The following is a 72,089-nucleotide window of genomic DNA, read 5'->3' on the forward strand; positions in this document are numbered from 1 at the left end:
ACAGACACTGCAAAGTAACAAGCATTTTTCTTTGGAGGGGAAAATCAAAGCCATTCCACTTAGCACTGGTGAGAAATAAAATCTCTTGACAAATAATTCAGATGTTACATAAATGCCAAATATATTTGACAATGAATTTCCCCAAATAACTTATTATAGTTTTCACTTTGGAAATCACCCTAGGAATGATTTTGTGGGACTTCCCTCCTATGCCTTAATACTTAGGAAGAAAATAGTGAATGCAAATAGGGCCTAAGAAAGAAATGAGGCATTTAATCTAAGAATTTCCACTTAGTGATTAATATAAATATCTTAAACTTCACAATTCCATACCTTCTTTGTGAGTAAATTATGTGCTTTAGGGAGACATATTAATACTTTTAAGTGAATCAGTCCTCCACGTCATGGATTGCAGGCAGCTTTCATTCATCTATCCATCCCTAACAAGTTTGCAGGTTTATGGCAACCAGCTTGACTAAAGGACATGAAGATTAGCTAACTAAAGCCTATCCACTCCGTTTCACTAGACTTTATCATCTTAACCTGTTTGGGCTTCTCAGTGCAAAACTGGGTGGAAGATTAAAGTGTTAGCATGATTAAGGATTATAGGAAGCTCAAGTTTTGGAAGAATTATGTTTGAGGTATCTGTGTACATCCAGGGTGCCGCACAGAGGAGTGTGCCTCCCTGTGTGTCCCTGGAAGGGTTCCTGGCAGTTCACTGGGCAGGTCCTTGATTGGGCAAGATTGGCCCTAGACTGCAGCTGAGAAGGGTCATTGAGTCATGGGGCTGCTTCAGAATCCCCAGCCGATGGAGGTCAGCAGGGCTGCCTTCAGAGGCACAGACCTGTGGGTTTCTCACCAGGTTCCTTGACAGATTGGATTGCTCCTGGGTTTCCAGGCCACTTCAGGATCCACCGTGCTGGTGGGCTGCTTCAGGGGCTCTGATGAGCCTACCTCCCTGTGGATCCCTGTCTGGAAGGACTGCTTCTGGACCGTGGCTTTGTGGGGGCAGTCAGGTTATGGAGTTACTCCAAGATCCAAAGTCACAGCAGTCTGTGAACGTGCCTCAGGGGCACGGATGGGCGTGTCTCCCTCTGGGTTCCTGGACAGTTAGGATGGCAGCTAAGAGAGGCTGGAACCGGATCATAGACCACTTCAGGATCCACAGCTGGGACTGAGGTCAGTAGGCACAGGTGGGTGTGAGAACTCCGCCTGCCGTGGTGGATGGTCCAGGTGAATACGGCTGTTGCTGAGTTCAGAGGGTTTGTAGCCAGGACCTCAGTTGGTGAGCTTACCACCTGTGCACAGACCTACCTTCTCAAAATGGCCCTCCTTGGCCTTGGGCTCCACCAGATTTTCACAGCCTCCTACCTGGATTCCATAATTCCGCAAAAGGGCTTTTGTCTGTGGATAGCTGGCAAATTACTGTTGCTGAGTAGGAATGTGAGCCTGGGGCCTCCTCTTCCAACTTGTTTCTGGCATCACTCCTCTCACACATCTTTTTGTTAACAGTTCACATTTGGAGTTCTCCCTGTGGCACAATGGGGTAAGATTCCAACTTCAATAGCTCGGATTGTGCGGTGGTGGGTTCCATGCCCAGCTCAGTGGGTTAAAGGATCCAGCGTTGTGCAGCAGGTCAAAGCTATGGCTCGGATTCAATTTCTGGCCTAGGAACGTCCATCTGCCACAGGTGTGGCCATAAATAATAATAAATAATTCACAATTATTTCATTTATTACAGATCTCATAAAAGTAGGATTTTTTGATCATTTACTTTTTTTATGGATAGTTTACTGACTTGTGTATATTGACTTTTGTTAATTATGCTGTTTGATTACAGTTTCTCTTGCCATTTTATATTTGTCCCCTTCTAGGCTGTGTATCTTAAGTAGTAGACACAAGGATGTGACTGGGTTAGAGTTGCTTGTGACTTGATTTGAGGTTGTATTCAAATGCTGTTTGATGAGTAATTGGGGATAAAATATGCACATTTAAAAATCAGTCTGTAATTATTTTTCCCTGGATACCTCTGTTAGAGAAAAATCCAAATTATCGCAAATTTTCTTTCTGAGGCATGTATAGTATTCCTTTAACTCATAACATCTTTAACTAGCCATTATGAAATATTTGAAGCTCTGCTAGTTATATATTATTTCAGTGATTTGGTTTAGAAGTAGAAAGAAAACTATCATTATTTAATAGCAACTGAAGAAACATGGTGCTGAGTTAATATTTTAAGAGATTAACCGCTGATTAACAATGACAAAATTATTGTTCATTTTTGAAGTTAGACAGTAGGAAATTGAAGAAATTAGGAATTTTTCTCTCAGGGGATAATTTATAATCTTTTGCATATATACATGTATATTTGGTCCAGTAACCTAGGACACCTGTTATGGTGCCTAGAATACTTCTGTTGATTGGCACTGGCTGCAAGAATGCCCACAGCAACTTCAGTCCTAATCCCTCCCAGATACTCTGCTTCAGGCAACTCATGGAATAGCATGGGGACTTAAGGGGATACCAAATGTGAGAAGAAACCCATCATAGACATTGCTATTTTTAGCCTAGAAGCAAAAATGGTTACTAAAAGTAAGATTTTTGTGAAATCTCAACTGGGCATTTTTTTCCATCTGTATGATTTTGTAAAACTAAAAAAAAAAAAAATCCATTATGTCTACAATAGTTTTAGAGCTGTAGATAAGTTTATGTAATAAAATTCAATATACAGCCCAAAGATATTTCTTTATAATTGGCTTCCAATCCTATTTACATTTCAGAATCCTCTGTGAAGCCTTGTACACTTTAAATATGTACAATTTGCCAGTTACACCCTGATAAAGCTGAAAAACAGTATCATCTATGGAGATTGTTAAAGCTTAGATGCTTCAGTTCTTGCATCTCTGCCATTTATCTTGGGCAAGTCACCTAACCGCTCTGTGCCTCAGTCCATCTGTTAAATAGGGGTAATAATGGCATCTTCCTCAAAGGGATGCTATGATGATTAAATCAGTCAGTATATGTAAAGCCCTTAGGACAGTGCCTAGCACATTAAAAGCATGTCCTCCTGCAGTGCTTGCTACTGCTGTCCCATGTGCAAGTGACTTGCTTTCTACTGCTGTCCCATGTGCAAAGATGCCTCTAGGGATTCTGGTCTGATGCTCAAGATGGGTTTATTCCTAGAAGGAGCTCAGTTTACCTGATCTGGCACTGTGAATATATGGCAAAAAGCCATGCATGTTGCTGCAGCTGTTAGAGCAGTACTCCTCTTAGTTGTATGTATTGGGGGCGGGGAGTGGCTGTGGAAGAAGGAAAGGCAAGGCATGCAGGGGTCAGACTTCAGGACTGGAAGCACGTGATCCAGCACCCTAATGATTCCAGAATGAAATTTAGCCTTGCCTTTTCCCTGAGTCCAAAGTCTACTGAAACATGTGTTTATTTTTAAAAATGAAAATAGATATGTTTATGCAACAGAATCCCATTCTATAAACTATGTTTACATTTATTTAAAGCATAGACCCACAACTTCAAGTTTATAACAAAATGTGGAACCAATTCTGGCTTTAGTGGAAAAGGTTTGGCAAAGATAGTGTCAAGCAGGTACCCCTAGAACTGAATGTCTCAGCAGATAGATACTACCCTGGAAGTTTTCCCCGGAAACCTGTACAACAAACAACTGTAGGGTCAGATTATTTCTCCTTCCCCAATATTTTGGCCTCTGGATGCTTGATGCAAATTCAGAGAGACTGGATATATTCTTGAGGTTAGATAACAGTGAGGTTCAAGTGTTTTGCCAGCCCAGTAGGGGTGGGGGAGGAGGGAATTGACCAAAATCTGTTCAATTGTAGGAAGCCTACCTGAAATTATAGCCTAAGATGCATCCCTGTTCAATGGTAGGATTTTTCTGATACTATTAAAAATTCTTATGCACTGTGACAGTTACCAATTTATTATCTCAGCTCAGTCTACTCTTTCATTACCTGCTTTGCATCAAGCATGATGCTAAACTTGTCAGCAGAGGGCGCTGGAGGGACATTACAGGAGGAGGAAATTGGTCTTTCTGGTTCCCCTGTGCTGTCAGTGTTTTTCCTTCTTGCTTTTTTCTGCACTGCTGCTGTCCCATCTGTGCCCCCCACAAGTACAATCTCCCCACAAACTCATAACCTCAGCCTAGTGACCACCTCTCACTGACACAGACCCTGTGTGCTCCAGGCCTCCCACTGTCCCGCCATTAAGTGGGATCCGGGCCCCCCCACCCAGGAAGCTGCTTCTGCTTCCCCAGAAACTACAAATTGTCTCTGGCTAGAGCAAGGCAATAAACTTCACCATCTCATGGACCCCAAGTTTGCCTTCTGCAAGAAGTCTGAATTCCAGCCTTAAGAAACCAGGCCCCTTTCAGGGCTGTTTCTTTCTTGGGTTCTCTTCCCCAGCCCTAGGGTGGTTCTTTAGAACAGGGATCCACAACATCGACCTGCTGCTGGTTTTGTAAATAAAGATTTATCAAAACACAGTCACGCTCACTGTTTTCTGTTTTGTCTCTGGCTGCTTTGAGGCTGCAATGGCAGAACTGAATCCTGGTTGGAACAGAGATCGTAATGGTTTGCAAAGCCTAAACTATTTGCTCCCTGGCTGCTTAAAAGGAAAAGTTTGCCGACTCCTGCCGTAGAGTTCTCTGTTCTCTTTGATAGTTATTCCATTGTTACAGTTAATAATTCTTTATATTAAATGTCCTTGTTCAAATTACTATGCGGTTTCCATCTCCTAATTGAGCCTCTCCGATACACGCAGTGCATATCTGTACCCCTCCAGGGATTACAACCCGTGGAATTGGTCCTGCTTCAATTTGGGGAAGAAGCAGCTACTGCTTTACCCGCGACCAACAAAAACCCCAAGGCAAGGAAATACTATGGATCTGGCTACTCCCTACAAAGTGGGAAAGGAAAAAAGAATAGGGAGAACAATCGTAAGTTAATTATATCGATAAATTGCCTCACCACATCCATACCTTATTCATTTGTTACACTTAAAAGCAATCCAGATGCCTAGCACATAGGAAGAATTTGCCAAATGATTTTTGAATGAACGAAGGGAGTTGTATGTATGTTATAAGAAAACCCCAAAACACACCATAGGCAGCATTTGCCTTTCAATGCAAAGATATGACAAATAATAAAGTGTAGATAGGGGTAATTTTTTCACCCAAATATTTACTCTGCTTGTATGAAAATTATGGGGAATATATGAAGAAAGGAGATGTGTCTGTGAATACATTATCTTAAGCTATACGTGCAAATGAAGTGGAAAACACAAGAAAAATAATTCTTTCCTGAAACATTCTGATAATTGAGACAAGCATTGCATTTTTGGTTTGAATTAGCTGAGCTGAACCAGTGATTCGTTTGAATTTGCTTGTGAGGCTGTAGCCATAGAGAGGTTCATACTGGGTTCACTTCAATAAACAGCTGTGGACTGAGGTCAGTTCTTATTTTATTTAGCATTATTCATTCAGATTCCATATTCAGCTAATTACTTACAGGAACAGTACTCATTAAGAAGAATAACTCATTTACATGGAAGAAGGCTACAGTTTGCCCTTTTGCTTTTTATCTCCCTTCCTTCCTTCTGCCTCTATTCTTCTTTCATTTGAAGTAATGTGAAGCACAAAAATCAAATCAAGGCACTTTATATTCTGATTTCTTGTTTCCCAAACATTCAGCCCTTTTTGTTGGCAGAAATTAGCCTTTGCCAGGTAATTCAAAGAAAAATTTACATTTGATTTTACCCTCTTGAAGTGAGCATTTTGCCATGTTTATTGCATCTCCCTGGCTGTTCACAGACCACTTTGCAGGGGTTCACTCTGCCTCCTCTTTAGCTGATTGCTAGGCAGTCAGTGGAAAGCTTCAGGTGACGGTGATATTTTCTCTACTGTTTACAAAAGCAGAAAAGAATTTCACACTTTTTTGAGCACTGCAGCTGTTTTAGCGCCTTTAAATGCCACTTATAAGCCATTCTAAACAAACCAACCTGCCTACCAGGAAACCAAAATACCTGTTAGCACTTTTTTTTTTTTTCCATGAAGGATGAAGAGTTTTCCTTAATGTACCAAATGAATTCAAAGAATGCATTTTCTTTCGAGGCCTTGACACAAAGACAGAAATGTAGATAGCCCAGCATTAAAAAGATAAAAATAGTTTGTATTGTTATCATCAGCAGGAACTTAAGAGAAGGGGAGTGAGGTGATTATTCCCTAATAGCAATCTTATTATATATATATATATACACATACACACACGCAATGTTGATCATCTTATTGTTTTGTTTAAAAACAATATATATATATATGTTAATTATCCTATTGTTTTGTTTAAACTGACCCCAGTTCTCAAACTTGTTTGCGCATTGTAATCACCTGGAGAAGCTTCAAATAAAAATAAGGAGAAAAAAACCAGGAGGAGGAGAAGGAAGAGGATACTTGTATCCACCCCTAGAGACTGTGATTTAATTGGTCCGGGGTGGCCTGAGCTTTGGAAGTTTGACATTGGGAGTTTCCAAGTGTGGGAAAACACTGCCCTAAGTTGACTTTCAAATTCAAGGACTAAGGTAGTGCTGTCCAACAGAGCTTTCTGAGATGATGGAGATAATAACTTTAGGGAGTATTAACTACCCCCAGAGCAGGAGAAACAAACAGAAGAGGTAGGGTTTTCAGAATTAGGAAGGTTCCAGGAGGATCCTAAAGAACCAAGATCCAGACCTCTGAGAAGAAGACACTGCTGGGTTGATGCTGGTTACCACTGAGTGGAATGCATCATTCTGGGAGTGAATGCAAAGAAGATTGAATCAACTGCTGTGAATCCACTGCAGCTGCCAGGGAGAAGAGCTGATGCTGAGAAGACAGGAACAGACCACCAAGAATGAGAGTCTTTGTCATTGTCTCCTGCTTGGCAGTTTCATTCTAATGCCCCCCACCCCCATCACAGGACCTAACAAGGAAGGAGCTGGCCAAAGGGAAATCGTTTTTTTTTTCCGGAGTCCTAACCCCAATCAGCATCTCCAAGCCAGGTATCAAAGAGTGGATTTGGAGCTGAAAAACAGTATTTAATGCCCAGCATCACTGTAACCAAAGAAGTGTACATTTACACAAATGTTTTTACATATCCAGTTAACACAGATTTTTAGTTTAAAACAGTATGCAGGCTCTGCAAGCATTCATTCTTATACAATATAGGTGGCTATGTAAATTATCCAGGAAAGCAAGTTGCAAGACCTAAAGTGTTTATAACCTTTGACTCACTAGTTTTGCTTTCTGAAATTTATCCCAAGGACCCAATGAAAATTATGGTGTAAGATTTATGTACAAAATATTTACTAAAATGTTGTTCATACTAATAAAAATCTTAATGACCCAAGTAAGAAATGCTTAAGTACATTAAAGATATTATTTAATTTTATGAAATGGTTAAAAATGGGTTTACAATGCAATTTGTAGACAAAACATGCTTATGATACAATGATTGAGATATCGTCTTTTGTTTTTATTTAGTGCTATTCTACAAGCACCGTAGTTTTTTATTTTCTTCTCTCTATTGCTGTATGTTCTGCTTCTTACGATATGCTTATATTAATAAAAATAAAACAATAAAGATAATAATGTGATAAAGGAATAGATCTATTGTTTCAATAGCTTTAGAATAAACATGTTTTTGTTTAAACAAAATACATGAACAAAAACAATACTTTGGGAAAAAACCTGCATATAAATATAACTATAATTTTTATCTTTAATAAGTAATGAGTACATATAGATTCATAAGAAAAACATCAAAACTTCCAAATGACAAATGATCAAAATTATTTATGAAAGGGAAAATACATGTGATTAATGAACTCATAGGAAAATGTTGACTATTAAATTAGCAAGAATCACAGCATTTGACAGGAACTGTATACTGGGTATAGTATAAAATCATGAAACCATTTTGGCAGCAAAGCTAGACTGTTTTTGTAATAGTTAAAATACACGTATTTTGAATCCTGTAGCAGTTCTTAGAATCTGTTCTGACTGTCATTTGAAATACAGGAAAGACTTTATTCCCCCAAATATTCAAACTTTATTATTATTTATTATTAAAAAAATTTTTAAACTTTTTTTTAAACCCTGGAAACAAGCTAATGTCTAAACATGTAAAGATATTTTAAGAGCCTTAGTATTCAAACAATTTTATAAAATTCTTTATATTTATATTGAATTTAACATTGTATGAATTTAATATTTTAATGAATCTATTAAAGTTATGTTTATAAATGTTTGTGAAGAGAATTGGATACTGTTTAAGTTTTAACATTTAATGTGACATCCAAGTCACATAATTTAATATTATAATTATCTCAGTTAAGCAACATTATGCACAAAGCAAAATTTGAGCAGACACTAAGTAGTTAACTGTGGTTGCCTCTATTTACTAGAATTAAACATGATCTTTTATTTCTTTACACCTCTGTCAGTTTTCAAATTTTTATAAAATGAACTGGTATTTTCTCAGAATCTCAAAAAAAGCATCGGAGTTCCTGTCGTGGCGCAGTGGAAATGAATCTAACTAGGAACCATGAAGTTGCAGGTTCTATCCCTGGCCTCGCTCAGTGGGTTAAGGATCCGGCGTTGCCGTGGGCTGTGGTGTAGGTTGCAGATGCGACTTGGATCTGGTGTTGCTGTGGCAATGGCGTAGGCCGGCGGCTGCAGTTCCAATTAGACCCCTAGCCTGGGAACCTCCATATGCTGTTGACCAGTGCAGGCCTGTAACCATAAGGAATTGTTGTCCTAAGCCTCTGAGCTTTAAGCTGTTTGTTGTGCAGCACTTGTTTGTAATGGTAATTAACAGATACATTCTGTTATGCTGTGAGTGCGACCCTAAGAAGACAAAAGACAAAAAAAAAGCATTATTAAAATTTAAATATTATTATTATAAGAATAAAATGTTCCTTGATAAAGTTACTCTGACCTATCCCATTCCTAAATCCCCCAATAGGAAGATGAAAGACAAGTTTTTGTAGGGTCATGACCTATGAACTGTATGAACTTGATCACGGCCTGGAAGGCCTAGGGACTTAACAGGTAGCTTAGTTCCTATGAAGTTTGCTATATTCTGTTCTTTCAGAGATTTGTGTTCTATATCAGGGTTGACAAACTTTTTCTGTGAAGGTGTTTGTTTTGCAATCCCTTAAAATGTGAAGCCATTCTTAGCTTGTGGACCAGATGAGAACAGGTCATAGACTGGATTAGCTTCAAGGGCCATGGTTTGCTGCCCTCTGTTCTAGATCACCCCTGTAATGAACAGGTAGGGACTCTGTGTGATGTTTTTTTCTTAAATTCAAACACTGGGACAGCTAATGAGATTCTCTGTCCTCCATATCTGCATTGGCTCTATAATATCAGAAGGAGGGATGGAAATTGATGAGTGAATGCATCTGTTAATTATCATTACACACAAGTGCTGCACAACAAACAGCTTAAAGCTCAGAGGCTTAGGACAACAATCCCTTATGGTTACAGGCCTGCGTTGGTCAAGTGCTGATCTGGGCCATGATCAGCTGAGCAGCTCGGGGACTTATACATCTCAGGTTATCTAGAACCATCAGAACAAGGTTAGTCTCAGTTAGGGTTGTCTGGCTCTCCTCTGAGCATCCCTCACTCTCCTCCTGGGACCCGTCTGCTTGCGTCAGCTTGTATTTTTACCATGGCAATAGTGGGGATACAAGAGAACAAGCCCAAACATGCAAGCACTTTTCAAGCCTTTGGTCAAAACTTTTGTTCAACCACAGCATAAGCTGAAGTAGAACAAGTAGCTGAAGATCCAGGAAGCATAAGGTTGCAGGGAGATGTGATATAAGACATTTTCAATACAATTCACACCTTGATCCATTCAGATCTACTCCTTCCCTCCTCTTGTACCTGATACCCAGCCTACAAGGTGGGGCCCAAACTTTTTTTCATAACAAGATGTCCTCACTCCTTCCTCATTTCAAGAGGGCAGTCACAATCTCCTGGGAGGCGTAAGAAGATTAACCATGAAATAAACTAGAATCCATACTGCTGCAGCTGGTTCTATTGGGTTAAGTGTCCTTTGGACCCATTAATATGGCTAGAAGTCTGGATAAAATAATTATTAGGCCTTCCATTTGAAATAAGTTAGGAGAGTGTTGTTGCCAGAAGGGAGTGATGTTACATAGCAATAGGAAAATATGTTGAATAAAATAAAAATAGCTACATATATTGATTAGATATATATAGCAGAAGATGGGTTTAGTGATCTATATACAAATGATACATTCCATATCACAGTCATCCAATGAAGGAGGTGTTACTAATTTTTACTTAACATATGAAGAAACTGAAGTATAAGAGGTAATTTGGGAGTTCCCATTGTGGCTCAGTTGTTAAAGAACCTGACTAGTATCCATGAGGATGTGGGTTCCATCCCTGGCCTTGCTCAGTGGGTTAGGATCCAGCAGTGCCATGAGCTGTGGTGTAGGTCGCAGACATGGCTCGGATCCCTTGCTGCGGTTGTGGTGTAGGCCAGCAGCTACATCTTCATTCGATCCCATAGCATGAGAACTTCCATGTGCCTCAGGTGTGGCCCTAAAAAGACAAAAAAAAAAAAAAGGAACCCGACATAGTATCTGTGATCCCTTGTTTGATCCCTGGTCTCCTTCAGTGGATTATGGATCCAGCATTGCCATGAGCTATGGTGTAGCTCACAAATGTGACTTGTATCTGGTGTTGCTGTGGCATAGGCCGGTAGCTGCAGCTCCAGTTCAACCCCTAGCCCAGAAACTTCCATGTGATGCAGGTACAGCTGTAAAAAGAAAAAAAAAAAGAGTGATTTGCATGCCCAAGTGTGGTAGAATACATGGCAGAATCATGATTCAAATCTGGATCTTTCCATTTTAAGAAACTAAACTCTCAGCCACAGTGTCTCTACTGCCTACTGTTCTTGAAGTCAGATATGTTTTTCTCTAGTTTTTATCTCTCTCATTCTCTTGGAAATTATCTTTCTTCATTCCCTGTTACCTTGTAATTCTGCTTTTAATGAATAAGCACTGTAACTACCCACCCCCAGTGCCTAGGAATCCACTGACATTTTAGCTTTCTGTGATTGTTTGATTTACTGTTCAGAAAATATTTATTCCCCATTGATGCTGGGTTTGGCTGGCTGACATATTTTGGCTGTTAGAATATTAGAGGACATGATAGTGGACACAATCAGATGCCTTCAGTGTGTCTGCCAGATTTGTCTAGCCTCTGGGCTGAACCATAAGAACAAGTCATTTTAACCTAGACTCCAGAATGAAATTCATGAGCCACATCTTCAGTCTGGAACAGAGCAGCCCAGCCGAACAGCCTCAGTTGACCTGAAGACTTGTGAGGGTAAACGCTGTTGCATGTCACTGAGTTTTAAAGTGGTTTGTTACACAGCTCACACCTTTGGCTCCTTAGTTGGCTTAAAGACTTCTAACAAATTAGAGCCGTCTGATAAATAGCAAAGTATTATCGCAAGATAAAGAATGTGTGGAAGTTCTCCAATGGTAGCTAGGTTGGTGTTGTCTCAATAAGTGTTTTCTATTCCTTCTTTGGGCAGTAGCAATTTGTCTTGTAAAAAAAGGCAGAATGGTTGATAACCATTATTAGAGAGTGATTCATTGATAATACTGTCTTTTTAGCAATTCAGTCTCATAAAGAACTTAACTTCACAGTGAGTAATTCTTGTATTTTCAGGCACCTCATTAATTGAGTACCTCCTGTTACCAGATGTTATGTATCTAGCGTCTCATTCATTATTATTTTTGCTTTTTGGGGCCGATCTATGGCATGTGGAAGTTCCCAGCTGCCAGTCTACCTGCTGCCACGGCACAGCAACAGCAACACAGGATCTGAGCCACATCTGCAACCAACACAGCTCAGGGCAATGCTGGATCCTTAACCCACTGAGCAAGGCCAGGGATTGAACCTGCATCCTCATGGATTCTAGTCGGGTTTGTTAGCCACTGAGCCACTAAGGGAACTTCCTAGAGTCTCATTTAATAAAATCTAACATGACTGTAGCTTATCAATAAAGGAATTAAGTCTAGAGAAGGAGGTAATCATTGGAGGTCAGAGTGATCACTTACGGAGCCATAGAGGAGTTGAGACCAAAGCTGGATCTAAAGTTGTGGGAGGAATTTGGAAAGGAGCGGAACAGGGCATCCTTATTTGAGCAAAACTATTAGAATAAGGATTGTGGAACAGTGAGGATGGAAGTCAGCTGGGATTCTGGGATACCCGGAGTAGAGGATTTGTTTAGGAGTTGGTAATAAATATGTTATGAATTTCCAGTGGAGAAAAATTGTGAATTAAAAGAACGACAGAGAAGTTTATGTTTAATAGAATAGGCGTAGAGAGCTTGTACAAAATCACACCGAAAATATTGATTTATGAAGATTTGTCTTATGATGATAGTTAAAAAATCTTCAGAATTTGAAAAGCATGTTTTTTACTGCCTGCTATATGCCTGTTATGTGCCAAACACTGGGCTTGACAGTTATGTTTACTTAAATGGAGAATTAGACTTTGAGAAGGTTAAAAAACTGAATAAAATACTATCCTTTCTTTCAATAGAGAAGACATTTTTATGGCAGTAATACAAGTTATATTTTAAGTGCTATACCAGAGGTAAAATAATTAAGAGCATATAAATGAGAGAGAGTAATTACTATTAAGAGGATCAAGGCAATTTTATTTTTATTTATTTATTTATTTATTTATTTATTTATTTATTTATTTATTTTTGTCTTTTCTGGGGCTGCACTTGAGGCATATGGAAGTTTCCGGGCTAGGGGTCAAATCAGAGCTGTAGCTGCCAGCCTACACCAAGAGCCACAGCAATGCAGGATCCCAGCCACGTCTGTGACCTACACCACAGCTCAGGGCAACACCGGATCCTTAACCCACTGAGCGAGGCCAGGGATCGAACCCAAAACCTCATGGTTCCTAGTTAGATTCATTAACCATTGAGCCATGATGGGAACTCCTAGGCAATTTTATATAAGAGGTTGCAAATAGATTTGCTGGTAAATTACTTATCATGGGGAAAAACAGGGAAGAATAAAAGATGATGTCAAAGCTTTTAGTCCAAAAGACTGGAATAATGATATTGGCACTGACAGAAATAGAAACCTGGCAATTATGATAATACTAACATTGCATCAGTTTCATTAATTGACATGGGTTGTGATGAGTAAACTAAACTTTTTTTTGATTCAGTTCTAAATTATTTCTGACATGGTTATAAAATATTATAACACATTTGTTTTTAAAGTTAGCCTCATTGAACTCAAGCTATTTAACTCAAGGCTGGTATTTTTTTATTAATTCTTTTTTATAATGATTTTTATTTTAATGTGTAAAGAAATTTAAATGAGTAATGAACAAGGAAATGTATCCCCATTTGATTCTTTTTAGACATAAGTGTGTACTGGAAAATGTGAATAAATACAGCTTTGCTAAAACGTATGTTATCTTACAGGCTATCTGTGTAATCCTAACTTTGGAGAAGTTTTGGAGGTGGTGTAGAGATAAAAATTTAACTATAGCCCTGAAAGATTCGACTGTAATCCTGAAAAGTTTGATGATAATCAAGGCATACGTGGAAACGTAGACATATGAAAAGAGGAACTTCATATTGTACTGCAACAGAATTTCAGTGAACATGAGCTTTTAGTCTAGGGAAAGAAAAATCTAAGCCAACTCCATGAAGTCTTGGAAAATTTGTACAAAGACATTGCCAGTAACATTACATTCCAATCAGTAACACATGCTTTTCCCGAGGTTAAAATTACTATTTTAAATAAGTCAGCAAAGACAGTAAAATTTCTGCAGATGCTTTGATTTTTTGTTTCTTATTAATGCTCTAAGTCAGCCTCTCATCCCCTATCTAAGATGCTTTGGTATGGAAGCTCTGTCTTTCATTTATGTAGGGTGAATGGGGCACTTTTATCTCTCAGGACTTTAGTTTCCTCATCTGAGGAATGAGAGCCTAAGACTTGACTTTCTCTCTCCCTCCCTTCGTCCCAACCTCTCTTTCTCCTTCCCTCCCTTCTTCCTTCCATGAACTTTTTCTGAGGACCTTCTTTGTGTCCCTGTGTGAGCTCTGACATTTTACCCAGGATGCAGTAATCCCTAACAAGTCTCCCTACCTCCAGCATTGTCCCTTGAAAGTCGTTCTCAAAAGATGGCCTGAGTATTGAATTTAAAATTCCAGTGTCAGGAGTTCCTGTCATGGCTCAGGGGTAATGAACTCAGTATCCATGAGGATGCAGGTTTGATCCCTGGCCTCGCTCAGTGGGTTAAGGACTTGGCATTGCTGTGAGCTGTGGTGTAGGTCACAGATGTGGCTTGGATCTGTTGTTGCTTCAGCTGTGGTGTAGGCCAGCACCTACAGCTCTGATTTGACTCCTAGCTGGGAACTTCCATATACTTCATGTGCGGCCCTAGAAAGACAAAAAAAAAAAAAGAAAGAAAAAATCTGGTGTGACTATGTCCTTTCTTAGTCTGCCATAGATAATTCTATTTGATGGATGTGGCTTTGACCTTTCCACAGTGTCATCTCAGACTACTTTCCTGCATCTTCTCATCTCCTAGTTACTGCAATGTTCAGTGCATATAGGGGGAGCCCTCCCTTACCCCTTTGTATGAGCAAATTCCTACTCACTCTTCTGACCCTTCTCAAATGCCCCTTTCTCGGCAGTACATTCAGGAAGAGTTAATCCTATTATTCTCTTTATTAATCATAATCGATATTTGCCTCTATTTGTAGCACTTATTCCATTGTGTTAGACTTAATTTTTTTGTATGCCTGTCTCTTTCTGCCTCAGGCACAGTGCCTTGCTCATAATGGGTTGTCACTGAATACTATGTTGAGTTGCTAACCTTTCAGTGATTTTTATTTGGAGCTGAACTTCCTAAGTGTCCTCAGTCTTCAACTTCTTTTTGATAAATGGAGAAATCCCTGAAAATTGCAAGAGCAAGAAAATGTGATTTCAGTGTTTCTTAGTCTAAGAGATTATAACTGAGGTGGTATTCTTTATCAGTTTTAGTGTACTGATAACTAAAAAAGCAGGAAAATACATGATCACTTTAAGATATGGAGACACATCTGGCTGCTTCTAGGTATTGAGAGACAATGGACAATTGTTCATATTATAGATTCCTGCACTATTTCTTCAACAACTGCCCCCCAAAGCAACATATCTATTTCCTGAGAAATATCTGTCTCCTGAAAAAATTCCTTACTCACCTGTAGCTCGACTTCGTGTTATGTCCTCTGATAGGTACTTGAAAAGCCTATGTGACACATTTTCCTATAAATTTGGGTACAGCTTTCATTTGAGCCAGCTTGACCACTTTGCCTTATAAAACACTGTAAGTTCCAGGATCTAATTGGCACAAGGATTTCTTTTCCAGAAATGAAGCCAGATGGAGGGCAGTTCCTCAGTTATGTTCTCTTAGCTAGTACTTTTCTTGTTTTTCCTCTAATAGCATCTCTTTAAATAATATCAGAAAATTGAGCAGAAAAAACTATTTTTGAGGGGTAGTTGAGCTAAAATTTGGAGAAGTGCACAGAAAATGTTACCTTCACTCCTTTACAACCTCTGATTTTTTTTCAGCACTTATAAAAATTTTACAAAAATCTTTTAAAATGCAGATTAATGCCTATTGCTTACTTGACATAGTTTTAAGTACTAGTAGCTCAATACAAAACTTTAAATCTTATATAGTCAATAAAAGAACCATCTTTTAGAAAAAAATAAAATCACAAACATTTAGTTTTAGTAATAGTAAAAATAAAAGGTTTAAAATAAAGATTGAGATTAGGAATTTGAAGTTGACCCATGTAGTAAAAGACAAGCAAGGCCAACAATTTCACGTGTAACTTGGGATGGTACAGGCCTTTCAGCCTGGTGAGGAATTATTTGTTAGTGACTTTTATATGAACATTTTTAATAAAGTGGTGCAAATTTAAGCCATTCTCTAGTAGGTAAAGAATGTGATGGATGGCTAGAAAAGTAAGACCACTGTAGTTGAAACTTATTTTAATAAATTTGGAAGAGAAAAGAATAATGCTAACTAAAGGGGTAAAAGAGCATCATGATCCAATTAAATTGTTTTCTTTTATGCTTGTTTATTTATTACGAGGTACTAGAGAGCAGTAAAAAGCAGGCAGAATCTGGCGGGAACTCCCTTCAAATACAGGTGAGCCATGTTGAGATTTGCTTAAGGGTCAGTCTGTTATATGGCGTGGGTAGAACTCAAGCAGAAAACCACAGTCTTATTATCTTGTGGTATCAGAGGAGAGGGTTTGAGGCTTCTAGAGTGAATGAGGATTGAAGAGGAAATTCTGAAAAGGATGAATCAGCAGATGGGGAATCCCCAAATCTTCCTATAAACTGCTGCCCAACTGCAAAGGCACTATGGAGACTGCAAGGAGCTCATGGAAGCAATAGCTACATGACTAAAAATATTGAAGAGAGACTTTAGCTATTGCTAAATTAGTTTGGCTAAAATTTTTTAAAATAGTTGGCCATACCAAGTGTTTTGGGGGAATTGCAACCTGTATACCCTTCTCTTGAAAGTGCAAAATGATAAATCACTTTGGAAAAAATTGACACTTTTTAAAATAATGTTAAACATCCATCTGCCGTGCAACTCAGCCATTTCACTCTTAGGTATTTGCCAAAACAAAGTGAAACATATGTGAACAAGAAGACGTGGCACATGAATGTTCATGGTAGCTTTATTTTAATGGCCACAAACTGGAAACAAGCCAAATGTCTAACCTGGTGATGAATAAGCAAATTGCAGTGTATTCATACAATGCAACATTGTTCAGCCATAAAAATGAATAAATTATGAATATATTAATAACATGGGTGAATCTCAAAGTAAGTATTCTGAGAGAAAGATGCAGGAAATAAAGCAGAGTATACTCATTACATTTATATAAAGTTATATAAATTACAAATTAAGCTCTGGTTACAGAAAGTAAATTAGCAGTTTCCTGGTGAGGGGTAGCAGGTTTGGGCAGGAGGAAGGGTCTAAAAAGGGCAAAAGAAAACTTGAAGGTGGATGGAGAGATTTGTTATATCAATGTGGCAATAGTTTCATGGATGAATTCATGTGCCAAAGCTTATCCAATTAAACTCTGATTATGTGGAGTTCATTGTCCTTCAATTATAACCTCAGCCACTTTTTGTTTAAATATTTTTGTATTCTCTGTTAAAACACATACTACCTGCTTCAGTTAGTCTTTTCTCACAGTAAAATTTAATTTTCCTTGGGAACTGAAAAGTCAGTATTGGCGATTGGTAATTTTGAGCCATATCAGATCCTACCTTGAACTTCTGGGGCATAAGGAGGTTGGTCCCCATTTCCATCATTCTGAAGACAGATATATTAATCTGCATGAAAAAATTTTTATCCCAAGTATTACTGCCTAGAAGCTGAAAGTATGAAATGGTGGCATGTAAAATTAATCTAGAAGAGTTGATATTATTCATTATCTTAGCGTTAGCCTCATATATTCACTCCCAACATTAAGATGCATAGTCAGTGTTGAGCAAAGAGAAAATAGTCAGTCCAGCCTAACCCCCTGTTCCAGGTGATTAACTCTGGAACCTAGTTATGGACCTGGTGGAATTGAATTATCTAGGGTTATGAGACATTTAAAGGGGAAGAAGAGACTTCCAACACTATGAGTGACTTTTTATCCAAGCTCCTTTAATACATACTCTGCCTTGGGTTCCCTGAGGGAGATTCTGTGCCTTTTCTTTTTAATCAGGGGATTATTGACAACTTAAATTCTGGTTGCACTGACAACTTAAATTCTGGCTGCACTGTATCCTGAAGATGATTGTATCTTAAAGTTTTTAGACTATCCATGTGTGAAAACTGGTAAGGACTATCATTTGAAAATATAAAGCAGTAAAATAGATAGAGTATGTGAAAATAAAGAAAAATCTCACTCAGAATAATCAGGAATCCCTGAAGGGGAACTTCTCATGCACAGACCACTAATCACAGCTTACTTTACATACCCCAGCAGAAGGAAGGATTTCCTCCTTGCCCAGCAACAACTCAGCCAATGAGAAGCCATCAGAACCCCAAACACTCCATCTCCTCCAATGAAGTTTTGTTCAAAATAGCCCCTCCCAACTTCCTTCTTTCCTCTATAAAAGAACATTCCTCTCCTTTGTCCTGTGGACTTGCCTATGGTTCTCAATAGTTTGCATGTCCTGAATTGGGACTCTGCTATTCCTGAATAAACACAAGTTGGCTGGCTAAAACACTTACCTTTTTTGTTTTAACAATTAACAAGGAGCATTGACAAGTTAATTGAAAATTAATCATTTATTTAATAGTATTTATTTAAGAGGTATTTATTCCACATGAGTAGCTCTGATTTTGAGTGTCAATTCTTAGGGTCCAGACTCAAGGATGTAGTTATTCAAAGAAAAATTTGTCAGAGGAGTTTTCACAAACTCACCAAGAGGCATTCTTGCTCCAGCTTTACAGATAACTGCCAGGTCACCTAATCTGCACTCAACCAATTCCACAATACTCTCAGTCTTTATAAAACTCCCTCCTCACATTTGGCTGAATAGAAAGTTTAAATTACCTCATGCACTTAAGGATGGTTTTCTAGCACTAGAATATTTTAAAGATTTTTCTCTCAACAAAGAGCCCTTTCCCATTTCTTCTTGTCAACACTAAGGGTGTTAATATGCTTTTGTACTAGTATTCTAGCCAGCCTAAGTACTAATTTTTACAACACTAACTATAAGAGAGGTATGCATTTCACTCTTTATTTTCCTAGATGAAAACATTTTATGAAAGAATATATGTTTTCCTTAAAGAGGCACTATTATAGTCCATCTCAAAACTCAAGAATCTTTAAGTGATCAGATCATTAATAACACTCTGTCTTGATAAAATAGAGATAGTTTTATAGATGGAACCAGGGACTGATGCATGGATTTAATGGTGCAAAAATTTCACCGACTTTACAAAAATCATGCATAAGAGCTTGATCTGAATTTTCAGTTCAAATAGTTCTCATATTTTACATAATGGTATTTGCTTTGTTTGCTTAAAGTTTTTATATAACTTACATAACTTAATCCTAAGAAATTATCCATAAATGTAGGGTGAGAAATATTATAATTAATTTTTTTTGTCTTTTTTTTTAGGGCCGCACCTGTGGCATTTGGAGTTTCCCAGGCTAGGGGTCTAATCAGAGCTGTAGCTGCCAGACTACGCCAGAGCCACAACAATGCCAGATCCAAGCTACATCTGTGATGTACACCACAGCTCACGGCAACGCCAGATCCTCAACCCACTGAGCGAGGCTAGGGATCGAACTCGCAACCTCATGGTTCCTGGTCAGATTCGTTTCCACTGCACCACAATGGGAACTCCATAATTAACTTTTATAGTTAAAAAAATAAAGCTTAAAAATGCCTGGTAAAGCACATAATATATTTATTTAGTAGCAAAGTTTCAGGTCTACTAACTTCCAAACCATCAGATTTTAGTTTTCCAAGTGTTTCTTATTTTGTTTTGAGGAAAAACTTTGACATATATTGTTAATATGCAAGGAGCAAGCACCTGGAAGCAATTATTACTATAATCTCTACCCCTGTGCTGCTTATCTTTAAAGGCCTTAGAATTGACAAATTTACTTCTCACAATCTCCCTGCACAGTAGGTTAAATGAAGGAACAAGCCTCTTTTCAAACTACGGCAAGTCAAGTCTAAGGAGGTGATTTGAGACTAAGACTTGGCCTGGGATTAACCGTGAAGCTTGAAATTGTAGCTGCTACAGTAGTACCTGTGTGAATCTTGGATCCATGCTTATAGAGGTGGGGCTATTCAGTGGTAAACTCTGCTACTAAAAGCCTTCTGCTAACAACACAAGATGGTCCACACAATCCCTTTAAGAACAATCCCTTTAAGAATTAGTTTAACTTGGGTCTCTTGTGAAGTTCAAAGAAAAATTTCTGTGTCTAATTTTAATTATCACTTGCTCTTCTAGCTGGATTTCTGAGATATAGAAATTTAAGATTTCCTCTACTTTAATAAAACTAGGAATAGTTTTTACTAACATCTAGAGAAGAAAGGTTTTATGTATATGTTTTATGTCATGTAAAAATTATTTACATAATTTAAAAAATCCTACAATACAAAATGATATCAAAATGGACAGAGTATGATGTTAATCTGGGTAAGGGGCACATTAGACACAGTTAGACCTAAGAAGTTAAAATATGTTCAAAAACAAAATTCAACTGAGTATATTTAATTTATAAATTAAATAATTCAACCGAGTAATTTAATAATTCAGCTGAGCTATGCAAGTCAAGACATTTAATAAGCAGAAGGAAGCAGAAACAAGGAAGTTATTCCAGGCAAAAAACAAACCAGGTCGGCTATTGCAAGGTTATTGTTCTTTTGGCGGGATAGCTAGAGTCTGTCAGGGGGATTACTTAGCTAGTAACTGATCAGGAACTTCTTGACTATATGTCAAGAAGCTCCTGACTCCTTGTCTGAGAGAGCTGGGGCTGCAATTAAGTCCCAATTTGGTGACATGAGGCTCATCATAAGTGAGTCTATTTTGGGTCTTTGTCTTGTTTTTCACATATGCCATTATTTCAAATTATTTTCTTTGTTGTTTTTGCCCCCATTGGAGTATTTTCTACATTTCTAGGGTTTCAGCAATATGGAAGAGAAGTATATATATATATTTTTTCTATTAAATATTTATGTATTTTTTCTGTTATTTTTTTAAATGGCATCATTTATATGTCTTGCATTTAGTCAAGAAATGGGTAGGCACAGAGGGTAGCTGGCTTAGCTTAACATAATTTGATATGAAAGATATAACGTTGTGAATTTAGATTTACTGAAATTAAGAAAGTTTAAAAGAACAGGCACAGAAAAAGCAGTACACTTTTAATTTTGATTGTTAGCAATGATATTTTACCATAAACCAAAATGATATTTCATATTATTTTAGGAGAAAGTCCTGCCATGCCCGTGTTTTAAAGATCGATTTGTTATTAATTAGACGATCTAAATCATTTCTTAATAAAGAGTAGAAGATAGGAATAAGTTTGGGGAGAGAAAGAACAATTGATATTATATACAGAACAGTTGTCAATGATCAAAGGAATGTCTGTCTGTGGAGGCCACACTGAAAATACCAGTCTATGCAGAATACATATTAAAAAAGAATGTCTTTCTCTGGAACTATAATTTGTACTCATAAGGATAAAATTCCTAATTTAGCATTTAAATTTGAGTAGATTAAAATTTTGTCCCCCCCAAGTGTGTGTGTGTGTGTGTCCATTCTAAGACTGAGCTGCTTAGTAGGAATGGGATTTTTCTCCCTACTCTCACATTTTAAAACAGCTCACACAAGTCAGGTAGGGACTCTGGGCTCCTTGGCTTCTAATTCTCTCTTGGTGCTGGTGGTATTAGAGCAGCAGAAAAGAAATGGCCCTGGGAAAACACTAGGCTCCTTCTCATCTTCTTTATCATTCAACCTAGGAGGAAGACTGAGCAAGATGAAAGAGGAGCGTGAAAGAGAGAGACAGACAAAGAGACAGAGACAGTGACAGAGAGAAGAGACAGAGACAGAAACAGAGAGAAAGAGGAAATGAGAACTTTCTATTTAACTTGTAGCACCTGAGAAAACACCCACTGAAATGAATTTTTTTTTTTTTTTTCATCCCTCTGGCAAACCTGCACTTGGCCTTTGTTTGGATTGTCCTCAGACAGAGCTTTATTCATCTGTGCTAGCTGGCCACTTCCACTGAGACAATGTAAAATTAGGCCACCATTTATAATTCAAGATAAAGTGTAAAAAAAACCAACAGAGGAGATGGCTCTGAAGGAAGAGGTATTTAGTAAGGCAGACAAGACAGAGATGGCTTTCTTGAATAAAATGACATTTTTAGTTATTTTCCTCTGTCTTGAACTATTTCCCCAGAGGCACATTTAGGCTCACCGGTGAAGAGGAACTGAAGGAATCCTAAACATTCCCCCGGGTCGATATTGATTCTCCAGACGTGGCTTTTCAAGTGGTTTGTTACTCACAGAAAGGGGGAACACATTAATTATTCAATAGCCCCCCAAAGTTTTACCCAAACGATGTGTCAAGTAAGTAATTTCTTTCCCTTTCATTGTACGCAGCCTTCATTTGACTATAAATTCTACCAAAGATTGATTGCTCAACCTCAGGTTTAAGATTTAAATGGCTGGCTCCTTAACTAGCTCTACTGCATTCTTTGTCTCTTATTATTTACTCCATAGACTGACTGGTTAGAAAAACTATGCATTAGTTCCCTTTGTTTTCAGATGCCCTAATATTTATGCCTCTGGGGATCCATACTCTAATTATTTGGGCTACAAGCTTGTCATGAAATATAAACTCCAGGCATGTAAATATGGCAGTTTTGCCCTCAAAGTCAGATTTGTACCTTTAGTGTACTAAGGAATTTATAGTACAAATAGATTCCTTTTTCAGCTGTTCATTTTAAATAAGAAGTTGTGGTCTCTTGAGTTCTAGAGTTTCTGTAAGAACAACAGAAGGAACATTCAGCTAATGTTCAGTATCCATATGCTTCATTAAAGTGACCAGATGTCCTGCATTTGTCAAGGAGGATGGGGGATTGGGTTTTTTTTTTTCTCTTTCCTGATTACTTCCTTCAAAAAGTCTATCATGGCTACGTTTTGTGCTTTCGTTGGCCGTCCTTGAAATTCTTTCTCATGCTCTGCTCTAAGAATATCACAGTTGATAACTGACTTGTACTTGGGACTTCAGGGGGAAAAAATGTTGCTGTTCCTTCGTGGCTCTATAGATTAGTGTGTTAAAAAAAATTATGTCAAGATACTCTTCATGCTATGTAGTCCTATAAAATAAATTCATAATTTAAAGCAGATAGGATCCTGTTTTTTTTTTAAGGGGTGAGCTCTAACATATATTTTAAATCTTTCCCATAAATACTGAATTTTAATAATAAAATGTGATCTTTTATACGACAAAATATTGTCAGGAAAAATTGTCCAAGATTCGGAAATGGGAGGAGTTACTGGATGTCCTTCGCGTGGAATACTGAGTGTTGTCTACGTATCTTTAAGGATTGGATTCTTTGCTTCTCAGGGGATGTACACCTGAGTGATTTTCTATTGATTAGGCCAGATGTTTGAAGAAAAATTATAGTGTCAGAATCCCATTATAATCCTAAAAATTGACCACCAAATGTTTGTTTATATGAGTTTTATCTATTGATATTTACTGGATTGTAGGTTAAAACTAAGGAATTAAAATATATGTTTGTTTATTTTAAATAACAATAGCAAATCCATTGCCTATTATAGAACCAGTTTATTCTTAGAACAAATAATTGTATTTTCCAAAATAAAATGTTTAGGGGAAGAGCAGTGTTGTTTTACAATTTTTGCTGCAAATTTCTTTAATGTCTGGCTCGATGGAAGACAGCTGTATTCTCACACCTGCTTCCCCTTTCAGTTGGCTACAGTGTGGCATAACATATATTATATATAAATATATATAAAATATATAGTAGTTAGGAAAAGGAGGAGTCTTTTAATAGTCCATTCATGTAATTGTGGCTGTTCTCTGATATCACACCAACAGTTGACAAGTGGTAGTTTCTTTTTTTTTGGTTTGTTTTTGGCTTTTTAGGGCTGCACCCGAGCATATTGAAGTTCCCAAGCCAGGGGTCAAATCGGAGTTACAACTGCTGACCTACATCACAGCCACAGTGTGTGAGATCTGAGCCTTGTCTGAGACCTACACCACAGCTCACGGCAATGCTGGATTCTTAACCCACTGAACAAGCCCAGGGATCAAACCCGCATCCTCATGGATCCTTGTTAGTTAGGTTCGTTTTCCGTGGTGTCACGAAGAGAACTCCAAGTGGTAGTTACTTCAAGGTTAGTTTTGCAATGTGGAATCTGAAACCATACTAAGGAACTTTTCAAACTGTTCCTTTTAAATTAATGGTCCTATCTAGCATTTTAAATGGTTCATCTATTTTGATTATATAACATTGTGCATTGGTCATTTGGAGAACATTGGCATATGGATATATGCAGATTTTCTAAATGTTGACACATTTGATATCCAATATTTAAAAAAAAAAACCAAATTTGTTCCTATTACTCCCAATCTCCTTAGCCATTTTTGCAAACTGGAGGGTCTGAAGGAAGCACTCATTTGTTATGGTTTGGAGAATAACTTTAAAAAGCCATTAGACTCCAGGGAGCCCTCTAAAATGTATTTTCTTAAAGGGATCATTGCACAAGTATGTAAAAATATAAGCACAAAGGTATTCATCACAGCATTGTTTATAATGGAGAAAGATTGGTAATAACCTAACTTAGAGTTTCCTTAATAGAGACCCTGTTAATAAGTGTAAGGATACAAAAAATAGATTTTATCTCTCTCTATATGTAATATTTCTTTATTGTCATGGAAAGATATACATGCTTCATTATAGAGTGAACATTTTTGTTACAAAATAGCATTAAAGCATGATCACATTTATAGAATTTTTGTGTACATATATTGGCATAGATAGACAAGTAAAATTTTGAAGGAGAGTCTCCAAAATGTCAATAATAAATGTCTCTGGGTTGAGAGGGTTGGGGGCTTTTGACTCTCTTAATAATATTGTGATTATTTAATTTTTGTTACTAGAAGTATGTATCAATTTTTATAGTCAGAGCAAAGAGTAAGGCTATTTTAGTTTTGGAAAAGGAAAGTGTTGTTTCTTAAATTAGAAAGTATACTTGTGTTTTATTTTGAGAGTCTGTGCTGGCAAGAGTTCAAAGCAAGGTGTTGCTTATGTGCTACTACTAGTAGTATTAGCACAATTTTCCTGTTAAGCCATTTGGATTACTGTTCTTGAAAATTTTTTTATGGCTGCACTTGGCGCCATATGGAAGTTCCTGGGCCAGGGACTGGATCTAAGCCATAGCGATGACCTGAGGCACAGCTGCAGCAACAAAGGATCCTTAACCCACTGTGCCTGGCCGGGATCGAACCTGTGCCTCCACAGCAACCGGAGCCACTGCACCACAGCAGGAACTCCCATATTCTTGAAATTTTTGTATTCGCTAATTTAGCCAGTTTACCTCAATTAATCCCATAGAACTACTCAGAGACTTGTGGAAAACAAATGGCAAACAATAGGAAGGGGTGTGAGAATATTACAGTGTATGTATTGGATAGACTACCATGCAGAGGATGCTGTGAGTCACTCAGGTTTTTGCCTGTTAGAATGTCTATGCCACTGTGATGTGGGAAAGGAAGGACCAGGAAGGTGAGGGTTAAGAGATGGGCAATTGAGAAACCTACCCCTCTTTTGGGTGGGTCTGTGGGGTCTCTTGCCTTTTCATTCCTTCCTCTCCCTGCTCCTACTTTGACCTCTAGTCTCTACTTTTCTTTGTCTCTAGTTGCTACCACTCAGAGTTGTTGTTGGTCCATGATTCTAGGCATTACTTAGAATTACAGGTCTGCATAAACCTTTCTTATATATATATATATATTTTTTTTTCGGAGACTCAGAAGTGTGATTTCAAAAAATATGGAAAACAAGAAAGATTTGTTTTTTAACCAATTATTTTGTTATAAAGAGGTACAGAAGTGAGGATGGGTATACCAGAGATATTCACAGATACCAGGATATACATTGTCCATCCGGAGAACAGAAATAATTAAATATTTAATAGTTGTATGTCTTTTCCTTAGGATGATATACATACAAATTTTCTTTTATTATAAAACTGTTAAAAATTATTTTAAAAGTCATTTCCTAAGTACACCTGAGACATTTTTTGGACAGTCTTTATATTCAGTTTAAGTTTCTGTGCACTCAAGAGCAACCATAATAGAATCTAAAGAGTACTAAACTTATGATCCCGCAGTCATGGGTTCTCAGTGCTGATGACTAGAAAAATTCCTCATGAGTAAAATTAAATTGCTGATCTATAGGATCTCTGACTCTTTCTTCAGTTTCTCAGTGAAAGAGAAAGTCCCATCCTATCCAAAAGATTACCTTTATTTTTCTTTCCTGTTTTTCCAAAATAGTATTCTATAATCCTCGGTTGTTAAAGATAGAATAATATGTATATTTTTAATATATGTGTGTGAGGTTTTTTTTTTAATAAACAAGGCGCTTATATTGAATCTCTAATAAGAAATTGTCAATCTTTAATATTGGAATGTATTTTTAAGACCCAGCCCAGCTCTGAAGATACGTTTTATTAAAGCAGCCACACAAGTTATCAATTTGTGTGGCTATACCAATATAGGAAAAGAAAAACAAAAGATTTGTAATATTTAAAAAGCCAAGTAGAGGAGTTCCCTTTGTGGCTCAGCAGAAACAAACCCGACTGGTATCCATAAGGATGCAAGTTGGATCCCTGGCCTTGCTCAGTGGGTCAGGGATCCAGGGTTGCTGCGAGCTGTGGTGTAAGTCACAGACACTGCTCAGAACTGGCGTTGCTGAGGCTGTCGTGTAGGCTGGGAGCTGCAGCTTCAATTCAACCCCTAACTTGAGAACTTCCATATGCCACAGGTACAGCCCTAAAAAGCAAAAAAAAAAAAAAAAAAAAATCCAAGTAGAAAATAATGTTTCATAACTTTTTCATCTGAGTCTAAAATAATTTTTCATCTTAATTATGAAATGACTTTTATTGTCCAAAAATATTCCCATATCTCAGTTATAAAAAGAAAATTTCACTATCTCTAGATAAGGTCAGGTTTATTTTTCATGGATTCCCATTTTGTTACTACGTTTAGTGGTTAAATCTAAAGAAAATTTAAATAGATCTCTCACTAAAAACAAACACAAAAAGCAGCAGCAGCAATTAGAATAACAATAAAATAGCTGTCTTTCCCTAAAGGAACTAGAGAAAAATTTTGCTGTAGTTTCTTGGCATCTCTGATAATGTTTTTGTTGTTTAGTCACATGCATGTGGGAAGGATTCAAAGTAATGTAAATTTTGGGGAAAAATTCACAATTTGGAGGTTTGGTTCATGTGGATTCACCCACTCTATTTAGGTTAGGTTTCAGATGAATCCAAATTTCTAAGCAAGACCTGATGTTACTGCCAATATTTGCATGGCTTAGAGTGAAAACTAGTATTATCCCTAATGATAACAAAAGTGAGCATTATGCATTTCTAAGTACTCATTGCAAACAATGACATTTTCAACTTTTGAAAGAGCTGCTTTTAAATATACTGAGCTGAAAGGATGGTTTTATAAGATTTTAGCATTTAGTAAAATGGAAACAAACTTAATTTTAGTTCCATTGAAAATATAAGGCCGCTTATTATAGATCAATGGGAAATTGTATGTTATTATAAAATGTTAAATCATACATGTGTCATACACTTAAAGAGAATGTGAATACTACCGAAGAAGTGATTTTTCTACAAAGCACTATGGGAGTATCTGCTGTGGCACAGGGGGTTAAGAATCCGACTGCAGTAGCTTGGGTGGCTGCAGAGGTGCAGGTTTGGCCCCTGGTGTTGCTGCAGCTGCAGTATAGGTCACAGCTGTGGCTGCAATTCAGTCCCTGGCTCGGGAACTTCCATATGCTGCAGGTGCAGCCATAAAATAAAATAGAATAGAATAGAGCACTTTGTTATGTATTAGCCCATGTACGTTGGAGCATTTTTTTTTTCTGCAATACATTTGCTTTTATATTTTAAAATCAAACTACTTTGCTTTTCATCATATTTCTTATAATATCTTACTAAAGAAAAGTCCATTCAATCTATACAAAGCATGATGGGATGACAAGGGAAGAAGTTTTCACAATGAATTCATTATATTTACAAAGTGCTTTATACTTACAGAGTTATTTACATATAGTATGTCATTGCTCATTGAGATAACTTGATTGTGCAAATGTTATCTATAGTGATCCAATGATAACACTATGGCCAAGAGAGGTTAACAGTTGCCGGTTCAATGATGAATTTGAAAAAAGCATCCAGCTCTTCTGACCTCTTATGAATGTTCTTTTCACGACCACAGTGAGAAAGGGGATCATTAACTCAGATGCTGGAGGCTATCACGCTGACATGAATCCTTGATCATAATTGACCTAAATTATTCTGATCTACAACTGTTTAAATTAAAATTCAACAAATAATTGCTCAACTTCATTTTATGCTGACTGCAGAGACCCGGCCTTGGAGGGCCTGAAAAGAGAATCTATTACTCAGAAAATAAAGAAAAGCTTTTATTGGATTGAATTAAAGTGATTCATTTCTTTTTTCTTCTTTAAAGATCTTTTCATTGATTGCTATTTTTTTTTTAAATCCCTTAGGAAATTCTTTATAAATGAATAAGGTTGACTTTGTGATAAAACTAAGTTCTGCTTCTTGTTTTTTTCCTCCCTTGCAGTGCTTGAAACTCTTTCCCTGTTCTGTTCTACTTTCACTTCATCTACTCACCTTCACCCCAAGTAGCTTTTGCTCATTTTTTCTATCCTTTAATCTCTTTTGTGTTCACTTAAGATAGGCTTACTGCAAATATGCATTTCTACCTTGTGTATGGGGGAGATTAATAGTCAAAATTAAAAAAATAGAGTAATCAACTTAACAATCCAGTATTGATTTTACCTTTATAATAAACAAATATTGAGCTGTGAGATTTTTTATTTTAGTAAAATTTTTAATCAGTTTCTTCATGCTCTTGACCAAAATCTTTTGAGGTTTTACCGAGTGTATATGTACAAGTTCTGGGAATTAAAAGATGCTTAGGACTCAGTCCTGATCTTGCAAAGCCTTGAGGTGAGTAAAATTTTCCAGTTGAGTATATTGGCATGTTTATTTTTGGCCTATTTCCAGATTTTTTACAGAATTTTCATAGGTCTTTGATTTAACCATCACTCTGTGACTCTGACAATCCATACAATGGAATTACATTGGTTACATTAAATTTGGAATGGAAGGGATGAGTGAGATAGATCACTAAGTATTCTTGGGTAATAAAAGCAATCTTGAAGAATCAATTACTTTCATCGATGCAGTATTGTCAAATTTGGAGAGCCATAGTTTAACCATGTATTAAAGAAAAAACAACGCATTTTCTGACATTCAGTCTGACTGGTTTAAGTTCTTATGTTGTAAAAATTGGCTTGGATTTCCTAGCCACTTTCTCTACAAAACCTGTCTCTTCTTAGTTCACAGGGATAGTATTTTGAAGAGATTTATATAAATGCATTTTGTACACATATCGATACGTAGTTTTTTCCTCATAAGCCTTTTGCGGGGGTGTGTGTGTGAGCTGATTAAATATTGAATTTTGCCTAGCTGTGAAGTAGGAATCTTTCCCAAGATTTCCAAAGCCTGGTTGCTGAAAACAGTGAAACCCTATATTTCTTTGGCCAAGAGCTCTAAGGATTTAAACCTTTAATCAAGAATTGCTAAATGCTTCAGTTTATAAATTGAGTTAACCAGGACTCTCTACCCAGATCTGTTCTGCTTGAGTGTGGGGACTGATTCTCTGCTTACAGTCTCCTAGACAGTACGGGATTCTATGGTTCACACGTGAATCAAGCCAAGATGAGATGAGAGTGGTCTGATTGTGTATAGAAATGCTGAAACATTATTGGCATGGGTCCACTCAAAGTTTCTGGGTTTTCACTTGAGATGGAGTCTGGAAATGTGTTTTAAATGACATTCTATCTTCTTTTCTGCTTGTCTCTTAAAACTCTTGCCTGTCTCCTGTAGCCAATGAAACACATAAACTCTTCCAGGAGGACAGGCAGACAAGCACAGGGTTTGATTCACAGCCAGCTTTGTTCCAACACGGTTGTATGAGCGTTGCATTCATTAAGCTAGCGCCCCTTCTCTGGCCCTAGTGCAGAATTCCAAGTACTCTTTCCAGATGGCTGTGCAGCTTCAGCCCCACCGACAGGCTGGAGTCTTTATCGGCCCAACAAAAAGAGTCTTTATCAGCCCAACAAAAAATGCCGACCATGGCATTTCTAATTATGACAATGACGAGGTTCATGCAACTGGAAATATATATGTGGATGACGATATTATTAGGTAAATAGTGATATGGATATTTTTTTCTTGGCCACCCATGCTAAGAAATGATATACAGCTATATCCTATCTTTAACATCAGGAGAATACATTCTTTCACTTAAGCATTCAAGCAGTTATTAAAAACTTATTTGCTGAGCCCCATTCACTGTGTTCATCTCTGTGGTAGGTGCTGGGCATATGGAAACAAATGGCATGTTTCATTGCTCTAGGTCATCGATCCATAAACAATTAATTGTGAGACAGATGAGGATGAGGAAGGTATGTCTAAAGATAACAAAAGAGGCAAGGGGGAGAAAACTGTAGAAGCAGGGAAGTCAACACAGAAGAAGGGGGTTCCAGCAGAGCATGTAGTGTTTTGGGTTTTTTTGTTCCTGTTTCTTACTGTGTCCTAAAGAAAATTTTCCTCACTCAACATTCAGAGCTTCAATTTTACAAATGATCTCTTTTTAATTCCCATGACAAGTGCCACAGTGTGTGTGTGTTATTCCTTTCTACTTAGGAGAAAGTTGAGCCTCAGATTAAGTGACTTACTCAAGGTCACATAACTGGTAATTGGAGAAACTAGAGCTAAAAATACTCCCTTGGCACCAATTCTTCTGCTTTTTTTCCACCAATACGCTACCTCTATTTGATGATGTTTTGGCTCCATAGCCATAACATTTTATGACTTAAAGTCGGCTCACACCTGATTATCCAATTTGATTTTGGTTGACTAAGATGCTAAGGGATTTGCTTTTGCTTTTGATTGCAAGGATTAGAGGAACAAAAAGTGATACAAGGCATGACATTTGTATTTGAGTGGTTTAGTTCATAAAAATCTTATGTTGCAGCTACTTAGTTTCTATTTTACAGATAAGCAAAGCGCATCTTGGAGTAAAGAAGTAACTTGCCCAAAGTTGCATAGTTAGCACATTAGAAGAGCTCAGATTTAGTCTTGGTAGTCTGATTCCAGGGCTCACCACTATGTTCTAATATCCAAGAAATCATAAGTTTAGTCTACTCAGTAATAGTTTAAGAATTAATGAGATAGGAGTTCCCGTCGTGGCGCAGTGGTTAACGAATCCGACTAGGAACCATGGGGTTGTGGGTTCGATCCCTGGCCTTGCTTAGTGAGTTAAGGATCCGGCATTCCCGTGAGCTGTGGTGTAGGTTGCAGACATGGATCGGATCCTGTGTTGCTGTGGCTCTGGCCTAGGATGGTGGCTACAGCTCCGATTAGACCCCTAGCCTGGGAACCTCCATATGCCGCGGGAGCGGCCCAGAAATGGCAAAAAGACAAAAAAAAAAAAAAAGAATTAATGAGGTAGATGATTCTAACAATCTGGAGACCCTTTCCAATCTTTGAAAAATATAAGGTTATTCTACTATATAAACCCGAAGAGGAAATAGAAAAGATATGGTATTGGGATACCTACACTGTGCTTTTATTCAATTCACCACTTTATATCTGCTTTTAAAAAAATAAGATGAGGTAACAGTTTTGTATGTATGCATGACACACTGGCAAGTTAATGATGATTTTCCAGACATCAAAGCAAGTGTACACAGGTGTGTTAGATGCCCTTCCATCCCTTCTGTCTACACTGTCAGAGAAGTGCATTCCCCCAAATCTAGTAATGCCTTGTTCTTATCTCTTTGGTTCACCTCCTGGATTTTGCTAAGAACTAGGAAAGTCTATCCAACAGATTCAAAATTGTTTGTATTTCTCTAACCTAGAAGGGCTTCTGGATTTTTCCTGTCAAAAGCATTTCACAAAGAGAACAGAAAAGGTGGAAGAAAGAAGTAAGAGAGAATATAAATTCCAGGAGCCTGAGAGTAAGCGTGTCTTTTTTTTTTTTTTTTTTGGATTCATGGCTCAGAATTGGATTCCATGAAGTGCTAACCCAAAGTGTGGCCATCTGGCTGAGTCACAATATTGACTGAATCCCCAGACGAACATTATGGATGGTGTGGTATATCCCACAATCCTAAAAATTAATGATGAAAAGAGTTTCTATGGAAAATCAGCAATTTTGTGCAGCAGATGCTTCTGGTTCTTATTCATTAAATCAAACAAGAAAACCCAAAATATAAATGTCTGCTATGACACTGAGAATGGACTTTCAGAGTATCTGTTTTAAGATTTTATTTTATTTTATTTTATTTATTTTATTTTATTTTATTATTTTATTTTATTTTTTTGGCTTTTTGCCTTTTAGGGCCGCACCCACAGCATATGGAGGTTCCCAGGCTACGGGTCAGTTGGAGCTAACAGCTGCCTGCCTACACCACAGCCATGGCAACTCAGGATCCGAGCTGTGTCTGCGACCTACACCATAGCTCACAGCAACACCAGATCCTTAACCCAATGAGTGGGGCCAAGGATCGAACCTGCGTCCTCATGGATGCTAGTCAGGTTTGCTAACCACTGAGCCATGACAGGAACTCCAAGATTATCTTTAGAATGTATATTGTCTAAAATTTTAATATTTGATTAGTTTCCTTTTCTTAGTGTCATACTCACATAAAATATTCAGGGCCAGTTAGAGAAGCTGGTAGGAGGGTGAGGAATCCAGATGTGTGATGGAGATTCTTGAAGCAGTTAAGTTGTTTTGCTTTATTCATGTGATGAAGATTAGGGATATAACTCTATCTGAAAAACTAAAGAGGCAGCAGTTTGTCCCACTTGGAAAGCCAGATTCCATAGCAATTATATTCCTGGATTAAACAGAAATTGAAGAGCAGAGGAGACATCAAGAAATCCATACATCAGAGTTCCCGTTGTGAACCTGACTAGTATCCATGAGGATGCATGTTCGATCCCTGGCCCTGCTCAGTGGGTTAAGGATCTGGTGGGGCCATGAGGTGTGGTGTAGGTCGCAGATGCAGCTTGGATACCGAATTGCTGTGGCTGTGGTGTAGGACAGCAGCTGCAGCTCTGATTTGACCCCTAGCCTAGGAACTTCCATGTGCCAGAGGTGTGGCCCTAAAAAGGCAAAATGCAAAAAAGAAGGGAAAGAAAGAAAGAAAGAAAGAAAAATGGAAAGAAAGAAAGAAAGAAAGAAGAAGGAAAGAAAAAGAAATCCATATACACCTGTTACAGATGAGTGTGGCAGCCTAAGGGTCTCTGTCAGTTCCATCAGTCAGGAACAGATTATAAGCCTGAAATCAAAGAAGACAGAATACTGTCATTGGCTCAGGGTGGTGCTGGATTTAATCAGATGCCTTATATTGAGGATATATATTGTTGAAAAGAAATTATGTGAGCAGTTCTGATATGCAGTATATGTTTCAGACAATGACATGATCTTCTGAACACTGATGTTCTTTTTTAGAGGCTTGATTTTCCTAATGGCAAAATTAATATGACTCGGAGTTCCCATTATGGATCAGCAGTTATGAACCTGATTAGTGTCCATGGGGATACAGGTTCTATCCCTGGCCTCGCTCAGTGGGTTAAGGTTCTGGCATTGCTGTGGTGTAGGTTAAAGACACGGCTTGGATCCTGTGTTGCTGTGGCTATGGCATAGGCAGAAGCTATAGCTCCGATTCGGGATCACTAGCCTGGGAACCTCTTTTGCAGGGGGAGTGGCCCTAAAAGCAAAAACCAAAATAAATAATTAAATAAATAAAAAATTGCTGGTGACTAGTTTACTAACTAGATAATGCAAGGGAGTCAAGTTAGTGTAAAATGAGCATGGCTTACAAGTTTACTTGATTGTGGCAAGATGTCCACGTTCTTAAACTCTCATTATAAAATTAATTCTAAAAAAATTAGTTGTATTTCCAGCTATGGTAGAATATGGCATAAATCAAATGTTATGTGGGAGTGCTACTCATGTCCCCCCCCCCTTTTTTTTTTGCTTATCTTCTGGACTGATTGAGTGCTTAATTTTGTAGGGTTGGTTGGCTTTTTTTTTTTTTTGCTATTTCTTTGGGCCGCTCCCATGGCACATGGAGGTTCCCAGGCTAGGGGTCGAATTGGAGCTGCAGCCACCGGCCTACACCAGAGCCACAGCAACTCGGGATCCGAGCCGCATCTGCAACCTACACCACAGCTCACGGCAACGCCGGATCGTCAACCCACTGAGCAAGGGCAGGGACCGAACCCGCAACCTCATGGTTCCTAGTCGGATTCGCCAACCACTGCGCCACGACGGGAACTCCTAAATTTTTTTTTTTTTTTGGTTGGCTTTTTAAGAATGCTTTCAGGAGAGTGGATGGAGTGAAACATTGTAGCCTGCTCCTCTAAAAAATGTGCATATATTTAAAATAAACCTGAACACCTGGCTAAAGATCTGCTTAGAGGTTTTCCTATAAAATGACTACTTTTGGAGGTCTCTTGTTGCCACAGTGGGTTAAGGAACCGACGTTGTCACTGCAGTGGCGTGGTTTCAGTCCCTGGCCAGGAAACTTCCACACGTCATGGACATGGCCAAAAATAAACAAATAAAATAAAATGACTCTTTTCATCATTTTAAAATAAAAGATGAGAATAACTGAATCGCAATTGGTTTCAGTTTTGCTCTTTTGGAATTGCAGAATTATGTGTTTGCTGACATTATATGAAAATCACTTTTGAAGTGTTATCTTGATACAGCTGTTATGTATTTTAAGTGCTAGTCCAAAATAAAAAGAAAAGCATTTTTCGGAGTTCCCGTCGTGGCGCAGTGGTTAACGAATCCGACTAGGAACCATGAGGTTGCGGGTTCGGTCCCTGCCCTTGCTCAGTGGGTTAACGATCCGGCGTTGCCGTGAGCTGTGGTGTAGGTTGCAGATGTGGCTCGGATCCCGCGTTGCTGTGGCTCTGGCGTAGGCCGGTGGCTATTGCTCCGGTTCAACCCCTAGCCTGGGAACCTCCATATGCCGCGGGAGCGGCCCAAGAAATAGCAACAACAACAACAACAACAAAAGACAAAAGACAAAAAAAAAAAGAAAAGCATTTTTGAACACTATCAGAAAGAGAGAGAGGGATAGAGACTGACCATTAGATAAATGTGATGAGCAAGGGAAACCATTTATATAGCACCTGCTTTCTGAATTACTCTGCTGTGTTCTTCCATAGAAACAGGAAGTGCTTTGCCACATGATATCACTAAAATAATATATCCTCATATATCCTTGAGGGAAAATTGTGTTGAATCTGATTAAAGAATAATGTGGTGGAGTTTCCTTCATGGTGCAGCAGAAACGAATCTGACTAGGAACCATGAGGTTGCAGGTTTGAACCCTGGCCTCGCTCAGTGGGTTAAGATGTGGCATTGCTATGAGCTGTGGTGTAAGTCGCAGACACGGCTCAGATCTGATGTTGCTGTGGCTGGGGCATAGGCCAGCAGCTGTAGCTCCGATTCAGCCCCTAGGCTGGGAACTTCCATATGCCATGGGTGTGGCCCTAAAAAGAAAAAAAAAAAAAAGAATAATGTGGTGAGTTAGCAGAGAATACCATTGCCTTTGTCCTTCATTATCACCTCTGATTCTGTGGTTATTAGTCACTCATTTGTAGTAAGGCATCTCATCTCCTGTGTCAATTACTTTGTTACAATCTCACAAGAATCTATACTGCTTCCCAGAGCACTAACATAACACAAAGATTGACATGACCTTGTAATCAAGTTGTGTACCAGAAAAACAATATATTTACCAAACGGGAAGTCATTTTTATATCTTCTGTCACTAGACTTAATTAGGTAGTTAGGTGACTTACAAGGTCGTTTTTTCTGGTGTATCTCGGGTAAAGTTAAACTTGTGAATCCTCCTACCTGAAATGAGATTGTAAAAGATAAGTTTTATGCACATAGTCACTTGTCAATCATTTCTAGAATCAGTTTCTCTTTTTTCCCATATTGCTCTTGGTTCAGTCTGGTTCCTCTGGCCTTATCCTAAAGTAGAATTTCACTTGTGCTGATGACATCATAAAAGACAGAAATTCCTCCTCATTCCCCAGATCAGAACATATACACTTAGGACATTCTGGTGGCAATTAGGCTTTACGGATTCAAGATGTAACAATAACAACAACAAAGTCAACATCAGTATGTACATAATCAAGTGCAGCCACGTATACCGAGAGTTAAGGACAAATATTCAGTGAAAAAGTGAAAGTTCTGAGGAAAATTGAAAAAATACCAAGGTATTGGTGGGACTTTTGCAAACTTTGTCTCCAAATTAATTTTTCTGAGTTCAATTTTTTTCAATGTGATGGAGTTTCTATTGTTCTTTTTTTGAGTGTTGGGCCAGAAAAGTATAAAAATACCAACTTAGTGATCTACCAAAAGGCATTAAGTCATAGAATTTTTTTTTGTCTTTTCTAGGGCTGCACCTGCAGCATATGGAGGTTCCCAGGCTAGAGGTTTAATCAGAGCTGTAGCTACTGGCCTACGCCAGAGCCGCAGCAACACCCTATCCTTAACCCACTGAGCGATCCTAGGGATCAAATCTGCAACCTCTTGGTTCGTAGTTAGGTTCGTTAACCACTGAGCCACGACAGGAATTCCAAGTCGTAGAATTTTAAAGTGAAAAGGGAAACTTAGCTATCACTTAGCCCAGTGTTTACAACGATGACAGATAATCAGACTTACCTAGAATTGCACACACATTGCATACGTTTATGTGTGTGTGCATATATATAAAATGTATATTATATTATGTGTATATAATATATGTGTATATACACAAATATGTACATGTATATATAATATGTATGTATATATGCACATATATGTACATGTATGTATGTTGTTGAGCTTCATTTCTGGACATTTGGTTCCTAGTTTAGTAGGTCTATAGACTGGAAAAGCAAAGGTTCTGATGACCAGCCAGATTTGGAAATCATTTATATTACAACCTCATTACTTTGCATATGAGGCAGCTGAAGTCTGTGTAGATTGGCTAACCTACTAGTTGTCATACAGCCGATGGATAGGAGTCAGGGATAAAACCCAGGCTTCCTGGTTCTTGACTTTTCCCACTAATCCAGATGTCCTCTTCAAGATATTTTATGAGAAAGGGCTAATTCTGTCACTTCACTTACAGCCTTTCTCTGATTTTTGTTTAATGAAGAATTATTTATGCTGCCGATTCACTTTAAAGATAAGCCTTTAAAGATAACTCGATCCCGGGGTGGTACCTAAAAATAACGCTGTTAACACTTGGTGCCTTTGATTGAAAATGGTTTTCACATGTTTTCTCCTTGCCCTTTGTTAAAATTTATCTCCTAACTGGTGTTTTTTTTTGCTTCAAAGTTAAACTATTTAAATCCAGAAAAAAAGCAAATTGTTTGTTAAACTCACTTGTGTAACAATTTCAGAGAGGTTAGCCAAGGAATTGTTTTATGGAGAGGACTGTGTTCTTTCTTACTTCCCTTCTTTCTCTCTTCTCCTTCCTCTTGTCAGCCTCAAAGGAAATGGCTGATGATAATAGCGAAAACATAATGTAATATACGGATTTCTTTGGCTGGTATCTGTATGACTGCCCTCTGTTGGATAGAATTAGATCTGCTCTAATATGTTAGACTTCCTTGCCCTCTAGTGGTTTGTGCAGAAGATAGTAATGAGGACACTGGAAAACATTGCTAAGAAGGATCAGATAATTATTTCACTTTTAAGAAACAAAAGTCAATCAAAAATCTGATTTAATAATAACTATAATTGAAGATGTAAGAGGCTCACCCTGATTGTGCCTCAGATTTCCTTTATGGATGAATCAATAGGATCGAGTTAAATTAAATGAATGTGTTTTGTAAGGAGTGTGAAATTTATGATTACTTTTGCTGTATAACTCAACTTATCACTTCTTTAATTGGAAACTTCTACTAGGTCATTTTTTGAAAGTGAAATTTCCTGAGCTAGAATGAATTTTGTTCACTATGGCTGAGATTCTGCCAACTGAAGCAGAGATAATCAGCAGAGGTTTTTAATTAAAAAAAAAAACCCCTCATTTTTGAAGACAAAAAATTTGTGACTTAAAATATGAAAACTAAGATGCCTATTATGAATTTACTACATTTTCAATTTAGTTAAGCATAAAACTCATAATTGCTTATTTAATTAATTCATTTGAAGTTAATTGAGCATAACCCATTTTTTTCTAGCTCTCAAGTGAATAAGAAACAAATAAGATTCTTTTTCTTTTGTGGCCTACAGTAATCAGATTTGAAGATTCTGGCAGGATTGAGTCATTTTTAAGAATAGATTAATTTTTTTTTAATTTGTTCTATCACCCTCAATTTACCACTCTCATGGATCTTATGAGGTGATTTTTTCCCCCCTTGTTTATCAGCCCAGTAATTCACCTCTGAATCTCCAGGGTAGAGTACAGCACCTGAACCATGGTGGACCTTTAATAAATCTGTGTTTCTAGCACCTCTTCTAACCCTTACCTCTTCTCTTGCTCCCTCTAGTGTTCAAGAAACACTGAGACCCTGCCGTCAAAACCTCTATTGACTAGGCATCTACGCAAAAACATCACACTAGTCAGAATGATCATCATCAAAAATCTACAAATAATACATGCTGGAGAGAGTGTAGAGAAAAGAGAACCCTCCTACTCTGTTTGTGGGAGTGTAAATTGGTGCAGCCATTATGGAGAACAGTATGGAGGTTCCCCAGAAAACTAAATACAGAACTGCTATGTGAGCCAGCAGTCCCACTCCTGGGCAGATATCCAGAGAAAAATATAATTTGATACATGTACCCCAGTATTCACTGCCGCACTGTTTACAATAGCCAGACATGGAAGCAACCTAAATGTCCACTGACAGAGGAATAGATACAGAAGATGTGGTATATATATACCACATATATATATATGTGGTATATATATATATATATATGATGGTATGTATATATATATATGATGATATATATATATATGGTATATATATATGGTGTATATATATGGTGTATATATATATGTATATATATATAATGGAGTATTATTCAGCCATTTAAAAAAGAATGAAATAATGCCGTTTGCAGCAACATGGATCAACCTAGAGATTATCATACTGAGTGAAGTAAAGCAGAGAAAGACAAATATCATATGGGATCACTTATATGTGGAATCTAATAAAAATGATGCAAAGGAACTTATTTATAAAATAGAAACAAACACAGATTTCAAAACCAATCTTATGGTTACCATAGGTGAGACTGTTGGGGGGAGGGAAGAAACAGAAGCTGGGAATAACAAATACACAATACTGTATAAAATATATGATTAACAAGAACCTACTGTATAGCACGGGAAAATCCACTCAATAGTTTGCAATAACTATATGGAAAAAAAGAATGGATATATTTATATGTATGACTGATTCACTTTTCTGTATACCTGAAACTAATGCAATATTGTTAAGTCAACTGTACTTCAATAAAACTTAAAGAAAAAGAATAGAATTAAAAAGACCCATAAACAACCCCCCCGAAAAAATTAAAAAAATAAAGTCAGTAATTTCTTTGCCCAGTAGTAAAAGCATACATAGCCTTTTCTTGATATTAAAATTGAAGACTATATATACACATACTACATATATAATAGATATAAGCTTTATATCTATTATATATGTATGTATACATATACATACATACATATGTAATAGATGCATATAAAAGCTTTATATATGTGCACACACACATATATGTATATACACACAGAGATAAAGGATAGATTCTGGAAAAGAAAGGGTGGCGACTTCTAGCCCAGTGAAAGATATTATCATATAGATATTTATGTATTTTCTTAAAGAAAAAAAAAGATTTGATCTTACTTTAAAAGACTATATGCCTTAAAAAGTAAAAGCTACTTCATCTGTGTTTTTGTTTTTCTAGTATTCATTATTTTCATTTTTAAGTTGTATTCACTCATTTTAAAAACTGTGGCTTGGACTTCAAATACCTGAAATTTCCAATTAAGCCAAGGAACTTGCCCCTTGCTGTCTGTACCAGCGGGTATGACATTCAGCCAGGTATGGTCATATTGGTTGTGTCGAGCTGGTACCTATCCTACTTGATTGCTGCATCTGTTCTGATGAACTAGTGCTTATTACATATTTTAATGATCACCACAGGGTAACAAAATTTTCATTTGTCCGTGCCAGAACCTTGCATGTACTACTTCCTCTTTCTACTCCCCTTTACTTCCTCTAGTACTGAATTCGCAGCCGTCTTAGACTTAGTATTCTTCATGTATTTCATTTGGTGCCTGCTAAAAACTTGAGCATAACGTTGATCACAACTTAATTGTGTACTTCATAAAACCCCTGTTAAGGTGCTTATTATTGCCCAGCATATTCCTGAACACTGGGGAACTTTAGCTATGCACACGGTTTTTCTAATTTAAAAATAATTGTTAAACTTGCCTTGCACTTAAAAAATTTTGCCTTTTCATTTTTTTAGGGAATTTTTATAAAATTTTATATTGTCAGATGTTGTAGATTCTAACTAGACCTTTTGCATTTTTTCTCATCTCATATGTTCTTTCTATACATTCTAGATTTTTAAAAATATACTTCCATCTTTCAATTAATTATTCTTCCAACAATTTTTTTTTAGCTTCTAAAAGCTATTTCTTATACATGGAAGTTTTTTCCATTACATACCATTCTGACTCTAAGGATATTGTAACTTATTTAGCATCTCTGAAAAAAAAATTTGATTTTAAACAAAGTCTCATCATCATGATGTACACATTTTGTTTCTATTAGTTTTCCTCTATCATGTAGCAGTTAACCTCCAATCTGTGTTGATGATTGGTTTTACACTCACATTTAAAAGGAAGAAATAGGAAGCTCTGTGTGTGTGTGTGTGTGTGTGTGTGTGTGTGTGAAGTTCAGCTGACTTCATATTACAGGAGTGGACACCAGTAGCCATTAAACTATAAAGCCTCTACATGTCAGAATAAAGAGAGTTTTGCTCTATAGGTTTTCATTTAGACTTATGCTGGCGATCCAGAGATAAATGATGCAGCTTTTTTAGAGAAAAGAACCTTGTCATTTTCAACCATTGCTAAGGGCCTGGTAGCCGGGTGTTCTTTGTGGTGGTGGGAGACTTCTATTCCCTGCTAACCTAACAGTCCCCAAGTCGGAGTCATTCAAATGTCTCCTGGAGCAGGTCAGATCCCATCTTGACTTGGTCTCCTGCAGAGTTCCTCCCACTCATCCCAGTTTATAGTTTCCTACCACTTCCTATCCTTTTCCCATTTGTCGTCTTCTAAAATGTATGTTTCTGCCTGTTGTTTGCATTTTCTTCATTGTTGTGGAGTTTCTATATCTTTATTTTCTACACTATCAATTTAAGAGGTTGTAGAGATGGAAGGTACATGCCTGAGGTCAGCCCACTGTTCCAGAACAGAAGTCCTAAGGAGGACTAAGAGAGAATACCACACACTGGTACTGCCTTTGTGATAAGAAAATAGAGGGTGGCAGAGAGAAGTTCAGCAATACCGATTTTAAGTCCCATCATGGTCTTAAACACTGTCTATTGAATTCAATATACTATCTTTATTCAAATCCCATCATAAAATATTAGAGTTAAACTGCTCTCCGAGGTCATCTTACCAAACTTCAATTTGGAGGTTGGAATTCCTTCTATACCATTTCACTCAATCTGCTTCTAAAATATTCTTAATCATCCTCACTGAGTACTTAATGAAGCAATGCACATTGTTGGAAAATTCTACTTTTGTGAGAAACCCTTTCTAATACAGAAATGAATTCAACTTCTCCGAGTTTCACCCACTAATTCTAATTTATCCATTAAAAGCATGTGCTTCAGGGGACTCTGTGAACATTTGAAATTGTCTATAAAAATAATTTGTATATGTGCATAAGAACACTTTTCTGGGAACAGGGTCCAGAGGTCTCATTATATTTTCAACTTAAATCTATAAACAAACAAACAAAAGACTAAAACTCACTGGTTTCAAAACAGTACAGAGAAAGCTGGCTTCCTTTAATTCCTGGCAGTTCTTCAAATATCCAAGAATAACTAGAATCCATTTTTATTTTTGGTATTTATAGAACGAAAGCTTCGAAATCATTTAAATAGCCTGACGCTGTTGCTATTTAAATAGGATTCAGATTTTAAAGAGCTCAATTTAAAGTTATTGTAAACATGTTCATGTCCATACCCATAAATAAAAAGAAGTCAGTTGGTAAAAGAAAGCAGTAAATTCAGTACATTCTAAATGATGGAATCTAGAGGTTTATTGTCTTTAAGAAGAACTGGGATGAACAAAATAATACAGGGAATTCTCTCCATGCTCTTGTGTTTAATCACCACACTTGTAAGCTTTTCAGTAACAAAGGACGGGATCAAATCAGTGGGATTTTTACCATCAGTGACAAATACATCAGTAGAACCTTTGTAAAATCTTGAGCAATTTTTAGAAAGCATATTATTTTGCATAAAATTATCATGGATTCATGAAAAGTCACACAATTATTAGGACTTCATGAGGAATTTCAAAGCTTTTTTTTCATTTTTGTAGCATACATTTTTTCTTAGTTTATTTAGCTGAAAAATGATAATTTTAGGCAAATTTTTAAAAATTAGATTAAAATTACATGAAATATCACTACCCAGTATATCATGCTAAGATTTTGGTGTATGTACTTTCAGAATAAAATATTATGTTTTCTGATCTCTTTATTTATCAGTGTATTGTAAATGTCCTTTCACAAGAGTGAACGTAGACCTACCTTTCAATTTTAATTATAACATAGTATTTAATTGTTTGAATGTACTGTAATTTTCTTAAAACTGTCTAAATATACATTTCTTTTCCATTTTTTTTGCTTTTATAAATAGCAGTAATATATAAACTTTGTACATATATATGTGCAGTGTTTATATGTGCCAAATTCTCCTAAATCCAATTTATAGTCCCACCCACAGTGAATTAGATTCTTTCTCCCTTCTGCAAAATCAGTCTAAACAAGGGTATCAAAGCCCATTTTAGTCTATGCTAATCTGTTAGGCAAACTGTGGTGTGTGTTTCTGTTTCATGATGACTTCTCTTTTTTTGCAGGGATACCTCATTGGGCAATGCCACTGTTTCTATCTAGAGGTAATAACAGGGTCAATGTGAGTTCTCCTATTTTTTTTTAAAGGCTTGTGATTCCATGAATAATAAGGGTTATTGTAAGAAGTCTGCAAAGATCCTGTGGTTTTGAAATAGGCTTTGCTTGATAATTCAAAAAGATGAATTCAGTCCATCTCTATAAAGAGAAAAAATATCCTCCTACTCTTATAAGGATGGAAGGTGCTATATAAACATCAATACCAATTATAACGAATTCCCAATTTGAGGGTTATGAGTGTAGGGGGAAAAAAAAAGGAAAAGAATACAGAGAAAGAAAGGACTGCTGGATTCAAAGATAATCAAAAGCTTCATTTTGACTAATAGGTTATATGAATCTCTCACACCTGATATTTCCCCCAAAACTGCTAGCAATGAATTATTTAAAATAAAATTAAAAAGTGAAAATAAAGTTAAAATTAAGTTAAGTGGTATAAAAGAGGTTGTTTTTATTACACTAGTTTTAAATAGATATTCATGACCAAAAAGTATTTAAAGGATGGTAGAAAAGGCAGGAAAAACCCAAGATTAGCTGAATTGACAGTGAATAGTTTCCTAAAAATTACATTACCATTCTTATTCAATTATTTCAATTATAATGCATTTTAGAAATTATTCTATTTTACTCTAGATTGTTTTCACATATTAAAACCAGACAACAGAATCAATAACATAGTATGTAATAAAGTTGTTTAAACTTGTAAAAAACCCAGAAGAATATTTTTCTTTATTGTATTTTAAATATAACCAACCTTTAGGATATTAGAAAGTGATATGATTATCTGTATTTTTGTTAAGATTCAGTAGGTCTTACATGTGGCTTATGGACTTTTTACGCTGAAAGTTCAACTTAAATTCAGTACATTCTGAGCAATTATATACCTGGAATGTACCGGAATTAACCTAATTTAGATTAATATTTTCAGGATAATGTTAAGTTCATTTTTTTCTATTTCTATACCCTTATCTTGTCACAAGATTTGTAATGTGGATTGCATAACAATCTTCAATGATTTGAAATATATGCCACCCTCAAACATCTAAATGACTGAGAACATTATACTGAGTGTTTTAATAAAGGGATCACTATAATTCACTGTGAGAATCCATTTGATCCCATCTGAGCTGTCTGCATCACAGGAATTGCTTCTTCCTGGCAGCCCTGAATGATCATCTGTATCCTGGCTGATCATCACTATGCACTGTGCACAATGCCAGGTTGCTTTCGTCTTAGGTCAGTCTTGACCAATAGCTCTGCAGCCTGCTCCACCACAGGGCATCTTGGCACTGTTCTTCAGCATCATACCCTTTGCTTTTAATATATTCCTTTGGTGTTTCTCCTGTATTGAATGTTCCACTCTCTTGTCATGCTTTCTTCTTTCCTGGTTTGATCCCTTGTTTTGTTGCACGTTTGAATTTTTTTTTTTTTTTTTTACTGTCATTAGCGATTGAATTGTGTGATGTATAACACTCTGAGGTTTGAAATAATTCTCCTTCAGATTTTGAAAGGCATTATACCATGGCCTCCTAATCTTCAGTGTTTATGCTCTGAAGCATACCGTTCTGATTCCTGACACCACCTGCATGACATGCTTGACCTCTATCTCAGATGCTTCCAGAGAGTTAAAGGATTCTTGCCTTAAATCTTATGAACTCGCCTCTCCTAGTTCCAAACTTTTCTTCAGTAATGTTCCCCCTCCCCCCCCCCCCCCCCCCCCCCCCCCAGGCCTTTTTAGAATTGGAGAGTTAGGGCCTTGCTGTGGATAAGACTTTGGCTTAAGGGAATTTCGTGGCTGGTTAGAACTTCCACCCAAACAACTACAACTGCTCCATACTGGCAATGACTTTCACTTTCTTATCATTAATGTGTTCGCTTGGAGTAGTGCTTGAAATTTCCTCCAAGAACTTTTCCTTTGCACTGACGTTTTAGCTAAGTGTGGGTACAAGAGGCCTGGCTTTCAGCCTATCTTACCTTTGGACATCACCAAGCTTTATCATTTCCAGTTTTTAATTTAAAGTAAGAGACACGTGACTCTTCTTTTCACTTGAATATTTAGAGGCCATTTCAGTGTTATTAAGTGGTCTACTTTCAATACTGTTGTGTGTTAGTGAACAAGGAGGCTCAAGAAGAGAGAGAGAGAAATGGGGGATGGCCAATTGGTAGAACAGCTGGCATAGACATAGCATTTATTAATTAGGTTTGCTGTCTTATATGGGTACCATTCATGGAGCCCCCAAGCAATTGCAAATGATGATGTCGAATAGCACTGATCACAGATCACAATATAATAATGAAAAAGGTTGAGCAAAAGCACAAAGTGAGCAAGTGCTATTTGGAAAAATGGTGTTGATAGACATTCTCAGTGCAGGGTTGCTCCAAACATTCAATCTGCAAAAAAACCAACAACAATATCTACAAAGTGACACTAAAGGGAAGCCCAATAAAATGAGGTCTGCCTGTCATGGTTTAAGTTTCCTAAGTTGTTTCCACTCCACTAAGCCATCTGCTTTCTTGTTGACAAAAGATTGCAGATGTCTATCTTCTACTGGTATGTATTATCTGATTTTCCTTGTCCTTCCAGATTTAGACTCCCTTAAAAAATGTTGATTTTTTCATTATTGGGGTTATAGAAAGAATAGAGATAGATTTAAATTATTTAAACTTTGTCTCTTAACCAACACTCTTATTAACTTTGTTTTCCTAAACATGAAAACATTTTCTTACCAGATCATTTAGGCACAAGTGGGTAAAAACTACACATTTCTAACCAATATTTTCTATAAAATCAGGCAAAAGTTTTTGAATTACTATTTCTTAATGTCTTCTACATCCTTATGCTGGGAATGGGAATTCTATACAATTAAAAGCAATGGGTTAGAAGAAACAACAGGAATAATTTGTAAGTTTGACTGGCAGATTTTCAGATCTTTTCTATTATTTAAATGATTATTCAGCAGGAACTCCAAATATTTATTTAAAATAAAATGTAAGTAATACAATCTCCCAACTGTTCCTTTAATTATGCTCTAAATAATAAATATGATTGCTGAGAAATATAGCTGTTGTTATGATATTGATGAGATTGTTGAGGGATGTCATTATGCCTGGAAAAGTGACCAAAGAGGCTGTTACTAACAGCTACTGTAAACTAGCTGTGAAGGTTATGATTGATTGATTATGGAGGAAAAATCCCAGAAAGAATTGTCTATGACAGTATTGAGACTTGCCTTAACTACCTAAAAGTCACATTTTTTTTTGTTATGGTTTTCTATGAATATCCCTTTGTGCTTGAAATAATTCAAAGTTGAGTTTTAAAATTGAATCTATGGGCATTCGCACTGGATCCTTAACATGGGTGGGTTAAGGATCCAGTGTTACTGCAAGCTGTGGTCGTAGGTCACAGACACAGCTCACTTCTAGTGTTGCCATGGCTGTGGTGAGGGCTGTGGCATGGGCTGCGATGTGGGCTGCAACTCTGATTCGACCCCTAGCCCGGGAACTACCATGGATGGGTGCAGCCATAAAAAAGAAAAAAAAATAATAAAATAAAATCATAGTATGTAGTTATGTAGTTATGTCATGATAGTTGGGATTGTTTCTGCTGTCTTTGTTGCAGCCTGGGTCACACTGACTGCAAAAAGATTGAAGGCTCTTGCCAACATTATAATTAAAATCATAAAATACAAACCATACTGTAAGTACAGATTTTCATATTGTAAGTACAGATTTTCATAGTGAGATTTTCAATAGGCTACACTTTACAATAATACCAGAATAATTCTTTTTCTTTTTAAGCCACATTTGCCACCTATGCTGCAGCTTACAGCAACATCAGATCCTTAACCCACTGAGTGAGGCCAGGGATTAAACCCACATCCTCACAGATGCTATGTCAGGTTCTAAACCCACTGAACCACAAAGGGACCTCCTAATACCAGAACATTTTTGAAGAAAATTGTGAATACTAGAAAATGAAGGGAGTTCCCATTGTGGCTTAGCAGTAACGAACCCAACTAGTATCCCAACTAGTATTAGAATGCGAATTTGATCCCTGGCTTCGCTCAGTGGGTTAAGGATCCAGAGTTGCTAGAAGCTGCAGTGTAGGTTGCAGAGGCAGCTTAGATCTGGTGTTGCTGTGGCTGTGGTGTAGGCCAGCAGCTGCAGCTCTGTTTCAACCCCTAGCCTGGGAATTTCCATATGCCACAGGTGTGGCCCTAAAAAACAAAGAAAAAATAGGAAGCATACGTTTAATTGTTGGATTTTTAAAAAGAGTTGTAGGGGTGGACTATAAAAACTTAAGAACATAGCTTTTATTGTTGCCAAGGAAATTTGGGAGTTAATAAAACTAGAAATACTAGTAATGTCAGTACTGAAATAAGGAAATAAATTTCTATATGTTGTGGAAATAAGTGTTAGAAGGTCTATGTGGCATAAACTTAAAGGAAAGTGAAATTTGATTTAATTAATTCATTATTTTGCTCAGCCATTAAATAAATGTTGCATGAATTCCTACCATGTGTAAGTCTTGTGCTGGGCCTTGAAGAAAGAACAAAGATGAATAAAACATGTCTCTTGCCTGGGGGCACTCACGGTCATGGTCTAGTGAACGATAATAAAAATCTAAGTACACGGAGAGAAGGATTTGTGTGATCAATGTGTTGGGAATTAAAGTCTGGTAGGCCATCTATCCACAATGGTTGATTTATCGATTTTTACCTTATCTTATTCCAGAAAGAATGTTTTAGGAATGAGATCGACACAATGAAACAAATATGAAATCTGAGGTGTTAAGGAAGAGAAAAAAGAAAAATTACTCTTACAAAGATGGCGATAAATATGCATCTCTCTTTCCAAAGGATAAACTACAACCCCACCAAGTTTGAAATAGGGATAAAAGAAGAAAACACTGAGAAAGGAAAAGATGATGAGTAGAATGTTGACTTCTTTCAAATTGAAAGAATGGAATGAAATGCATATATTTAAAATGTTGTTAAAGTTACTTGCTAAGGCTTTGAAAAATTAAATAGCATCTCTCAGTATGAGATGATATCCATAAATGTGCTTTAAGCACTTCAAGAAGAAAATATGTGACACTTACTCTTTGCTATTTTTTACTTCGTTATTTATCTTTTTTAAATCATTTTGCTTATTATTATCAAATCTCCATGACATTAAAAATGAAAAATAAAGAGGTGAAAAGTTTAAATCATCATATTTTCTTTACAGCTTCAATAGGGATTTGATGAAAATTTTATATTTTGGCAACATCTTGACTCTTGAACTTACTCCCAGACCAGCTACAAATTTGTTCTATGACCTAAGGCATTGAAACACAGCAGAGCCTTGCAATAATTTTTTGTCAGATCAGACAACCCAATTATTCCATTTTCCCAGGTGTCCCAGTGACATATATTATTGTCAACAACAGAGTTGCTTCAGCTTTAAGTTTAAAGTATCTGCTGAGTGTGCAGACTCAGGTATGCCTTTTACCATCTAGCTGAAAAGGTACAGTGCACTTTAGAGTGGTGGAGTTTGCTCTCATTCATGCATCCATCCTTACATTGTCTGTTTTGTTCTTAGTGAAAAAGAAAGAATGCCACCTACTGGATGTGGGTGTAGGAAGAGCATATTGACATAAAAATGTACTATCTTTGAAGTAACATATTACTTTGAAACAATTGTGTAAGAAAAAAATCCCAAAGACCGTTTTATTACACTAGCAATAATTACATACATTTGCTTAACTGATTTTATTCTGTCAACACTGAATAGAAATTATTTTAGAATTTCCATCTAAATATTAAGAAATAAAGAGTCTCTCTGTTGTCTTATATTTTATTTTCTAAAAGAATTTTTTTTCTTAGAGAAGTTTTAAGGTTCATTGCAAAATGAAGAGGAGGGCAGAGAGATTTCTCATATAATCTGCCCCTACACATGCATAGCCTCCCCCATTATCAGCATCATTCGCTGGAGTGGTGCATTTGTTACAAGTGATGAACCAACATTTACCAATTACAATAAACTGAAGTCCACAGTTTACACTATGGTTCACTCCATTCCATGGTTTTGGACAAATGCATAATCCCATGTATCCATAATTATAATACACAGAGTGTTTTTTACATTTTAAATTACTCTGTGCTCTGCCTCTTCATGCCATTCTCCCTCCCTTGTGGCAACCACTAATCTTTTTATTGTCTCCATATTTTGCCTTTTTCCAAAATGTAATTGGGAACATACAGCATGTAGCCTTTTCAGATTAGCTTCTTTCACACTTAGTAATATTTAAGTTTGTTTCATGTCTTTTCATCACTCCATAGCTCCGTTCATTTTAGCACTGTACAAAATCCCATTGTCTGGATGTGCAACTTTATTCATTTACCTGAAAGATATCTTGGTTGCTTCCAATTTTTGGCAATTATGAACAAATGCCATGAACATCTGTGTGCATATTTTTGTGTAGATATAATTTTCAACTCGTGGGAGTAAAATTTTATCAAGGAGCCTGATTGCTGGATTGTATGTAAGAGTATGTTTCATTTTTTATAAGAAACTGACAAACTGTCTTCCAAAGTGGAAGTGTTTATATTTAGGTATAAATTTAACAAAATATATACAAGATCTATATGAGGAAAATACAAATCTCTGATAGACAGAATTAGAGTAGAATTAAATGAATGGAGAGATTCCATGTTCATGCATAGGAAGACTCAATATTTTCAAGAGGTCAGTTCTTCCAAACTTGATCTACAGATTGAATGCAATTCCAAACAAAATCCCAGGAAGTTATTTTGGCTAAATTGACAAATTGATTCTAAAGGTTTTTTTCTATGATGAGGTAAAAGACTAAGAATATCCAACCCAATATTGAAGGAGCAGTACAAAGTTGGAGAATTGACAATAATGAACTTTAAGACTTTGTATAAAGCTACAGTAATCGAGATACATTGTTATTACCAAAATAATAGACAACACAGATCAGTGGAACAGAATAGAGGGTTATAGGAGAAAACCGAGGTAAGCTTGGGGGATGCTCCTGTATACCCCTGACAACTTTCCTTGCTTTGAAGCTTGCTTTGTCTGAGATTAAGCAGCTACTCCTGCTTTATTCTGATTTGTGTTAGCGTGGTATATTTTGTCCAGCCATTTACTTTTAATCTTTATGTGTCTTTATATTTAAGGTGAGTTTCTTGTGGACAACATACAGTTGGAACATGTCTTTTGATCCACTCTGGCAATCCCTGTCTTTTAATTGGCAGATGTAGACAATTGACATTTAAAGAGATTATTGTTATGTTTGGATTGACATCTACTACATTTGTTACTGTTTTCCATTTGTGGTCCTTGTTTTTTCCTATTTTTGTCTTCCACTCTTTTTCTGCCTTTTGTGGTTTTAATTAAGCATTTAAAATGATTTCATTTTCTCTTTTTTTAGCTTAACAGTTATACTTTATTCTTTGATATTTTAGTGGTTACTCTAGAATTTACAATACACATGTACAACTAATATAAGTCTACTTTTAACTAACGCAATACTACTTCATGAATAGTGTAAGTACCCTATAATAACAAAATATTCCTAATTCCTCCTTCCCATCCTTTGTATCATTGCTGTTATTTGTTTCACTAATATATAAGCACACATAAGCATAGATATGTTTATATGATATATGCATAAGCATACATTATCAAATCTATTGTTACTATTAACTATTTTGGAAAAAACCTGTCTGTCAGATCAATGAAGGAAAATAAGTGTTTTTATTTTGCTTTCTCTGATGCTCTTGCTTTATTTGCGTAGATTGTTTGTGACCTATTTATTTTCCTTCCCTCTAAAGAGCTTTGAATTTTTTGTAAGGCAGGTCAATTTTCTGAGAAAGTATTTATTTCTCCTTCACCTTTGAAGAAGAATGTCATAGCGTACAGAACTTTTAGATAGATTTCTTTTCCTTAGCACTTTAAATGTTTGATTCCATTCTCTCCTTTCTGGCATGGTTTCTGAAGAGAATTTGGATTGTAACTTTTATCTTTGTTCCTGTACAGGTAAGATATTTCTCCCCCTCTGGCTTCATTCAAGAATTTTCTTCATCTTTGATTTTATGTAATTTGAAAATGAAACACCTAGGTGTAAGAGTTTTTTTATTTGTTTGTGGGATTTCTTTTTTCTTTTCTTTTTTTTTTTGCATTTATTATTTGTTGTTTTCAGAGCTTTCTGGATCTGTGGCTTGGTTTCTGACATTAATTTTGGGGAAATTACCAGGCTTTATTGGTTCAAATATTTTTTCTTTTTCTTTCTTTCTTCTTCTGATATATTCATTAATTGTATGTCAGATATACATGCATTGTCCCACATTCAGTTCTGTGATTACTCATCTCTGTGCTTTTTAGTCTTTGTTCTCTTTGCTCTACAGTTTTGGAGGTTTCTTTTGAGGTATCTTCAAGTTCAGAGATTCTTTCCTCAGCTGCATCTAATCTCCTAGTAAGCCTAACAATGCATTCTTCATTTGTTACAGAGGGGTTTTTTTGGTTTGTTTCTGTTTCTTAATCTCTAGCATTTCTTTTTGGTTCTTTCTTAGGATCTCCATCTTTCAGCTTGTGTTGCTCATCTGTTCTTGCATGTTGTCTCTTTTATCCATTAGAGCCCTTAGCATATTAATCATAATTATTTTAAATTCCCAATCTGATAATTCTAATATATCTACCATATCTGATTTTGATGCTTTCTCTGTCTCTTCAAATGGTGTGTTTTGCTCTTTGGTATATCTTGCAGTTTTTTAATATAGCCAGTCATGATGTACCAGGTAAAAGAAATGCTATAAATAGGCTTTTAGTAATGTGACTCTGAGGTGGGGTGGGGGAGGGGAAGAGTTTTATAGTCTTGTGATCAGGTCAGAGTCTCTTAGTGAGTTTATGCCTTAGGACTATGAACTTTACACTTGTAAAGTGTTTTTAATTTTTCTTATCCCTTTTTAGGTGGAAGAGAGTGGCTGGTGTTGGGTATTTCCTTTTCCACAGGTGAGTTAGGCTCTGATAAAACCCTAGCAGATTAGGCTCTGGTTAATTAGTTTCCCCTGAAGTCAGGCCTCCTTATAAAGGGCAGAGTGCTCTGGCATGTTTCAAAATGGTTCCTTTACCCTTCCCTTGCCAGAAGCATGAGGAGGTTTTCTCCAGTATACATACGTGGAAATCTGGTTGAACTCCTGGATGTAAATCTCCCCAAATCGTAAGTTCTCCCCTGTGAGTGAGTTGCCCTAGAATTTTTAGCCTTCAGTGTTGTCCATATTGAGCCTTCATCAATTCAACCATCACTGTTCTGATTTTCCTACCCTGAAAGTGATTCCTGTGTTTGATTTAGCTCATGAATATCAGCTCTGGTGAGTTATTTTCTGTATTTATTGGGGGAATTTCTAAACTTGGGGGCAACAATTTTCTCTGTAGCCTCACCTCTTTTAAGGATCCTAGAAGAGTTGTTGATTTTTCAGTATATTCAGCTTTTTACTTGCTGTTAAGGTAGAGTGGCAGCTTACAAGAGCCTTACATGTGGAACAGTGAACTGGGAGTCTAGTTTGTACATTTTAAAACTTATTGCCTTTTACTAAATAATATATATCTTCTTGTGTTTTCTATGTAAAAAAGATTAATTTTCTTGACAATGTAATCCTATTACATGGAAAACTCAGATTATATAAAGACTGAAAACCCCTAAAATCTGGATCCTAGTAACTAAATGTGATCAATGTTGAGGAAGAGAAAGAAGCTCTCCTGGTCAATGATTTTCATCAGTATGAGGTCATCATTTTAGGTTTAACTTGTTATATTGTATTCTTTTTAAGTCTCTATTATTTACTCCATAGAATACTAATTATCTTTATAAAAATACCCATTAGTCCTCTTTGCTTTCAGGTGCTCTAATATTTATGCCTCTTGGGTCTTTATACCCAGACACCTTGGAATACCATATTCTCATCGAATATAAACTCTAGGTTTTATAGGTATAGCAGGCTTTCCCCAGAAGTCAGATTCATGACTTAATCTACCATGAAATTTATGTTATCATAAATCCCCATTTTTACTATTTGTGTTAAAATAAGAGCTTGTAAGTTCTTGAGTTCTAGAGTTTCATAATGTTTTATTTAGGGTTTACTCATTTAACAAATACTGTGTGTATTTTATGCCAGGTGTTAAGAACCAATTATCAACACACAAAATGATCTGCTATAATGGAATTCATAGTTTAGTGGAGAATTTTCAGCACATTGTTCAGTTATTACCACAACATATAGTATAATAATATGCTATATATCCATAATCTGGAAGTTACATTTACGAAGATCAGACTTGTGGTATATTTTTCAAATTGGCTCATTCAGTATCCATTGATAGCTCCTTTTATACTTATTTTTTTTAGTATATAGTCTGCAAAGGTAAAATCTGCATTTTTTTCATATTTCTTAGATGTGAGGTTTCCTTGGAGAAGCCAAGTGATACTAGAAAGAAAAGTGGAGAAATCATAGCTGTGGCTGTTGTGATACTGGGTCTAGTGTATGATCTCTAGCAACAAGGAACTGAGCAGTGAACATTGGTTGTAGTAAGCTTTCCCTTGAGACATTCCTGTGATGTGGGTGGGTGTACATTTCTCCAAGGAATATTCCTTTTCCTTGGCTTTGTAGCAACCAAGCTTGTTTTCCTGGCCCTTTTAGAAATTCTTTAATGTATCTTAATACTTTCAAATAATTCCTTTTCTCGTTAACCCAGCTAAAGGAGACTCTGTTATCTAGAACAAGGACCATCTCAGTAGAGTATGCTTTCTAAGTCTCCATTAAAGATCTTTCTACAGGAACTTAGATATTGAATGATCTTAAATCTGATTTCATATGTTAATTTATGGGCTTGTGGTGCTCATAACCCCTGGTTGAATAAACTTGCAGTCTTCACCAATCTGTGCTGAGAGCCCGAAATTTGATTTCTGGTGGGAATTGTTGTTGTTACTTTTACGTTTTTTTTAAACTTGGACTCAAGACTCCAGACCAATGGCAAACTCTCTTCAAGCATAAATATTTCCTATCCCTGTTATACAGACTATAAAGGCTTTTCAGATTCTGGGATTTATGAAGCTTCTCTGCCAAATACTGGATTTAAAATCCTAGGCCTTGCTCTTAAGACCTTATATCAAGCTCTGAACTCTTAAGGGTTGCTCATTTATCATTATTCATTTTTTTTCTTTGTTCATGTGACATTTACTTTATTTTGAATTCATAGCACCTGTGGTACTTTATTTTGAGCTCATAAAGTGTTGAAATTTTATTTTTTAAATTTTGTGTCTTATAGTTAGTAATGTCACAGTCAATGTCTATTTATTCCTCCATATTGCTGTAAGTCTGTGTTTTAAAATGTCTATCAATAATTAAAAATTTTCGAGTGTATCCTTATTAGATTGTAACATTTTATGATGATTTCCTACAAAAGGGCAGGGGTTGGTATGTAGTCCTGGGGAAAGAAAAAGATATTTAAAGAGAAAGAAATCTTTGTGCATTACCAGCACTATCTAAGGTAGGAGCTGTTTTGTTTTGGAGCATTAGAACTAATTATCTAGAACTATACTATTGAAGGCAGTGGCTATTAGCTGGATGTGGCTAATAAATTTGTTACATTATATAAATTTCATAATTCAGTTCCTCAGTTGCATTAGCTACAATCCAGGGGCCCTATGGCCACATGTACTAATCGGTACTGTGCTGGACACCTACTGTGTATCAGACACTGTTGTAGTCCTTGGCATCACGTGAGAACATAGCCCCTATCCTAAGGAGTTATGCTGTAGTCAGAGAAAAGAGAGAATACACATGTGTCATAGCAAAAAAAAAAAAAAATTAAAGAACAAAAAAGAACACTTTAGGTATTGCTCTGTAATGACAAAGATAAGATAATATTCTAGTGGCTAGAGGGCTGCTACATAGGTAGATTGATAAGTGAAGGCTCTTTGAATTTGCAGATGAATGTTAACATGGTGATAAAATGCAAAGCTCTTGAAGAGTGTATGAAACAGATACAACAATAAGCATAGGATCTCTAGATAGAAGAAACTTGACATGTTTAAGGTACAGGCACAAAGACCAGTGTGACTGGAGATGAGTGAAAGGGATCAAGAGTAGAGGGGCGATGACATTGGAGAAGCTGGTCCAAGAGTTTGTGTGTTCTGTTGGTTTCAGTAAGAAGCTATTGAATTTTAAACAGAGTAGCAGCATGACCTCATATATACTTACAAAAAATCATGAATAAGTTGAGAGACAGAAGGACTAACTTTATAAAAGCTGACTCTTCAACTGAGTTTTGAAAACATTGCTGCTGCTTCATCATCATTTATTATATTGCTCTTTTCCACAATATGAGGGAAGGAAGTTCTGCCTTGTAGTCTCTAGTCATAACTATTTTTTCCAGGCCACTTGGTGGACTTTGTTTGGGCAGGGATCTTGGTGTCTGGAGAGGATAGACTGGGGGACTGGGGTGATGAATTAAGGGTGGATGAGTAGGTTGCACTTAATAGGGAAGAAGTTAGGCATGCCAATTTAGCTAAAGTGAAAAAGAGAAAAGAAAAATTATCACGTGTAAAATTTCCTTCAATAAATGAAATGTGCTCAACTGATTTCTCATCCCATCTCACTAATATTATCAAAACTAAAGGTTGATATCTTCTTTTAAGGACATTGATTAGCTACCTGCCTATGACTTTTTTGAAGCGCCATCAATGCAAATCTAGTGGGGCAAAAAGATACAAGTTCAAAGCACCAGAGGATAATATTTTCAACTGTGTCTGCATTGTTTAATGAGACAATGAATTCAGTGGACTTCAAATGTGTCATGTCTTGTAAATCACTGGGTTATTAACTTTAACAGGGTGAGTGGATGTACTGTTCCCATCTCCATTTCACAGCATTAGTTAACGTGGGGTAATAATCCTTACATTATTGGCTTATACTTGTAGAGTGACCCTTTTAAATATGAGGGGTTTGGAAGTAAAGCGCATTTCTTTGCATGAGAAAAAGAGGAAAAATATGAAAATTTAGATTTAAAAAACCTAAATTTTAATTTTCTCTTTATTTTTAGACATGATGTGAATTGGATGGCAAATTAAAATTTGCATTTATGGGCACAAGTTCTTATTCAATTTTGCTTATTTTGCTAATCTTTGGTAGTTTTATGGGTTTTAATTTCAGTGTAATAGCAAGAAAAACAGTGCAATTGCTGTGCTCTATGATTTACAGTGTGCATTTAAGCTATTTCTTGGTGGAATTGCCACTAAGTTATATGTTCTCTAATATTGCTCTAGTGGTCGCAAAGAGTTAATGTATCCTAGTGCCTTAGTGATTAGTGTCCATTTGCTTGGGTAATTTGTTTCTACACAGGTCAGTATATTTCAAACTTATTTCACATTGATAATAGCTTGGCTGGTTTGGAGTATGACCAGATTTTGCGTTTCAGGGACTCATTGATGTATCAAGAGGCTGCAACTGTCATAATTAAGAAGAAAAGACATTTAAGCCACCATAGGCACAAGATACTGCTGTGATAAATTGAACCTACAAAATGTGAAGTGAATGGCCATTATGCATATGCAATCTTGTTTTACTTAGTTTCTCTTCATTGGTTGGGCATGAATCTAGCCTTAGGCACCAGGCTGAGGAAGCATTAGTACTCAATTGCCACATGGCCCAGGTTTAAGATTCCCATCCACTCATAGATTGGTTTGTGAGCTTTATCAAGCAGGACAGTATGAATAGGTAAGGAAACACTTTTGCCTTTTCTCTTGACTAAATTAATTACATCTTAATGACAAAGTTTCTGCTTATGAGTCACAGTTGTCATTGAGCTGTTCTGCTAGTTAAAATCATGTGAATTTTCTGCCTATCATCTTAAAAAACGGTAATTTCTATACCATTATTGGAATCAGAAAGAAAAGGAATGTAAAATAAAACACAGATGAAGATTAATATGATAGTTCTCAATTTTGGTGGAATGAACCAATCTTGGTAACTTTGTGCTATGAGTTCTTACTTGTCTATGCTAATTGGAATGAGAAGGGAAAGAAAAGCTCCCTGCCCTTTTGTTCCTCCTGGATTTAAAATCACCGAACAGATGCCGTGATATAAACCTGCATTTAAGTCCCTTATATTTTTCTTTATAGACACAATTGTGAATTGTGTTCTTCCTGCATTTGTAATTAGAAGGTGAAACAGATGGCAAAGGATCAGTGTAAAGAGATGTCCATTAAAATAACTTATGTTGCCAAGTGATTGTTCACTTTAAGTGGGGAACTCAATTTCCACCATGCAAAAGAAAAAAGCGGCACATACACATCTTGAAGGAACTCCGTTATGTGGGGCAAATAACACAGTAGCTGGACCATACTTTGAAAATACTAAAAATAAAGACATATAAACAACTACCTTTTTAAAAAAACAAATAAGCATTGTTGGAGATGAGAATTGAGGTCAGTTGGAAGCCCTTCAAGGTACAATTTAATGTACTAATCTTATCTTCTCCTAAGCCTGCTGTAGATGTACAGGAAATGCGTGGTATATTTTTTTCTCTCTGAAATTTTAGCCATTAATATAGAAGCAAATGTAGCATTACTAGGAGTGATTTGAGATACATCCCTCTGTGTATTAAATATATATTTTAGGAAGGAACCATAGTTAAGAGTTTTCAGCTCTCACATGAGGTAGCACAACATAGTGGTTAAGAATGAGGATTCTGGAGTTAGCTCCTCAGGGTTTGAATTGTATCTGCCATTTACCCTTTCAGTGATGTTGGGGAAATTCTCTAACAATTTCGTGCTTCAATTCCTTACTGTGTCAAGTTGGAACAACTAAAAATGCTAATCTCAATGGTTTGTTGTGCCCAACGAATGTATTGAAATTTTATTATTAAATAAATAACACCTTCATGACCAGAATTTAATGTAGCATCATCTAAATATTTTATTTTTAATCTTTTCTTTTTTACAAAAAACCTTTAATAAACCATTTGTTTCCAAAAAGAAGGAAACTACAGTTTTTCTGCCCAAAAAAGTGGACTTTTTTAAATTTTAAAATTTAATTTATTTGCCTACAATTTAAGACAGATCTGTATATAACTGCAAGTCTCGAGTTCTAAGCTTGGAAAAATTCCTTGTCTGGTGCTTGTGTTTTTGACAGCTTTTCCTGTCCACTCAGAGCTGAAGAATTTAATATATAAAACTGTTATCAACATGAAACTTACACAGTGATGTACTCGCATGAAAGAAACTATGCAGCTATTAGCTCAGTATGTGAGAATTTTCAATTTGAGTGACATAAATCTGTATGTTTCCCTATCAACCAATATAAACGTATTTTTTATGCCTTTATGTTGGCACAGTTCTGGGCACTGCACTTTTGAGATTGACTCAGATTCTGCTCACAGGGAGCTTGTTTTTACAGGATGGACACCTCTGTCTTTTCAGCCCTGTTCTTTCTGCACAGGAAAGGAGAAAAAAATAGCTACAGACCTCTTGGGCCATCTGTGAGATTAGTAGAACCTGTAAATCCTAGGTTTACTCAGTCTCTAGAACTGCAACCAAAATTTGAATATTGTGTCAGCTTCATGTGTAACCTTGGTTGCTTTCACTTTGAAAGTAAGATTGCAGCTCTTTATCATAGAGTTGTTAGGAAGAGTACTTGCATTGGTCTAGTGCAGTTTCTAGAAAATATTTGATAGTCAATAAACAAATTGAATTACTCCCCCCTCCTCTTTTTTAAGATCCCACCTCAAATAACTTCAATGCACTCTATTCAAGATACTATTTGAAGTCTAATGCCAAAGCTGTGTACTTCTTTATGTTAATATTTGGTAATAGATGTTCCAAATCCCAAAGATTTATATCTAGACATAAGGGCATAAACTGATATATTAAACATCAATATCACAATAGGAATAATAATAGCTACCATTTACATAGCACTTCTGGTGTGCCAGGCAATGCTGTCCTAAGCACTGTCCATATGTTCACTCACTTAATCCTCACAACAGTCCTATGAAGTTGTTGTTATTATTTTTCCTCAGGCAGAGGGAGATTAAAACCTGCCCAAGGTCACACAGTTGGTATTGATGAAGTTGGGATTTAAACTTAGCAGTTAGCATTTGCATTGATGCACTCAAGCACTACATCTTGAAACGAGAAGGATTTCATAAAGTCAGAAACAGGGAAAACACTGTATCATATAATTTTTTTTATTGTTATTTCCCTAACACAATTTTTTTCCCACTGTACAGCATGGGGACCCAGTTACACATACATGAATACATTCTTTTTTCTCCCATTATCATGTTCTGTCATAAGTGACTAGACATAGTTCCCAGTGCTACACAGCAGGATCTCATTGCTTATCCATTCCAAGAGCAATAGTTTGCATCCGTTAACACCAAGATCTCAATCCATCCCACTCCCTTGCCCTCCCCCTGGGAAACCACAAGTCTAATCTCCAAGTCCATGATTTTCTTTTCTGCAGAAAGTTCATTTGTGCTGTATATTAGATACCCGATATAAGTGATATCATATGGTATTTGTCTTTCTCTTTCTGACTTAAACTTCACTCAGTATGAGAGTCTCTAGTTCCATCCATGTTGCTGCAAGTGGCATTATTTTGTTCTTTTTTATGGCTGAATAGTATTCCATTGTGCACCTATACCACATCTTCCTAATCCATTTATCTGTTGATGGACATTTGAGTTCTTTCCATGGCTTGGCCATTGTGAATAGTGCTGCAATGAATATGAAGGTGCATGTGTCTTTTTTAAGGAAAGTTTTGTCCAGATATATGCCCAAGAATGGGATTGCTGGGTTATATGGTAGTTCTATGTATAGATTTCTAAGGTACTTCCATACTGTTCTCCACAGTGGTTGTACCAGCTTACATTCCCACCAACAGTGCAGGAAGGTTCCCTTTCTCCTCACCCCCTCCAGCATATTTGACTCAAGGCCTTAGACTGTACAATATGAACAACAAAAAATGAAAAATATAAAGCATCTTTCTATGTGGATGATATTGTTCTCTACATAGAAACATGCACTGTAACTGACAAATTATAAGAAGTACTAAAATAGAGTAATAAAACAATCTTACAAAAATCACCAGTACAAAAATCATTTTTACAAATAAACAGCAATTGATTAAAACATGAAAGAAAATATTTCCATTCAAAAGTAGAATATAAATTTTAAAGTCATAAACATTAACCTAGTATAATGTTTGCACAGGCTGTATGCTGAAATATAAAACTTTAAAGCTAGACCTAAAAGAACATCTGAATGAATAAATACGTCATGTTTATGGATGTAAAATCTCAATCTTGTAAAATTTTAATTTTCAAAATAATCCTTAAAGTCTGAATATAATAGTAATGAAATTTCTAACAGGATTTTTAATGAACATGAAGGCCAGTTCTAAAATTCATGGGAAAAGAAAATAGAGAATAGTAAAAACAGTCTTGAAGAACGGTAACAGATGTCCTATCAGATAATCAAGATGTAATTGAAAAATGTAGTAAATAATAAGTTGAAATATTTAATAGGACCAAAAGCGGTATCTAGAAATGAACATATAGAACATATAGAATTTTATTTTGGTTGCAGTATGCAGTGGCTTGCTGTGGAATCTCATTTCCCAAACCAGAGAATGAACCTGGGGCCACAGCAAAGAAAATGCCAAATCCTAATCACTACACCACCAGGAAACTCCCTGGATATATAGAAATTTAATATACCAAGAAATATCTTTTCAGATCAGTTAATAAAATATAAACTATTTAATAAAATGGAGTTAGTATAATTTTCTATCACCAAAAAATAATTCTTTGATTTCTGTCTCTAAAGATTCACAAAAATGTGTCCCAGACAGACCAAAGGCCAACCTATAAAAGCAAAAACAACAAAAATGAAAAGCATGTGAATATAAGAAAATGTCTCTGTGAACTTAGAGCAAGATAATTCTTTTTAAAAATTACAAGAAAACACAAAAATTTGATAAATTTGGTAATAGCAAAACAACATTTCTAAAGAAAAAAGACACTGTAAAGTCAGAGTAAGAGGCAAGCTGGTGGGAAACATTACAGCATGCAACATATAAGTTCAGCAAGTATTTAACATAAAAAATAAAGCATATAAACAATCAAAAACCAGATGAGAAGAATAAGATGATAGCCAGATGAAAAGATCAATTCTACTTACTTGCAATTAGGAAAATAAAAATTAAAAGAATGACATATTTTCACTCACCTGACAGGCAACAATTTAAATGCTTACTGTAAACAATTACTGGGAACAAGTACTTTCTATATTGATAGTGATTGTATAAAGGTATATTAATTTTGATGGCAATTGACGATTGATGAAAAAAACTCTTCATTTCTAATAATTGTATTTCTTTCTTTCTTTCTTTTTTCTTTTTTTTTTTTTGTCTTTTTAGGACCACACCCTTGGCATATGGAGCTTCCCAGGTAGGGGTTGAATTGGAGCTGCAACCACAGCCACAGCAACACCAGTTCTGAGCCATATCTGTGACCTACACCACAGCTCAAGGCAATGCCAGATCCTTAACCCACTGAGCAAGGCCAGGAATTGAACCTGCGTCCTCATGGATGCTAGTCAGATGAGCCAGGTGGGAACTCCCAATAATTGTATTTCTTACTATATATTCTGGACAAATTCCTACACGTGTACAAAGTGGTATGAACAGGAATGTTCACAGGATTATCTGAAATGCAAAATGAAGAGAAAAATTGAAACAACCTAAATAACCGATCAAAACCATTAAATAAATTATGGCATGTTCATAACCATGGATAATTTGGAGCTGTTTAAAAAAAAAGAGGTGAAACTTATCGACTGCTATGGAAAAAATATGTAAGGCATACTTTTTGGTGAAGAATCAAGTTTCAGACTGATGTGTTCAGTGTATAATATAATGCATATATGCTCATATTTAGAAAGTGATACTATATATCTAATGCAGAAATGGAAAAAAGTACTGGAGAAATGTACACACAAGTGTTATTTGGTGAGACCTGAAGAGTGTTCTCAGTTTGGGTGTGGCTTTTAAAAAACGGTTTTAAGCTTTCTTCTAGTACTTTAATATTTTCAAAGAGCCTATGTACATATGTATATGTGTGCATTTTTATAACGTAATATGTTTTATTAATATACTATATATTTAAAATATGTGTATATACATTTAACTTGTAGTTCTAAAAGATGGGAAATTTCTTTTAGAAGTACAAATTTTTTTAGTTTTAATAATCATCTTTAATTAAGAACAGACAAAACCAGAGGGTAGTGGGGAATCCATGAAAGAAAAAGCTCCTAAATTAAGACTTGATATGGAGCTAAATTTAAAACTTAAAAATTAGGTTTGGAAGAATTCACGGAATAGAGAAATACAGATCAAGTCCTTATTGCAAGATTGTTCAGCATTTTGATAGTACACATTTCATCTTGATTAACTAAAGTGAGGCTAAGAGACCACTAAAATTGACTATGTTGTATTTTTGTTCACTTCTTATTGAATTGCCATTAAAGTACAGTAATTTTCAGCCCGTCAATATATCTTGAACTAGTAATTTGGGAACAAGCAGGAATATAATGATTGTGCATGCTAAAACAGCAATAGATATTTTATAGCTTCATCAGATAGATTTTTATTAGTAACCTCTTATTGTGATATTTTTCCTTGAGCTCTTCATTTGGGTCCTAAATCTAGTTTAGTTTATTTGTTGTTGCTTCAGTTTGATATCGAAATATCTGTAAAAATAAGATTATATCATAGTCCTTACAAGTGCAAATATTAAGGCAGTTTAGAGAGGAACTTTATAATCAATCCTGTTGCCTCTGTTATTATTTCAAATATTTCTCAAAATATTGAGGTTTAATCATAGCTAAAAACATTGTCATGTGAATGTAAACATTTTTAAAAGACATTTCTAGTTAATTTAAACATTCTATTGTAAAAGTCCTCTCTTGAACTTGGCAGTTTTAAGGCTGTGACAAAATTATTTTGTTAAAATACAAAAGAATATAAATTGGGGAGTAATTTTTTTCCATAGAGAATACCATCAGGAATTTAGACTATGCTAAAACATTGCCAACAAGGGATTGTGCAGATGTCATATCTCATTTTTAAAAAGAAGACAGTCTTCCTCAACAGTGCTCTGGCTTCTTAGATTCACCTCCACATTAAATTGTGTTTTAATGTTGGATTAGCTCTGGGAATCAACACTAAATGACACAGCTGCTTCCAGTGCAGGTCTGCTCTGAAACTGCAGGATCTGACCCAGCAGAGGGATTCATAGGAACGTGAAAAGCCAAGCATTAGAAAATAAACAGAAGCATCTTTGGTACTTAAAATTTTTTTTTTTCCATATAGAAAAATCTTTATCCAGACCTTTCTTAGAAGATCATGTTGGTGAACTGGCTAACAGCAAAAACCTTGCAATCAGATGAATCTCAGTTGAACTCTGGCTACATGATCATAAACACTTTCTGTTAACTCTTTAAACCAGACTTGTAAAATGATGATAACAATACCCACTTAAAGGTTACTGTGATAATTGAATGAGACAGGCATGTAAAGCACTTAGCACCTGGTATATAATAGATGTACAAATTACCATTTCACAGTCTAGGCTACCAACACTGTAAAATGCACCATTATTTTATGTACTACAGTTAAAGACTCTAAACTATGATACCATTGAGAAGCATCTCCGTTTCAGAAAGGTTAACTCTCAAAAATACTTGTATTAGAACACATGAGGAAGTTCTCATTGTGGCTCAGTGGGTTAAGAACTGGACAGTGTCTGGGAGGACACAGGTTCAATCCCTGGCCCCACTCGGTGGGTTAAGTATCCAATGTTGCTGCAATCTGCCACACAGGTCATAGATGCGGCTTGGATCTGATGTTGCCATGGCTGTGGTGTAAGCCTTAGCTGCTTCTCTGATTTGACTCCCAGCCTGGGAACTTCCCACATGCTGCAGGTGCGGCCATGAAAAGGAAAGTGAACTACATGAAATACAGTGATGACCTCTTTTATCAGACTGTTGTTTACCCTAAAATCGTATTGTACACGTGTCCTTCACATTCAGTCTTCAATATATCTTTAATAAGTATTTACTTTCTTAAACATTTCTTTGTATTGGAATATATAAAAATAATGAGATATGTTTCTTTTTTTGGAAATAATGTATAATTTTATTTGGAGAGACAAATATGCATTAGTCATGTGGTAGCTCAGCTCCTTAAACAAGAGTAGCTTGTATAACTTACTCTTTGACCAAGGGTCATCCCACCTAAGCTTGGACATCTCCTGATTACAACCTTGGTTCAACAAACATATCCTATCTTTCTTTTTGTTTAGTTGCATAATACTTTTAAATGTTTTTTCCCCATTATAGTCAGCTTACAGTATTCTGTCAATTTCTACTGTACAGCAAAGTGACCCAATCACACATATATATACATTATTTTTCTATTATTATCCATCATAAGTGACTAGATATAGTAGTTCCCTGTGCTGTATAGCAGGATCTCATTGCTTATCCACTCCAAATGAAATAGTTTGCATCTATTAACCCTGTCCTATTAACCCTGTCCTATCTTTCCATCTCTGGCTAAATCTAGTTTTTAGAATGTTGTTATTCCTTTCACTGTAGTGAATCTATGTCTCAGAAAGCCAACATGTATCTTAGTTCTTTCCTTAGTCACCCATAATATTAACTAACTGTCCTACATTTTGGTCTGACAAAAATTAGGTAACTATTTTGTCTAATTTCTCTTCAAAAAAACTTGTCTCTTCTTTGCATGGTAGGAATAACATTTTCTAAGAGCTCCCTGTATGCTAGACAGTGTTCTGTATCATAGAGGTCGTTTACTTCATGTAACCCTTCAATAATCCTTCAGGTTTAACACATACTGTTGACCTCTTAATCTTATGGAGGAAGAAATGGCTACAGAGAAAGTAAGTTACCCTCCTCAGGTTTCCATGGTGATAGAGGTGGAGCAAGGATCCAGCCCCAGGTCTCTCACTCTTGAGGAAACATTATTTAGTAGATGGTTGTGCTGCTTTCTAAAATAGTATCACTCCCTCAGAGGTTCCTCACAATTGGTATTATACTTCTTGGGATATATTGTAGTTAATAAATGTCCTTCTTAAAGTATAGCATTTCAGTCAGGTAACAGCTCTTCAGAGTGGCCTGATGCTGTGTGGGTGAAGGAAGCCTATTCCCAACCTTGGCATTAGGCAGTAGCATTCTATGACTTAAAGTTTATAATTGCTTCTTAAGCATATCCAGCATGAGGCTCTTTGTGAGTGTTCAAATGAAAACCTTAAGATCTTATTCTGTCAGTGTTTGTCAAATTTTGTAGCTTCCATCTTTTAGCTTAGACCATTGTTTGATCATTTTTTCCATCTACTTTTTGAAGCAATGTAGAAATTGGCATTTGTGCTTATTAAAGTTTATGGTGCATGTGAGGAGTTGTGAAATCTGGAAACCTAAAATTTATTCCCCAATGTGTTATTCTTCCTGGGAATAGTTAATATGCAAGGTTTTATATTTCATTTATTTTTACAATTATATATTTATTCACTATAAGAATTTAGGACAAAATAACTCAGCCTCTGAGGCATCGGTACTCTGTGGTTGAGTACAAACCTGCTGCATAATTCTGCATATCTCTGCTTTGCTAGATCAGAAAGCCATGTGGCCATTTGTTGGAGGAAACTGCTTGTGCCTAACATATTGTTGCCATTAGGAAGACTAGATGATCTCTGAAGTTATTGGGAAAAGTTCTGACAATCCCTATAGTCTGATGATAGGCTTCATAGAGCATACCTTTTTAAAGTACTGGCTTACATCATCCTTTTTTGTGTGTGCCGTTTTTTAGGACTGCCACATGGAAGTTCCTGGGCTAAGGGTCAAATCAGAGCTGCAGCTGCCAGCCTACACCACAGCCACAGCAATATAGGATCTGAGCCTTGTCTGCGACCTACACCACAGTTCACTGCAGCTGGATCTTTAACCCACTGAGCAAGATCAGGGATAGAACCCGCATCCTCATAGGTACTACTCAGGTTTGTTACCACTGAGCCACAATGGGAACTCCCCTAGCTTACATCATTCTTGGTGATTACAATCATTTGAAGTAGTATCACCATACATTGATAATAAACCTGCTTCTCTAATGGGTATTTTTAACTTCTGAGATCTGGGAGATCTGGGACTCGATCACAGTCTTCTGCAAAGTAATACACTTTAGGATTTAATAAATATCAACATATCACTCAGTGTTCATTCTTTGCATTGAAAGTTCATATATTCCTCTAATAACTTAAAGTTGATTTTTCTGAACATAAACTAGATCATGCTCTTTGCTGAGAATGGGGAGCAGAATTTCAAGTAGTTAAGACAGGTGTCTGTGGAGTTTTTCCCTCTAAGGATTTAGCATTTCCTGCATCTTTGTTTCTTGTTTTCCTTCTTGATAAAACCTAGTGTTTAGTTTTTATGCTTTATTGCAGAAGTACATTTGTCTAATATCTTTAGGGAATACTTTATAATGAATTATCGCTATGAAACATAACTGATGGTACAAAACCAATCCCTCTACTCCTTTGGGTCAGTTTACCAAAAAAGCACTACCTTATTTTTACCAAAGTGACACTCACATGCTCCCATGGCTTCCTGAATTTTCCCCTATTGATTCACATTTTACCACTTGAAGAGCTTTATGTGAATCTGAAAACACATAGATTTCTCTGTGTAATTCTTTTTTTGATCATTTAAACAGTTAAATAATTTTTTTTGTCATTGAGAATTACCAACATTAACTTTTCTCTGTTCAGAGAAGTACCTATTTGTTTCAATTTCTTGTCATTTTTCAGATGTCAACAAATGTTTACTCAAGAAGATACATTTTTATCCAAATAGAATCAATTGATCTTAGGACCTTAGAAGTCATTTGTTGCTGTATCTGCCCAATGACTGGCTTCAGCTGAAATACAAGGAAACCTCAAGGGCTTCTCTCTAAGGCAAATCATTTTACCTTTAGGCAGTATTGTCTGCTGGATGATTTTAACCAAGAAGACATTATTGAAAAGTTCTTAGTTAAATTCTTTTTAAATAATTTAGAGTTTGTTTAAATAGTTCAATTTTCTCATACATTTAGGATGCATATAAATTAAATTTGCATACATTTGAGTGAGTCTAGAGTCTAAAATAATGTTATCTATTGCCATGAGATTTGTGAGAAAATCTCATTTTTTTGCAGGTATATATTTTATTTTTATTCAGGAATCTTGCTGTGTCTAAATTACTCTTAAAGAACCACTCCATTTCTCTAGTGAGCTAAAGCAGCATGATCGGCTATAAAGAGCAAAGGGTCCAAGAAACGGTAACTTTTATATCCCATTCTTGCTACTTGCCAACTCTGGAAAGCACATTAGCCACCCTGAGCTTCAGTTTGTTCTTAGATAAATTATAAGAGTAATAACATTAATATGTATCCTGTCCAAGTCAGGTTAATTGTGTGGATCTTATATGTGAATATCCTTTGGAAAATGGGAAATCTATTTTATTATATTTAATAAAGAAACACCAGTACATTTGTAAAGCACATGTAATGAATTGTTTTACACAAGGCAAAGAAGCATGCTTATTAAGTCAGAATGCCCTGAATCTTTCAGATTTCACATGAGAACACTATAGTTCATTTTAAAATTGATGTTGTATTTTTAAAAATCAAGGGTGGCCTGGATAATCTAGCCATGCTATAAATCATAATATATGAGAAATTAAAACCAACCCTCTAGTCTGGCACTATTTTCCTAGGAGTTTGTTTTGGAAAGCAACAGCCAATTACTAAACTGTCAGTTAATTGGTTTTCTCTCTCATGGGAAGTGCTAGAGGTTGGGATTGGTCATTTTAGGAAAATAGTAAATATCACAATTTCTAGGATAAGCAAATAGAAACACATGTGGACAGTTATTTAAAGAGTTCTGTCCCAGCCTAAGTTCCTTAGAAACAGAGCTTATTATATGCTAAAATTTTATTGGGGATGCAATCCCATGGAAGCAGAGTAGGGGGAATGGGAAATGGAAAGAGAAAGAAGAGAAAACAGTCACAGTGGAGCATGCCAGCTTGGCCACAGAGTCTCAAGGAAACAATCAATTCTTGGGTCACATGTGAGGTCTCAAGAAAGGATAGAATCACATCTACTTGCTGGCTCCTCTTCCTTTCTGTCCTTTGTCTCTCATCGGTCAAAATCTGACCCAAAAGATGTTGATTCCTCCACACATCTAGATTATTTTAGGTGTATCTCAAGGCAGCTGTTGGGGAAATCAGAGACTATTTAGTGTAGATGATCAGATCTCATTCCAGAGGAGGCTGAGGCTGTAGTGTTATTAGGAGATGAAGGGATGGTAGTTACCAGAGCTAATGACACCAGAACAGCTTGAGCAATCACTGGAGCTCCTCAGCCAACCAGGAAACAAGGCACATGGTAGAGCCATGGTTAAGAGGTAGACATGTTTACTGGATTTGGTATAACACCCCCCCAAAAAATAATTACCTAATTTGTCTTATTAAATAGGAAAATGAAAGAAACTTTTATGCAAGTAACTTTTTCAAACCCATAGGACTAACTAAACACATCTACTTAGAGGAATTGTATCCTAAGAAAGAAATCTTTTAATTCCTTACCAACTCCATGCCATACTTACAAAAAATCATTTATACAAACAACTCCGCATGTTGTAAATGACCAAGATCATTATCATCTAATTGCAATCATCATCATTATCTAATGATACTTCTGAAGGGGACCACCTGCCCATTTCAAAGCAGATGTACCAAGTGATGGATTGATAAGTAGACCATTACATTAGGGTATACTTAAATAGGTTAAGAATTTAATTTGGAATTACACCAAAATAAGCTTGCCACTACTTTCCTGAATAGAAAATATATTTAGAAGGAGAGTGTTTTTGTTTGTTATGGTTGTTGGAGTTTTTAAATAGTTTTTTTTTTTTTGGTTTGTTTAATTATTTATCTGAGAAGATAGAATAAATAAAAACAATGTTAATTCTGACCGGGGGAAGGAGTATACCTAGAGATTGGGACAATAAAGAAAGAAATAGATCCTATTAACAAATACATTAAAAGTGAAAATTTACTGTTTGGAAATATTTGCTTTTAACACACAGACTCTTGAAAGAGCTGGAGATACATTAAACTGAAAGACAAAGAAGAATAAAGGCTGTCTAGCTTGATCACTATTGGAAAGTCAGCAAACCAAGCATTCAGGGGGCAGCATAGTGATACAACTGCTGACTTGAGAAAAATTAATCCTACTTTAAAATATTTGATTAAATTGTACAAATGAGAGTCCAACTTAAACACAATAAATTCTTGAGCATTATAAACAATGTTTTGCCTACCTTGGCCCAGAACGTTCTCAGGCTGTGGACTGCCATTGTAGAGCAAAGTTCTCTATTTAACTGCTTGTATCATGCCTAACAGAAAATATGCTGAACAAGTTGGTTATTCTATTGAATTTTGGAAGCATTTAGGAACATTAATAGTCTCTTATTTTTCAAACATGCTTTATGACATAGTGAATATAAAATAATTCCTTCTGCAAATCAACAGGATCTTTTTTATAACAGAAGAGGAGCCAAAGGATCATTACTTTACAGAAATACTCATCTATGGCAGATGCTCCATTGAATTCTGTGCTCAGGATTTTATAACAGATTGTGAGGTGAAAAAGTACTTTTCTCTTTCACACATATTAATAGGAGATTATGAAGACTTAGATAGTCCAAACAATTTTAATGGCAGACGTTTCTATGGTAAAAACTTCTCTAACTCCATACATAGGTATAGAAAAGGTAACAGTGAGTCAGTTTTAGTATATAGCTCAAGATCAGTTTTATTAGTAATTTTTAAATAAAAAAGAGTGTTCATATAAACTATTAAATTATTTATATTCTGTGGTGAGAGAACTGCCTGTTACCATCTGCTAGATAATCTAGAAGACCAAGTGAAGAAATTTTTCATTAAAAAATCATAAGCATGTTGATAAAATGCTTGCAGAGAATTAAATGGAAAGTTACCCATATCAAAAGCATAGATATCACTTAACACAAGTTTGTATGTGAGGAAATCCTTACACAACCTAATATAACAAATTAGCATAATGGGCCAGGACAATATTACAATGTTATATAAAGCAAAAGAACAACACAACAAAAATAGGCTAGGCCAAAAATCAAGGATTAGGCTACAAATCAAGGATTTGGAATACAAAATATCAAGATTATCTGGTCCAAATAAAAGTTACAATAGTGACTTTGGGGTTAAGATACTTATGCTAGGTGTTGCTTTTCTTTTATCCATCCCCTGCTTTTTTTCTATTTCAATACCCTGAACCTTACCGGGCTTTAAATAATCTTTGCGTTTAAGTGATTTAATCTTTTCTGAGCTGCAAATCTGCCAAATTTACTCTGACATGTACAGAGAGTAATCTTTCTCCTGGAGAGCAAATATATATCTTAGGAAGAAGAGGGAGAAAGAGAAAGAAAAAAGGCATGCAAATAAAATTGATTGAGATAAGGCATGTGAGGAAATGAGCACTTTGCAGAAGACATTGGAATCCTCAAAAATATGACTTCTTCTTACTCATGATTAGAGGAAATGAATTTCTACTTAGTAGCATCATTAACTTGTGTTCTAAGAGACTATTTAAAAAGAATTGAAATAATATTAAATTAAATCTTATGAATATTTATTCAAGGAATCTGTATATTTGAATACACAAATTCGAATTAAAGTGCTTTCAGCAATTCACTTTTATTTTTATGCCATCAACTGAGAGCACTTCAGAGTCCTGCTCCAAATACCTCATTTCTTCCTCCTGAGTGGTTACACCTTCTGCATTATTTTCTGCATCTATTGACAGGAAGACTATTGCTATAATTTTTTTTTCCCCCTTTTGCACTATGAGCTTAAAAAAAGCCAAAACCAAACAAAAAACACAGAAAATCTATGAGTATGGAAATCAGAATGGCTTCTACTTATTTTAATAAATGTATACTCATAACATCAGAGCATTTGTGTGTGACAGAGAAGAAAATCTATTCCTAAACTACCTCAAGAACCTCAATAACAAAATTAAATGTAAGTCAGTAGAGAAGTACTTGATTTTTGTAAGTATGTGTGGCTTGGCAGATGAAAATGGGTTTGGAGAGGATTGTATGGGGGGTATATTGCAATTCCCATAACACATAAAAGAGAGGCAACCACTTCATTACCAAACCAAGTATATATGCACATACCATAGTCTTTTGATTGCCTCTAAATGCAGACTGACTAGATAAAACACACGCAGAATGAATTTCATCCAATGTATTTTTTTTCTACAGGTGTTTAGTTAATTTCTATTTGAGTATTGGAATACAATTTTGCTTTTCCCTTTAAAAATTAATTTTGAAATTTAAAGTAAAGAGTAAATTCATTTTAAATGTTACCTTTCAGTGCAGAAAAATAGATAGGAAAAAAGTAAAGGTTTTGAAATACAGATTTTGAGAGAAACATTTTCCACATGTTTTGCTGCTCATATGGTGATGATGTCAAGTTGAGATTGTCAGTGTTTGGGGAAGGTCATTTTGCAAATGAGGTCACTCTAGTCCTGTAACTTGTCATAACTGATAGAGTAGATGGACAGATTTTAACATTTGCTTATGTGTGCATTAGACAAATTCTCAATATGATGAGCTGATAT

Source organism: Phacochoerus africanus, chromosome 7 (assembly GCF_016906955.1).
Source record: "Phacochoerus africanus isolate WHEZ1 chromosome 7, ROS_Pafr_v1, whole genome shotgun sequence".
In the NCBI taxonomy this organism is placed as follows: Eukaryota; Metazoa; Chordata; class Mammalia; order Artiodactyla; family Suidae; genus Phacochoerus; species Phacochoerus africanus.